This window comes from Gobio gobio (assembly GCF_949357685.1).
Source record: "Gobio gobio genome assembly, chromosome: 15".
NCBI classification, from domain to species: Eukaryota; Metazoa; Chordata; class Actinopteri; order Cypriniformes; family Gobionidae; genus Gobio; species Gobio gobio.
This window is the reverse complement of record NC_137108.1, coordinates 34,533,039-34,605,127: the sequence shown is the minus strand read 5'-3', so window position 1 is coordinate 34,605,127 and position 72,089 is coordinate 34,533,039. Positions and strand designations below refer to the sequence as shown.

General features: G+C 39.3%; 4 protein-coding genes across 11 annotated transcripts in view; all 4 read right to left on the bottom strand.

Annotated features, from left to right (window-relative positions):
* Positions 1-5,503, bottom strand: part of tent5ba (terminal nucleotidyltransferase 5ba) — a 5,825-nt gene extending 322 nt beyond the window's left edge. The window contains exons 1-2 of the mRNA XM_079837844.1: positions 5,098-5,503; positions 1-1,364 (exon numbers count right to left, since the gene is read on the bottom strand). The exon at positions 1-1,364 is cut by the window's left edge and continues 322 nt beyond it. Coding sequence (XP_079693970.1) covers positions 339-1,364; positions 5,098-5,253 — 1,182 coding nt within the window. The 5' untranslated portion in view covers positions 5,254-5,503 and the 3' untranslated portion in view covers positions 1-338. The remainder of the gene's footprint in view (positions 1,365-5,097) is intronic.
* A 26,413-nt stretch (positions 5,504-31,916) lies between these two features.
* Positions 31,917-46,180, bottom strand: zdhhc18a (zDHHC palmitoyltransferase 18a). 6 transcript variants are annotated; one of them, XR_013818045.1, is made up of 12 exons: positions 46,086-46,139; positions 45,261-45,989; positions 44,882-45,042; positions 44,636-44,785; positions 43,408-43,545; positions 41,608-41,662; positions 40,083-40,185; positions 39,857-39,966; positions 38,607-38,709; positions 34,791-34,861; positions 34,242-34,418; positions 32,149-34,017 (listed from the first exon to the last, which is right to left on the bottom strand). XR_013818045.1 is itself a non-coding variant. In XM_079837072.1 (11 exons), exons 2-10 carry the CDS (start codon positions 45,500-45,502, stop codon positions 34,820-34,822), a joined length of 1,104 nt encoding a protein of 367 aa, XP_079693198.1. In that variant the 5' UTR covers positions 45,503-45,989; positions 46,086-46,169; the 3' UTR covers positions 31,917-34,017; positions 34,791-34,819. The 6 variants fall into 6 exon arrangements, 5 of the variants coding, with proteins under 5 accessions (XP_079693198.1, XP_079693197.1, XP_079693196.1 ...); XM_079837072.1 differs by lacking the exon at positions 34,242-34,418 and having other exon boundaries at positions 31,917-34,017; positions 46,086-46,169; XM_079837071.1 differs by lacking the exon at positions 34,242-34,418 and having other exon boundaries at positions 31,917-34,017; positions 45,261-46,180.
* A 671-nt stretch (positions 46,181-46,851) lies between these two features.
* pigv (phosphatidylinositol glycan anchor biosynthesis, class V) lies at positions 46,852-49,159 on the bottom strand. Its single transcript, XM_079836633.1, has 3 exons — positions 48,797-49,159; positions 47,438-48,583; positions 46,852-47,356 (listed from the first exon to the last, which is right to left on the bottom strand). The coding sequence occupies exons 1-3, from the start codon at positions 48,884-48,886 to the stop codon at positions 47,054-47,056; spliced, it is 1,539 nt and encodes a 512-aa protein (XP_079692759.1). The 5' UTR covers positions 48,887-49,159; the 3' UTR covers positions 46,852-47,053.
* A 362-nt stretch (positions 49,160-49,521) lies between these two features.
* Positions 49,522-71,791, bottom strand: arid1aa (AT-rich interaction domain 1Aa). Of its 3 annotated transcripts, none has more exons than XM_079837894.1 (20): positions 70,605-71,791; positions 64,267-64,464; positions 62,138-62,824; positions 61,198-61,308; positions 59,623-59,830; positions 58,005-58,094; positions 57,726-57,896; positions 56,688-57,012; positions 56,381-56,529; positions 56,167-56,270; positions 55,851-56,060; positions 55,543-55,747; positions 54,900-55,032; positions 54,657-54,820; positions 54,378-54,519; positions 54,151-54,273; positions 53,959-54,055; positions 53,007-53,844; positions 52,786-52,916; positions 49,522-52,700 (listed from the first exon to the last, which is right to left on the bottom strand). In XM_079837894.1, exons 1-20 carry the CDS (start codon positions 71,490-71,492, stop codon positions 50,784-50,786), a joined length of 6,891 nt encoding a protein of 2,296 aa, XP_079694020.1. In that variant the 5' UTR covers positions 71,493-71,791; the 3' UTR covers positions 49,522-50,783. The 3 variants fall into 3 exon arrangements, with proteins under 3 accessions (XP_079694020.1, XP_079694021.1, XP_079694022.1); XM_079837895.1 differs by having other exon boundaries at positions 54,657-54,814; XM_079837896.1 differs by lacking the exon at positions 64,267-64,464 and having other exon boundaries at positions 70,605-71,596.
* Between the last annotated feature and the right edge of the window lie 298 nt (positions 71,792-72,089).

Here is a 72,089-nt window from a genome sequence, read left to right as displayed (position 1 = left end):
GCAAGAGTTTAACTGAATCTATAATGAGTTTGAGAGAAAAAACAACAACTTCTTTCCCCCCCCTGCTACATGTGAAAAAGATCTTCGTTCACTCTGCAGAACAGAATACGTAAGGATCGGCTCAAATTAGACATACAGCAGTGAACAGTCATTCGATATATGTCACATTTAGCACAAAAACAATTGTGTTTGTTTTGTAAAAGCTCCTCCTAAACGTCCATTTTTGTGTTTGAAAAAAAAAAAAAAAACAAGTTTATATATTCACTTGCATATCGTCTTCACCACATGGGAAGGTACAAGGGCTGAACTGGATTTTTATCAGAGGTCCTCTGCAGGGGTCAGTTGCAGGGCAGCCACGTTGGGTAGGAACTACTGCAGGTGTGCACCAGCGGCTGTACGTGAGCGACGTAGTAGTTGCTGAAGTTGATGTCTCGCACGTAAGGTGCGGGCTGGTAATAGCACGTGACGTTGGTAACCGTGGGGATGGCGTTCTGTTCAGCCAGCACCCTCAGTGCGAGCATGGAGATGAGATTTAATGTCTGCCGTCGTTCGTGTCCCATTAAGCAAACCGTACTCTCATTGACCACGTGGTATAATGTGACCAGACAGTCATACCGTTTGTGCTCCATTCCGGCAAAGTGATTCTGCAGGTACGCTTCGAGCTTTCGCTGTTGCTCGCCTATGTCTGAAAAGTCAATGAAGAACCGAGAGCACATGTACCGCTGGAGCGATTTCATCTCCGATTCGGAGGTCGGACGAAACCCTCGCACCAAAAGGTGGCAGTATTTTAAGAGACCGCCTCCACGGATCTCCTCCGGGTTTCGTGTCGCGATGACCTTGTTGCACAGATGGCCGAGAGCTTCCTCAAAGTCCCCGTACATGCTCTCGCCCAACACCGTCGGATGGAAGCACTCCGACATTGGCGTCTCTGAACAACGGTCGAAGAGAAGAAGGGAGTCCAAGACTATCTGGAAGGAGTCCACGCTGAACTCAAATTGCCGCCTCAGAGAGTCTACAAACTTAAGCTCAACATTCTTGCCGGTGTTGTTGGAGAGCGAAATGAGGCTCCAGCGGTCTGTGTCATTGCAAACCTTCACCAACTTCTGCACATAGGCCTCCTTCAAAGTAAGTGCTGAGATTCTTTCCTTGCTGACGCCCTCGGGAAGGAAGTCCAGAAGGCTGTCGAGAACCACATCCTTAACCACACGGAAAGCCTGGTCATCTGACAGTGAAACGCCAAAAATCAGGTCCAAGTCCTTGTATCCGAGCCCCGTGTCCTGGTGCAGAACGTGACTGGCAGCAGAGCCGTTCAGCCTCACATCTCGAACCGTGATGCCTCGCTCCTCCAAACGTGCCCGAACCACCTGCAGAAAAAGTTTAAAATCAGAGATCAAATATTGTTTTATTTATTGGATATGTAAGTGTACATATTTTCCCCTATTTTTACATTTAGATCATCTTTGCTCTCATCTAATACTCACTTCAAGTTAATCTTTAAAAACGCTAATAATTCAACACTGTCAAATCTCAAAATCATTATCCATTTTTCATACTGTACAATATAAGGTTGTGATTCTTTTAAAACATTTTATTACAATTTTATTATCGGCCAGCTTTCAGTTATTCGCAACATCAAAATAATTTTCAGCTTACCATATCAGCCAAAACTTAAATATATCTAATCAGTAACATCTACTCACTACATGAGCAAGTAAACACTGGAAAACATAATACCGCACTATTTACTGCCTTATTTGAACAATTTGAGGATACTTTATTCTGCCACCGCTGCATTTAGATAATTACCTTCTTAGCTAAAAAGCCAAATAAGACAAGCTAGGCTTCAGCGTTGTATAGTAGTGCATAGACTCACAGATTTCTTGTATTTATTCCCCCTCACACAGAGAACACCTGAGAATCACAGTCGGTCTATAGTCAGTGATCCATAACACATAAATGCACTATAATTCGCAGCTGCTGTCATTTTGTCTATTTGTTGCTGTGATTCAGGCTGTTGAAATGTAGAACACTGACAGCCGTATTCTCCAACTAAACCACCCCTGAGAGACTTTTAACTTAACATTATTTACGATAATTGGTCTTTTACTGTTAATCTTCTGTGCTGAATGCATTTATTTGCCAATTGGAAGTTATTATACATGTGCACACACTTCAAAAGCAAAAAACCTCACCTCAACAAATTAACTATTAGGTTTAAAACCATTTTACTTTTCACTACCAAGCATGTTCCTAATGCTCCCGGTCTCTTTTCATGCATAGACTACAGCTAAAGCTGATCGTAAAGACCAGTGTTAATGTGTTTATATGGAATGTGCACTGTAGACACACATCTGTGCATCAGCAGGAATAAATCCACGGAGACTTGGAAACATGCACCACTGCGTACAGCTGCACAACGTGCTAAAAGTCATTATACAAAACTACTCGCTTAAGAATACATGAAACTACAGAGGCAGTTGAGATTTCACATTCACATGAAGGTCTTATTAATCTTGAATGTGAAATCTGAAACGCATTCACAAATGCCTAATTCAATTAAGGCGAAAACGTTGATTTTGGCACCACATTTAATGCAAGCCCAAGCTGATTTATATGCTATTTATATTTGTTTTGCAACCATTCAGAGATTAAAATGTGCTTAAATCAAACTCATTAACTCCATCCTGAATGCCGTAACCTTCATTTTCCACAGCTCTGTCGGATTAATGTCAATCAGATCACCTACCCTCACTCCTGTCAATCAAATCATTAGCCTTCTATTTTTACACATTAGGTCAGATTGCAGCAATTGACCAAGTAAACGCAGTGAAATCGAGCACACCTGCTGAGAACATATTATACTATACAGATTTGAAGCACAATTAAATCAACATGCAAATTTCAATATGACCGAGTGCAATTTATTTAACCACAAAGGGTGTGATTTATTTAAACAAAAAGTCTGTTTGCTTTATTTAATAATGGACTATTGTCAGTATGACCAGAAGTCAATGGTGTTTCAAAAAATATTGCCAACGACAAACAGAAACTCAAAAGGTTCTTTAGTTTCCACCAATGGCTTGAGGGTTTAACCGGATCGCCTTTCAGTGCATGTGAATATTATGATATTAAGATGACGCCAAGCCAAGTTCGCAATTGCATTCAAAACCTACATTTTAAGGTTCAACTGTACATCACAGCCAAATGTGCAATCATGACACCGTAGTCCATGTAATGACATGGTGCCGTGGCAAATCATTAAAGTTAAGGAAAATGAGTTAGTGAACGAACGGCCATCTTTTGTTAATTTTGCAATGGCATGTGGAGGCAGTGCAATAAAACATCAAAGTTGGCTTTTAAAGGTTTTCCATTAAATATAATGGGCTTCCTAGTTGGGTTTTATTGACAGTGCATTACTATCTGTTCAAACAGGCAGATGGAGTATTATGTAACAGAGATAGTCAAAAGCTTGACCGTTTATTACAGTCCACTCTATGCGGAGGAGAACTGGATCAAAGGAGGGAAAACTGACAGATTCCACAGTTCATCGTTTTTTCAGTTCATGTAGTTTGAACCATTATGGGCCAATCTTAGGCCAGTTTTTAAGATCTAAGGAATGTCACTGTATAAAGCATTCTTGTGAGAACACTGAAAAAAAGATGTCAGATGTACATATATGATTGATGGTCAACTTCCCTAAAACTGCTTCCATATGGGATCATATACATAAGATGCTGAAACGTATACATTTTGTGTTCAACTGCAAGCGCACTCTCCCTAAAGCACTTAAAACAAACCCTCTCTTGTTGGGTGAAGCCATACTAAAGGAAGTGATCTGGAGAAAAGATCAATATCTGCTTGCATGTGTAGATGCAAACCCACACTGCTTGTGTATGAGAACAAGAATTCTTTTCATTGAGAAGGGGGGCATTGATGCTGGTTATCATTGGACTAGCTCAAGCAGTGTTACATTGCACGGGATTAGGGTCGGTAATGAGTCACACTCAGTGTAGGATTCGTGAGAATGTCCAAGTCATTAACAAGTCACTTAAATTTGCTAAGTGCACAGTTTTCTGTATCTGCTGGAGGGCCAAAGGCTAAGAATGTTTTGCTTATCCTTGGAGGGTTGAGACATTACACCAATAGTTGGCCATGCAGTGACAGGCCAGAGATTGAGAAAAGTTTCAATTTTTTTTTCTTAGATTTATTCCTAGTATCTATGTAATACACTAGGATTTTTTTCCCCTAAAAGTAATCCAATAGTGCCTAGCATATTTTGAAAATCAATTTTCACTTTTGTATTAAATACTTATGCACATTCCTTTGCTACTAGACTATCAGTCTATATATAATGACTAACACCTATTCCATTGCACTTTTTTTGCCACTGAATTCTGTGAGCATCTGTGATTCGATTAGTAGGCCATGCATTTCATTAGGTTCTAGTAGGCCATAGTATTATCTATTTCAGTTTTACTACTATTTATGAGAGACTATATCTATCCCAGTTATAAGCAATCGCTTTTTACTTTATAGTTTAACAAAAAAAATCTTACAAATCAAATTTAAATGTTAGTAAATACACACTAGCGTCTGATAAATATGTATGTACTAGTGCATATTTCATTTTTGCACTGGGACAACTAGAATAGATGTTACTATTGAAACTTAGTTTACAACTAAGAAATAAATACTATTAGCAAATTATTAGTAAGTAAAACTGGAAGGTACCGGTTATATCTGCAACACACTAATTCGAAGTGAAAAGCTGATATACACTATCCCAACTTGTCACATTGGGATAGTGACTAGCAAGAGTCCTAGTGACTAACTGAATAGATATTAATACTGGAATATTAAATACCAGAATGTCTAAACAATAACTATTGAAACTGAAATTCTGCTCACTTTTGATTACTTGCTAGTGATTTAAAAAATAGGTTTAAAACATCCAACCATCATTATATAATACAAAAGTAAATAAAATATTATTATATAGACTCGTAAAAATGTATAGGCTTAACTACATTAGATAGGCTACAGTAATGTGCAGGGGGGGGGGGGAAAGTATTCAGAGAGATGCGCTTTCATAATGACCTGAACAATCTGTCGAGGTTGCACCGAAAGCGTCGGGAAGTTTCCACGTCCGTGAACTGGAACCGTCTCGCCAAGAATAGAGTCCAAACGTTGCACCTGCTCCCAAGACAACACGCAAAACCGCCGACACTGCTCTGACACATCACCGGAGGACATGTCGATGGAAAGCAAAAACAGCTTTAAAAGGCAAAAACTTCTGCTCTACTCCCGCACAGATATCGCTGTCTTTCCAACAGATGAAGCTCCAACGCAAAATTCGTCTGTGAAGAGCTCAGTTATTTCACGTTGCTCTCGTTATCAGCTATATATAAATCGACACGGTTCGTGAGGTCATCCAGCTGCGTTGGTGATTCACTATTCCCAATCCACACACAACCAAAAGACGCTGCAAGTATACAGTTATGCTAGAAACGCACCATCCGAATGGTCTTTATACCCATTAGATTTGCATACAGGCGTATTATTGGTTGAATAACTGCTCATGAATAATGTCATAGCACTTTCGTATTGGATTGGCGGAAGCGTGCAGCTGTGACACACCCACCGGTTTACACAGGCCTCGGTTATCACAGCAGTGCGTACCTATGGTGCGTACGCAGTGTAACTGTAAATGACTCACTTTTAAAAAGCGGAACCAGAAACAAAACAACAAAATAAGAATAACCATCTGTGAACTCTGGGAATTTGAACCTTATAGTCTTGTTTGGTAAATTCATATTATGGAAAATTGGTACATTGTGTTGTAGTCAATGTAGCCTATGCCTTTTTTTTCTTCCAGCTTGTGAACTTTTTCTATGCATCTTTTTTTTTTTTGGCATAGTAAAAAAACAAATATGTAGCTATAATTGCTTTTGCTTAGTAATTTTGTAACCTTTAACCAAGTTTAGTGTTTTATACACTTCCCTCAAATGTAAAATAAATATATTTTTAAATCTATAAAATATCCAGGTGGTTTAACTGAACTTGTAGGGTAATTAAAAAAACAAAACAAATATCCCCTCCAGACATCACATTTGACCATTTCTGTGTGCGTGTGTATTGTTTGGTAAAATGTATATTGCTAATAAAATAATACTACTGCTAGTATCATTAGCAAATCTACAATGATCATAATGATGCATACTCTTATTTGCAAAGATTTTTTTTACCATGCCTTAGGCCATTAATAGAGATACATGTTTTAAATTGTACACTCTAAAAAATATGCTGGGTTCAAAATAACCCAAGTTGGGTTGAAAATGGACTAACCCAGCAAATGGGTTGTTTTAAACCAGCGATTGGGTTGTTTTAACCCAGCAATTGGGTTGTTTTAAGCAAACATTTAACCCATCCACTGGGTTAAAACAACCCAATCGCTGGGTTAGTCCATTTTCAACCCAACGTGGGTTATTTTTAACCCAGCATTTTTTAGAGTGTATTTTTATTATAGATACATTTACATCTTTATTAATCTTTTTTTATTATATGAGCCAATAATTGAATGTGACATGTTCCAGCGGCATAACTAAGCAAAGATTGTACAAAATACAACAGGCTGTTTCTTCACTGGTCCCAAATGAGAAAGAGAGAGAGAAAACCATAAACCCCATAAATCAGGAGGAAGCATCTGAACACAGGGACATTTAGGGAACTAAATCAGACTCGCAAATCTAAAAAAAATACATCTGGAACCATCAACTCCTTCTGATGTTAAAACTACATGTGATGTGTACAAATACTGTGTGACCACATATAGCTTATTACAACTGGGACTGTCCAAAATCTGAAGTTATATCTCCTCTCTATTGGGGAATGAAGAATACATTGTTAAATGTCTTAATTCCCAATTATATAATGAGTATAACGTTAACAGTATGTTTGTGTGGGCTGCCTAAGAAAACATCCAAACATCTGTTCAGATTGTATTCGGCTACTCAGAGTGTGAAAAGAAAGGCTGCTACGCACGATTCTCTGCAGCGTGGCATTTGTGGATGACTCACAGCTCGCAAGCTGTTGATCAGTCTTGGGGGCAACAGTAGAGGGGTTAGTCATAATAGATTAATGTGTATGTGATCAGAGAGCTGAACTACATACCATTTCAATAGGGGAGGTCCTGACGGTGTGATGTCAATTTTCAGTTCCCCTGGCAACAGCATCCCCCGTCGCCAGGCAGCACAGAAGAGGGAGCCCTCATCTGTGTTCTGAGCGGGTGGTGATATGAGACACCTGCGTCATTGGCCTAAAAATAGCTTGCCTTGAGGTAGGAGAGCATTGTTGGTGACAATCCAGGGCTGGAATGATTTAGAAGGTTCGCAGGACATTCAAATTCACCTCGCTGTCACTTAGGCCCAGCTGGGTGGACGTGGATCTGTAATAGCAATCCGTCAAGCACACTTCTGGGTGTATCTATTCGACTTAATGCATGTAGACAAATACCTTTAGCTTAAAGAAAAGTAGCCTTTTTTGTAAACAACCAGGAGGCTGTTCCCAGCTTCACACCCAAGAAAGGGTGCATCTAAATCCCGAAACTGTTTATAAAGGATTCACATCTAGTCTTTTTGTTTGTAATGCAGTTCTGCCGCCCTTAAATCTTTTAACAACACCCCAGACAGATGGATGTGCATATTTTCTTTTATTATTTGATTACCCCGAACGCATAAGTGCTGACTAGGAAAAAAACAATAGGCAAAAGTCGTCAGGGTCCTTAACCTTGGTTAGCAAATCAGTTACTTAAAGTTTAGTCTAGAGCATTTAGAGCATTCTTAACACATCTGCCATAACAGATTCAGATCATATTGAATTTTACAACCAGCCTTCCGGTGTTATTGAGCTTTTCATGGTCGGTTCTGACAATGACTTACTCAAATCATCAATGGGATAAACACAACGGGCTCAATACAGTACAATAAAATGTGTTGTACCATAACTAGTCTGCAGTATGGAATGCATCAGACCACATCAGTCACTTGATTGGTGGATTGATTGTCATTTCAAGCTGCTGATAATTAAGAAAATAAAGAAAAAGTATAAAAAAGTCCATTCTTGTAGGCAAAAGGCCTATAAAAGAGCATACAGATCCCTCACTAGGGTGACACAAATCCTGGAGAATGTCACAAGACTGACATCTCAATGTGACTAAGCAGGGTTTGACATGATGATCATGAGTACATATTATCCATACTTCATTAAAGCTCGGGTGAGGCATAAGGCTTTGTGAATAGGGTCGAAATTACAGACTTATGACGTATATTACATAACACTGCAAGCTAATAGTTGGCAGTTCATCAGTTCACTCCATTCTTCTGGTCTGAGTTGACTGGAGGTCAGAACAATATTTCACGACAGCAAAGCTGAAAAACAACCAGTCAGAGTAAGAAAGGTACAAAAGAGGTTTGAAAGGTTGAAAACAACAACAACATTTCTGGTGCGCATCTTGAGCAAAACAATGCCACTGACATATTTTAAGATTCTTTGTTCTGCTGAACACAAAAGAAGATATTTTCAAGATTATGGGTAACTAATTTCCATTTTCTACCAAAGTATGGAAGAAAAAAGTAAATGCAGCCCATCAACTGTTTGGTTACAGACATTCTTCCAAATATCTTCTTTTGTGTTCAGCAGAAAAAATAAATTCATACAAGTTTGGAACAACTTGAGGGTGAGTAAATGATGACAGAATTTTCATTTTTGGGTGAAATATCCCTTTCATATGACACTTAATATGCACCTGAGGAGGAGAACTGACTTCACTAAAATTATTTTGGAAACAGTTTGGTATTTTATAAAAAAAAAAAAAAAAAAAAAATCTAATTAAATTAATTAACATATTTAAGCGTGAATTACATGTGGATTAAAGTGCAAAAAAGTTTCAAAGTTCAGTTTTTTTAAATAAGTCTCTTACCCTCATTATGACTGCAATAATTCGATCCAAAAATATAGTAATATTGGGTAATATTATTTCAATTTAAAATAAGCTGTTTTCTATTTTAATATATTTTAAAATGTAATTTATTCCTGTGATGGCAAAGCTGAATTTTCATCATCATTACTCCAGACTTGTCTGGACTTGTGTCACATGATCCTTCAGAAATCATTATAATATACTTATTTGGTGCAAGAAATATATCTTATTATTATTATCATCAATGTTGAAAACAGGTGTGCTGCTTAATATTTTTGAGAAAACTATGATTTATTTTCTCAGAATTATTTAATTAATAAAAAGTTCAAAAGCAATTATATGACATGGAAATCTTTTGTAACAGTATAAATGTTTTTACTGTCACTTTTGATCGATTGAATGCATCCTTGCGGAATAAAAAATATTAATTAATTTTAAAAAATCCTACTGACCCCAAACTTTGGAATGAACAGTAGTATACTTTTTGAGGATGATTTTTAGTGTAGACAACAACGTTTGTTTGTTTCGTTTTGGTGTTACTATGGCATTCTTTTAACTATTGTAGAACTTGCTCCTGTTAATGTTTGATACGACCCACAGGTTCTTATCTAGAAGTCCCATGATACTGTTCAACTTCTGGAATCATATTATGTAAGCTTATCTGTGACGTAAAAACAGATTCTCGCTGACTGATGGACTTACGGAACACGGAAGTAAACATTTTTACACATTTGATGCATTTTTACACATTTGGTGCAGTAGCTTATTACGATCAGTTTGAAAGTGGATCTTATCTCAGGTTTAGCTTTGTTTTCATTTCCATAATGTTACATTTCCAGATAGCTCATAGCTCGTTATTGCATTAGTACAGTACACACAGGCTTCTTGTCTACCTGGTCATGGTGTACAAAACCTTAATTCTCCATGAAACCACACAGACAAAGGAACAGCCCAACCCATGATAATCTCCCTTCAGGCCCTGTAACACTCTACACTTAAGGTGGCCAGTCTATGAGATTTATTACTAGCTTATTTTTGTCATGTTTGCTTTAAATTTGCGTCATAGACAAGGTGTGTCACCCGCATATTTTCTTCAATTAACTAATCTTATGTATTTACTAAGAATTATTTTTTGATATAGGGTTGACTTTAGTTCAGCCCTATATCATATTCAGAGTTAGTGGGGGGGGGGGGGTGCCTTGTAACAGTTGCTCTTTTAAGCACAAGGGTCAAATTTACTGCAGGTGTCTTGTTGCGTAAGGACATCTGCATTTGTATGTTGCTGGAGAAATGAAAAGTGTGGGCGGATATTCACAGATGAAAAAATTACTGGTGTAGACAACGGTCATTCTTGGAGGATTTATACACATTTGTTTTCTCTTTCATGGCAAATCATATGTAAAAATATTGTTTATGTAATACAGCTTAGGAATCCAACTGGTTATACACCATTCATAAACAGTGAGAATGCAAATCTCAAGAGTTACATTAATTGATTTTGTACCAAATATCACATTTCACATCACACTTCCTAAGGAAAAGTAACCCCCGAATGGAACATCCCAGATCAGGGAGAGAACCCCAGCCTTAAAAGGAACCATATCAGGAGTTACACAACAAGTGCACATCTGTCCTCATATATTCGAGCTGGTTGCAGTCAGCCTACCTCACCAGTGAAACAGAAGAAGCAATGATGCATACTAAAGGCCGGAATTGACCACCAGAGGAATCCTCCAGCAGGCAAGGAACTCTGCCAACTGTCACAGTCTCACTGCCAGTGCAGACGTCATGTAAGCTCCTATTTAAGCAATATTATCCTGTAAAAAAAAAAAAAAAGAAAGACATTTTTTTTCTTTTTTTTCTCTCATTCAGACAGACAGTTGTGTTCAGAATTATTAGCCCCCTTGGTAAAATATGAACAAAGAAGCCTGCAAAAATAAATCTTGATCTTTTATAAAAAATCTAACCTTTCATTGAAGTAAAATAATTGAAAATTTGGGGGAAATCTCTTTATGAAATAAATGTTTTTGTTGGACATAATTATTAGCACCCTTTAATTCAATATTTTTTTCAACATCCTTTTCCCAAGATAACATGCTCTTAGTCTTCTTCTATAATGCCTGATGAGTTTGGAGAACACCTGACAAGAGGTCAGAGGCCATTCCTTCATACAGAATCTCTCCAGATCCCTCAGATTCCCAGCTCCATGTTGGTGCTTCTTCTCTTCAGTTCAGCCCACTCATTTCCTGTAGGGTTCAGGTCAGGGAACTGGGATTGTCATGGCAGAAGCTTCATTTGGTGCTCAGTGACTCATTTTTGTGTTGATTTTGATGTTTGTTTTGGATCATTGTCATAATGGAAGATACAACCCACGGCTCATTCTAAGAGTTCTAGCAGAAGCTGTCAGGTTTTGATTTTGTATCTGCTGGTATTTACTAGAATCCATGATGCCATGTATCTGAACAAGATGTCCAGGACTTCCAGCAAAAAAATAGGCCAACAATTTCACAGATCCAGCAGTATATTGAACCGTGGACATGGGGTACTTTTTTATATGTTTGTTTGCACCAAACCCATCTGGTGGGTTTGCTGGCAAAAAGCTCTTTTTTTAGTTTGATCTGACCACAGAACCAGCTCCCTTTTGAAGTTCCAGTCGTGTCTGACAACTGAATATGCTGGGGTTTTCTTTTAAATGAACAACTTGAGGTGATGTAGGTCTTGTTTTAGAATTTCTTTAGGCTTTCTGACCCCAAGACTCAACTAATCTCTACAATTCTCCAGCTGTGATCCTTGGAGAGTCTTTGGCCACTCAAACACTCATCCTCACCGTGCATTGGGACGATATAGACACACGTCCTCTTCCAGGCAGAGTTTGCTTTAGCTATTTTCTTACATGCGGCCACTTTCTATTTTGTGAAGCTCATCAATCTTTTGCTGCACATAAGAAATATATTCTTTGGTTTTACACAATGTGATGAATGATTAGGGGATTTGGCCTTTGTGTTTCCTCATATTTATACTCCTGTGGAACAGGAAGTCATGACTGGACAGTTTCATGCTCCTAGTCACCCTGGTGTGCTATAAAATGTGACTGTGAATGCAAATATACTTCAGAGATATTTTACTCATAAAAAATTCTAGAGGTGCCAATAATTGTGTCCAACGTGTTTTGGAGAAAAACATTTATCATTATGTGATTCCCATTTGAATGACAGGTGACGAGAACCAATCAGATTGGACAAAATAACACACATCCAATTCTGATTCGCCAGGGATGCAGCGACCTGCGTCCGGAGGAGGATCTTTAAGAACCAATTAGAGACCAGCTTCAGGTCACATGCTGCCCGTGTCCCTCACGTATGAAACCGCATGAAACATATTGAAGAACATATAAAATAGTTAACCATCAAAGCCAGTTTTTATTAAATGCTGAGGCTCTTACTAACAGCCGGCACATCGTATGAGTAAACTATTTTATTTTTATTTCACTTTTATATCATTTTTGTTTACATGTATATTTCTGGAATTTTGATGGGGAGGGGGGGGGGGGAAGCTAAATGCAAAATGCTGTGCAGTGTGAGGTTGTAGAAAAACACAGAAGCTTTGATTTGCAACTATGTTCTACGCCTTCTCTATTGGATCCGACAGGTACGGTGCAACACACTTATGTGAGTAAAAAAAGTTTTTACTGTATCACTATTGCTTTGTTACAGAACGTTTGATATGTACAAATTATATGTCTAATCAAAATCACCAGTGACCAGTGATTTCTGATCATGTAATGATTCATGTAGCCCTACAGTCAGATGTTGTCGTCTTGTAAGGGAAATTTTGAACATAGCAAACTATATCAAACCATATAAGGCGTTTTTAATTAGTTCACTTCAAAATTAAAATTTCCTGATATTTTACTCACCCCCATCTCATCCAACATGTTCATGTCTTTCTTTCTTCAGTCGAAAAGAAATTAAGGAATTCAACATCACTGACTTCCATGGCCACCAAAATGTTGAAGGTCCAAATCAATGCAGTTTCAAAGGGCTTCAGAGGCTCTGCGCGATCCCAGACAAGGAATAGGGTCTTATCTAGCGAAACGATCGGTCATTAAAAAAATAAAAATAAAATAAAGAGTATACTTTTTAACCTAAATTGCCATCTTGCGCTGCTCTGCAATGTGCCAAGGATTGCGTAATCACGTCGGAAAGGTCACGCTAGATGTAGCCAGAAGTACCACCCCCGTGTTTACAAAGTGCGCGTGCGAAAGACTAAAAACGTACAACAACAACAAAAAAAGGTAAAATAACGATGTCGGACAATTTTGAAGTTGAAGATGGAGTGTGTTTTGGTAAAGGGCATTTGTATTAGTCCTCGTACGTTCGCATGGGGCGGTACTTTTCCGACTACATCTAGCGTGACCTTTCCGACGTGATTGCGCAATCCGTGGTACATCGCAAGATGAGCAATTTAGGGTTTTTTTGCGCTAGATAAGACCCTATTCCTCGTCTGGGATCACGCAGAGCCTCTGAAGCCCTTTGAAACTGCATTGATTTGGACCTTCAACATTTTGGTTGCCATGGAAGTCTATGATGTGGTTTCGACTGAAGAAAAAAGACATGAACATCTTGGATGAGATTTAATCCTTTAAGCTTATATAAGATGTTTTAGTTAAATATAAAAGGAATTCTAGTTTTCTGTAGTAAACACATTTTTGTTTGATAAAGCTTTGATACTTTTCTCAATATAACTAGTGTGTTCGTTGTCTGTAGCCTTGAACAAGTTCTCACAAAATTCAAGGTGGGACAGCTGCAGATAACACCAACTAAGGAGTTTGTTATTGTGTTATTGGTCCTCACCCATTGAAATGAGAGTATAAAAGAAGAGGGGCTTTGGTTTTTGTCTTTTCTGACTGCACAACCTGCATGTCCGAATTGACCTTCTTGGCAAGAATAAAAGCTTTTTAAAGACACTTTGCTTGTGTTTTTCAATTCCAGCTTCGCCATGATAATTATTAAAGTTTCTTTTTTCCACGAGTCTCAAAATCGTTAATTGTCAGTAAATCAAACCAGTGACTAAACGGTCAACTTCACATTGTTTCTCTTAGTAGGATGAACATTTATTTAAACTGTAATTAAATTATATATAGAAAGCGATCAAAGAACGCTCCATTTACAATCGCTGGAACGGTCAATCAAACAGCGCAAGTGTTCTGGACTCTCGCCAAAACTCCTGTTAGAATCAACAAATCTCATATTTACATTGTGTTCGCACTGTTACTTATGAGGAAAGCATTCGTTAGTGTGCAGAAATCGACTTACAATGTGTTCAGCTACTGGATTCATGTGCTCAACATGTCTGTGCATTCATGCGCTCAACATGATCTGTGATCGGCTAATGCTCATCACTGCAACCTTTCATGCCACCATCTGAATATAATGCTCTAGATCTAAATATAATGCTATAATCAATACTTTTCACAATTAGTAAACCTTGAGAACTGTAATAGTAAAAAGTGCTAAAAGTTTGAATGAATTCCGTGATACTTAGCTATTTCTAAATGCAAAGATGTTAGCCAATCACAGCAGTGGGCCTTTAAACTGAAGAGTGTAGAGTAGTTTAGTTTATTGATTTATAAAGCACATTTAAAACAACAGAGGTTGTAACCAAGGTGCTGTACAAGAAAATTTAAACAAAATCAAAACAGAATTATATATTTGATCTAAACCATTGAGGGCACATGAGAAAACATTTACACCATCAAAACATAAAGAATACAAATTAGTTTTTAAGGATGATTTAAAAGTAGCAACAGAGGGGGAAGATCTAATATTAGACTGTTCCAGAGTTGAGGAGCCGCCACAGAGAAAGCCTGAGAGCACGGATTTGAAAGAAAAAGTTGATTAGAAGAGCGTGGGGATGGTGAGGCATAATATACTGAGGTGCGAGCCCATGCAGAGCTTTAAAAACAAAAAGCAACATTTTAAAACCAATCTGGGAGCTAACCGGTCGCCAGTGGAGAGAGGCTAACATAGGAGTGATGTGCTGACGCTTTTTAGTGATGCTGCGTTCTGAACCATTTGCAGACGATTGACAGTTGAATTAGGCAGACTCGGGTACAGCGAATTACAGTAGTCCAACTTTGAGGTAATAAAAGCGTGAATGACAGTTTCAAGGTCTCTCTTCGATAGCATCATCTTCATTTTTGCAATAGATCTTAGCTGAAAGAAACAGCTTTTTACCACAGCTTAATCATCTGCTTATCAAAACTCAGGTTGGAATCGAAAATGACACCTAGATTCTTGACACAGTCATGAACATTTGAAGAGAGAGAACCAAGCTGATGGACTATGTCAGAGGTCAGATCTGATGGGGCAAAAATAATGATTTCAATAGAGTAGACAATAGGAAATCAGTAGGAGGGAGAGATATACAGATATATTTAAATACACTAATATTATACTTCCTCTTTTTCTTAAATTGCTTAAGATGTTCATACTTATTCAGGGTTTCTCCTCAGATTCTAACTCAGAGGACACATCCATCTTTGTGCAGCTTCCAGTCTCAGCACTACTGCCAAAGTCCATAATGACAACGCATTGTCTTCCAATAAAAACAGTGAGACGCTATGATTATAGAACTAAGTTCCATCTTTAGTGCTCTCAAGTAAAGAGCACTGACAACAGATCCAAGAAAAACCATGATGATCTACAGTAGTTGCTTGGCCAATTGAATGCTTAGTAAATCTTCATAAGGCATCTATTTGTGTAGCCCTGTGCTATCTATTCCTAAAATGTTCAACCCCCATGGATTAAATAAATAAGATAATATATACCTTCATAATTTCATTCCTGAAATCATGTTCCTCTTCCAAGACAACAAAATATAGACTTCTAAATCAGCATTTTTGACTAGTAATTCTTTAGCATCTTGTTTTAGGTATCTTTAGATATATTTACTTCTACTACACAATCACTTTTTGTTTTGCAGTGAAGGTTCGGGTTTGGTGAATCTATGGTAATTCAGTTGATCATTTTATACCATGCTAACCTCTCCAACCAACATCACGTAGCATCAAATTTAATCAGGAAGATATGAGTGACTCAGAAGCGGTTTGCGATGCCATGAGATCATTTTATGAGTCTGGTAGACAAGCACTCTATTTAGATTAGTTTAGCATCTTTACTGGCATCAACCTCTGTTTTGAATGAATCAGATACTGTGTGCATACACAAATAGAGCTAAATACACTCATCATTAGTAGGAGTGTAAGACCATGCGCATGTGTGGTTGTACGTTTGACGGGATATTTGTTCACATATTGCACACACGGATAAAACAACCACATTACTGGAAGTTAGCCTGAATCTCCCGTTACCTAGCTAAACACGACTAGATTTATGGAAACACTTATCAGGCCTTTCTTTATTGTTATTGCATCTGCTATGACCTATTTAACGTGTAGTCTGTTACATAAACTGAAGTGTCTCTCTTCATGAAAGCATACCTGTTAGTCACTGTAAATAGATGTGCTGTTAAAAAGATTTTATCGTATGTGTCCTAAAAGTAATAGGGGAATAACCAGATAAACAGGGACGCCATATCACACGTTGGGGAATTCGCTCTCACGTACATAAGTGTTTGTGGATGCTGACCTTTTAACTGATTTTATGGGGATTTTACAGGGTTTTATGAAGATAAGCAAATTATTTTGGACGTTAAAAAGAAGCTTGTATAATGTGTCACTACACTCTCTCAGATTTATGGGTTTTCATCACGGAACACTTTTTGTGTTCTCCATGAATGCACTGGGGGAAAATTCAGGAGGAGTTTATCATTTTCCGACTATGTCTTGTGCTCAAAAATGAAAATTCTGTAATTTATGTCGTTCCAAACCGGTATGACTAACTCTCTTCTGTGAATCACAAAGGGAGACGATTTTAATAATGTGTTGGGTGCCGGTTTTTTTTATAATGAAAGGAAGTCAGGGGGTGTCAAACTACAAAAATATATCATAAAAGTACCAACAAAGTGGTCAGTTGGAGTCTATGTTCCAAGTCTTCTGAAGTCATTTGATGCTTTGTGTGAGTAAGACAGTAAGTACTAAGTCAGGTTAGTAAGAAAAAGAAGGTAATTCAAATATGTGACCTGTCATAAGTTGCACGGGTATACTTGTGGCAAAAGTGAAAAGCTTTATTCAGCTTTTAGATGATGTATACATCTCAATTTCAAAACATTGACCCTTATGACTGGTTTTGTGGTCCAGGGTCACATATGATAATGTTCATTTTTGTATTTACAATTATGCAGAGAAATAAGTGCTGATGAGTTTACATGAACGTTTAACCAGGGATATTAAGCAATGAACCCATTATAGATGGAGGGAAAGCATATCAGCAATAGCCATGTGAGTACAGGACCCTGATAAGAGCTGACCTGCTAACAAACCAAAGGTAGTTAGTCACGATTCTGCTGAGAGCACTTTCCAATCCTGCACAATGAATCATGAACAGTGACACCAAACAAAAGCATTTCAAATAATAGTACACTCTTAAAAATTAAAGGTTCTTTTCCCCCCTTTGGGTCGAATGGAATATTTACACTAAACCTTGTGCTTGGCTCAATTACTAACCGTTCTCGGCCCAGAGTTCTCAGCTAACCATGCTGGTAGAATGCATGTAATGACGCCACGTCGCCACTCAGGATTGGTCACTTGTCTGTTGCTTGGCTACCAGTTTTTCAGTAGCTGGCCAAGAGCGCTACTAAGTAAACACAAGTTAATAATAAAATTTAAATAAATATCTGATCATCCTTCATAATGCGGTCACTATTTACATCTCATACTGTCTGTAAACTCTTGTGCTACACCAAGGCAACGGCCGACGCATTTTTTTTTTTATTACATTCCAAAGAGTTTTGTTATCAGCCTCACAATGAAATCGGATTGGCACAGAATGGAACAGTCAAGCAAAGAGAACAGTTTGGCTCTATGATGGAAAAGCGGCTTATGGTTCAATGGAACCTTTCCATTGTACAAAAGGTTCTTTATAGTGAAAAATGGTTCTTTTAAGAACTGTCTCCTAAAAGGTTCTAATGGAACCAAAAGTGGTTCTTCTATGGCATCACTACGAAAAATGTTTGGAACCTTTATTTTTAAGAGTGTATGTGGTCAATTAAGTCTAAATCTCTGTAACACTTTATTTTACAGTGTCCTTGTTACATATGTTACATGTACTTACTATAGTAATAACCGTAAATTATGCATAATTACATGTAAGTAACCCTCAAAATCCCAATCCTACCCTAACCTTATAGTAAGTACATGTTGTTAATTAATATTACACAGTATTTAAACATATACATTGGCAAGAAAAAGTATGTGAACCGCTTGCAGAATCTGTGAAAATGGGAATAATTTTAACTAAATAAGAGGGAACATACAAAATGCATGTTATTTTTTATTTAGTACTGTCAGAATAAGATATTTTAAAATAATAAGATATTTTACATAAAACATTTTTACATACAGTCCACAAGACAAAAAAATTGCTGAATTTATTCAAATGACCCCGATCAAAAGTTTATGAACCATTGATTCTCAATACTGAGTGTCGTTCCCTGGATGATCCACGGCTGTTTTTGTTTTGTTTTGTGATGGTTGTTCATGAGTCCCTTGTTTGTCCTGAGCAGTTAAACTGCCCAATGTTCTTCAGAAAAATCTTCCAGGTCCTGCACATTCTTCAGTTTTCCAGCATCTTTTGCATATTTGAACCCTCTCCAGCAATGACTGTACGATTTTGAGATCCATCTTTTCACGCTGAGGACAATTGAGGGACTCAAACACTATTAAAAAAGGTTCAAACATTCACTGATGCTCCAGAAAGAAACACAATGCATTAAGAGCCGGGGGGTGAAAAGATTCAAGATTCAAGATTCAAGAGTTTTATTTGTCACATACACAGTTATATACACAATATACAACTGGCAGTGAAATGTAAACGGGTCCGCTCCATGGACAGTGCAAATAACAGTTACAAGAACACAAGGGGAAATTAAAATAGAAATAGAATAAAATTAGAATAAAAAGTATTAACATAAGTAGAGTTATAAATAAATCAAGTAAGATAAAAATAGGAAATAAGATAAAAATAAAAAAATAAAATAAAAATATAAAATAAGTGGATATGATAAGTGAGAAACTGTAGACTTAAAAATAAGTGGTTAACATAAAATATATATATATATATTTATATATAGAGAAGTATGATGTGCATGCAATAGGTATAATTGCAAATGGAGTATAATGTGCAAACAGGAGTATGATGTGCAAACAGGTTATTACAGGTTGTTACACAGTAACAATAGGAACGTAAAGTGCAGTGCAATGGCAGTATGTGGATGTTAATGTTTAAACTGGATGTTTATGCGTGTGCGGGGTGAAGTGAAGTCACGTGACTGAGTTCAGGAGTCTGATGGCCTGGGGGAAGAAACTCCTCCTGAGTCTTTCAGTCTTTGCCATCAGGCTACGGAAGCGCTTACCAGATGGCAGCAGGGTGAAGTGAGAGTTTGCAGGGTGATTAATGTCTCTGATGATTTTAGTAGCTCTACCTCTGCAGCGTTTGGTGTAGATGTCCTGCAGAGACGGGAGAGCTGAGCCTGAGATGCGCTCGGATAAGCGGGTGATGGAGGTGGAGGTGAACTGGCCTACTCTCACCGCCTGGGGTCTGCCAGTGAGGAAATCTTCAATCCAGAGGCAGAGAGAAGAATTCAGGCCTAGATCCAGGAGTTTGTGTGTTAGCTTAATGGGAACTATGGTGTTAAAGGCTGAGCTATAGTCAATAAATAGCAGCCTGACATAGTTCCCACTTTTGCTGTCGATGTGAGTGAGGCAGGAGTGAAGGACGTGAGAGATGGCATCTTCAGTCGATCTATTGGGACGATAGGCAAACTGAAGAGGGTCCAAAGTGTCAGGAATGGAGGAGCAAATGTTGTTTTTAATAAGTCTCTCAAAGACCTTCATGACTAAAGATGTGAGAGCCACTGGACGATAGTCATTTAGGCAAGAGGGTTTACTGATCTTAGGTACAGGGATGATGGAGGATCGTTTGAAGGAGGTGGGGACAACAGATGTAGCAAGGGACTCGTTAAATATGGATGTAAAGAGCCCTGCGAGCTGATCAGCACAGGACCGCAGAACACGACCTGAAATACCATCCGGCCCAGCAGCTTTCCTGACATCCACACGTTTGAGTGCTCTCCGAACCTCGTCCTCCGAGACAGAGATCACGTGACTGTTGCTGCTCTGAGGGACTCTCTCTGACGCGTCACTCGCCGGAGTCGCGCTGCCGCGATTACCATCAAAGCGAGCGTAGAAAGAGTTTAACTCGTTCACCAGCAACGGATCAGCTCTCACCTCTGCAGAGGATTTAGTTCCAAAAGCACAGATGGTCCTCAGTCCCTGCCACATCCGCCGGGAGTCGTTGAGTTGGAAATGAGATTCCACTCGGTCTTTATATCGGAGTTTTGCGGCTTTAACGGCGCGCCGGAGGGCGTAACATGAAGCTTTGTACTCCCTCATATCCCCCGTTAGGAGACCGGCATTGTAAGCGGTAGTGCGCGAGTTTACTGCAGTGCGAATTGAACTGTCCACCCACGGTTTCTGATTAGGGAAGGACGTTATAGTTAATGTTTGTGTGGCTTGCTCTGTCAGTGTATTGATAAAGCAGAGCGCCACTTCTGTGAACTCGCGCGGAACATGTCCCAGTCGACGTCATCGAGAGCTGCCTGTAGCGTGATCTCTGAATGGGATGACCAGCGTTTGACTTCCCTCCTCACCGGGGGCTCTTGAACGAGCCTTTGTTTGTATTCCGGTGTGAGGAAAATGGCGGCATGGTCCGATTTGCCAAAAGCTGGCTGTGAACGAGCTTTGTAGGCGTTCTTAAACGGAGAGTAGCAATGATCCAGTGTGTTTGCTCCTCGTGTGGGACAGGAGACATGCTGGTGAAAGTTTGGCAATACTTTCTTTAGGTTTGCTTTGTTAAAATCACCCGCGACGATGAAAGCAGCGTCGGGGTGTTTGTTTATGAAGCCGCTGGTCACATCATGGAGGGCAGATAAAGCCAGCCCCGTGTCTGCCTGTGGTGGAATATAAACGGCAGTGGCGATGACCGAGGAAAACTCCCTCGGCAGGTAGAAAGGCCGGCACATGATAGTTAAATGTTCCAAGTGAGGCGAGCAGGATCGCGAAAGAATGGAGATGTTCCTAGGATCGCACCATTTCTTGTTTATCATGAAACACACTCCACCGCCTTTAGATTTCCCGGCCTCGGCTGTTCTGTCCATCCGAAAAACAGGTAAATCAAGGTAAATTGTACTTAATTTATGCAATTATCTTCTGTTGCTTCTGAAGGGCAGTACTAAATGAAAAAAAATTATATTTAAACAAAATAAGAAAAATTTGGACATCTTCATTCCGTTCAAAAGTTTTCACCCCCAGGTCTTATAATGCATTGTGTTTCCTTCTGGAGCATCAGTGAATGTTTGAACCTTTTTTTATTATTTGTGTTTGAGTCCCTCAATTTCTCAGTGTGAAAAGATGGATCTTAAAATCGTACAGTCCCTGCTGGAGAGGGTTCAAATATGAAAAAGAGGCTGGAAAACTGAAGAATGTGAAGGACCTGGAGGATTTTTCTGAAGAACATTGGGCAGTTTAACTGCTCAAGACAAACAAGGGACTCATGAACAACCATCACAAAACAAAAAAACTGCCGTGGATCATCCAGGGAACGACACACAGTATTGGGAATCAATGGTTCATAAACTTTTGATCGGGATCATTTTAATAAATTCAGCTATTTTTTTTGTCTTGTGGACTATATGTAAAAAAATGTTATGTAAAATATCTTATTCAGGATAGTACTAAATAAAAAAATAACATGCATTTTGTATGATCTCTCTTATTTAGTTAAAATTATTCCCATTTTCACAGATTCTGCAAGCGGTTCACATACTTTTTCTTATAACACTGTAACAATGACACCTTAAAATAAAGTGTAACCAAATCTCTGAACAGATCTCTTGATGTACTTATGGAAAAGAGCAGCATGAACATTCTTAAAAACGTCTTGTTTTGCGTTCCACTGAAGAAAGAAAGGGTAAATGACAACACAATTTTACAACTGTTTTTGAATGAATAAATGAGAATATTTTAAGAAAGCTAAAAAAGAGGATACACTTTATTGTATCCCTGTTACAGTATAATTATACATTTAGTTACAGAGTAATATTAATTAACAACATGTACTTGATATTGGGGTAGGATTAGGTTTTGGTTTAGTTGTGTGTAAGTATGCATCATTTGATGTAATTACTATTGTAAGTATATAAAACGTGAAATAAAGTGTCTCCAGAAAAGATTCAAGACAGATTTCCACTGCATTACAACAGCTGCATGTTCAAATCAGGCGAGGACAGTTAAGTCAAAACCTCAATGTAATTATTTGACATTAAACAAGCTTGGAACCTTCACCCTTGAACAGTGCATCACAGCGGCATGTGTGTGCATGGTGTGTGGGTGGTCTGTAGCGCTTTAAGTTGAAAAGGGTTCACAGTTGACTCATAATCTGGGAATTTTTTTTGCGATTCAAATGTTGAATTTATTTAAAACAAGTTTTCCATTAACACCCAATATTATGTAAGGGACTGTTCACTTACGATCATCACTGCAATATGAGAACTAATTGTGCGTAAATGCAACTCACTGTCTATTAGCGAGCTTAATCTAATCCTTCACCTGTCAGGCTTCTGATCCAATTACAAGGGACGGGGGATTTGGGCTTACCTTTGTCCCATATCTTGTCCCATTCATTAGTGTAGACAGCTGATTGAGCAGAGACTGAATGACTTCTCATGGAGAAAATGTGAAGTAAAAGAAAACTGCTAAGAGTAACAAGACCGTATTTGCTTTCACTGAGAATATAGAACTAGGATCGGTTTCGGTGAATGATTTGATAAGCAACGCAGTAGCTGTGTAACTGTGAGGAAATTCCATAAGCACACATTCCCTTTTAATTTTCACCATGTGTTTGAAGTAGTTGCTCTCCAAGCACTTTTAACACATGAACACACAATGAAGTGATACTTTACCCTTCTGTGATGTATTGTATTTCCCTCTAGGCACTCTCACTCAGGGAAACTAATTCAAAAATCTTCAGAAAAAAAAGCATGCCTGGAAGCAATGGGATAACAATGTTTTGCTACAGTAAATAAGAGGGTTGTAATCGTTTTCTGAGGTTTTGGCAAGCAAAACGCTTTCAAACAAACAGTTTTACTTTAAAAGAGATAAAAGCTTCCTGTTTAAAAAGTAGCATGAACATTTTTCAGAATTGTGTTCCACAGAAGATATGATTACAGGTGAAAGGACATTTTCATTTTTGGGTCAATTTTGCAATACACCCTACCATTTTCATAAGCTCGTAAATTATGTAATATGTCACGACTTTGAATTTCCTTCTAGCTGCTGTTCCATATTTTTTGCCTCTTGTTTGCATGAAGTTCAGAATTGTCTAACTTTTTGATGATCTTATTTTGTGTATACATATATAGACAGATCAGGCATAACATTATGACTACCTTCCTAATATTGTCTTGGTCCCCCTTTTGCTGCTAAAATAGCCCCCCCCCGACCCGTCGAGGCATGGACTAGAAGTCCATGCTAGAACTCTGAAGGTGTGCTGTGGTATCTGGCACTAAGATGTTAGCAGCAGATCTGAGCATAAAGTCTTTGAAAGATGGCTAGACACAAAGAACAGGATGAGAGATATCTTAAAATATTACTTAGTAATATTATATATACACCGATCAGGCATAACATTATGACCTAATAACAGGTCCCCCCTTTTGCTGCCAAAGCCCTGACCGTTTGTTCAGCACATCCCTCAGATGCGCGATTGGATTGAGATCTAGGGAATTTGGAAGCCAAGTCAACACCTCAAACTTGTTGTGCTCCTGTTGTGGCATGGCGCATTATCCTGTTGAAAGAGGCCACAGCCACCAGAGAATACCGTTTCCATGAAAGAGTGTACATAGTCTGCAACAATGCTTAGGTAGGTAGTATGTGTCAAAGTAACATCCACATGGATGGCCTGACCCAAGGTTCCCATCCTGACCCATCACACGGTCTCCGTTGGTTTGCCTTCTTCCCACAGTGCATCCTGATGCCATGTGTTACACAGGTAAGTGACGCACACGCACCCGGCCATCCACATGATGTAAAAGAAAACATGATTCATCAGACCAGGCCACCTTCTTCCTTTGCTCCGTGGTCCAGTTCTGATGCTCACATGCTCACTCTTGGTGCTTTCAGCGACGGACAGGGATCAGCATATAGGCACCCTGACTGGTCTGTGGCTGGACTGTGTATTCTGACACCTTTCTATCAGAAGCAGCATGAACTTCTTGAGCTACAGTAGCTTGTCTGTTTGATCGGACCACACGGGCCAACCTTTGCTCCCCTCGTGCATCAATGAGCCGTGTGGCCACACATGACCCTGTCGCCAGTTCACCACTGTTCCTTTCTTAGACCACTTTTAATACTGACCACTGCAGACGGGAACATCCCACAAGAGCTGCAGTTTTGGAGATGACGCAGTCGTCCAGCTATCACAATTTGGCCCTTGTCAAACTCGCTCAAATTCTTACGCTTGCCCATTTTTCCTACTTCTAACACATCAACTTTGAGGACAAAATGTTCACTTGCTGCCTTACATATCTCATACACTTACAGGTGCCATGAAGAGATAATCAGTGTTATTCACTTCACCAGTCATAATGTGATGCCTGAATCAATAAAAAAAAATTATAGCAAGGACACATTAAATCGATCACATGCAAAAACGCAGAACCTGATTTCACCAAGTACATCTTCATTGATCCTGGAACATTTCAATCAACCAATCAGATTTAAGGGACAAGTTTACAGTCAAGTTTAGGCTTACAAGGTGCTTCTACATCAGTGTTATTCACCTATAATTTCCCTCTGATTTTAGGGATAACTCATGGGTAGGGTTAGGTCTACATTTTCAGGCAGATATGTTGTTCCCGGATCAACAAAATCCCAGGAACGTGCCTTTTAAACTATTATTTTGAACTTTCTATTCATCAAAGAATACTAGGAGGAACAAGGACCACAGTTCCCACCAAAAAACTGGTTACACTTTATTTTAAGGTGTCCTTGTTACAGTGTAATTAAACAATTAAGTAATAGTAATTAATAGGGGTGGCACGGTATATGAAAAAAAACCGAACCGTTCGGTTCGCTTGTCTCGGTTCGGAGCGTGTGCAGCACGGTTCGACGCATGCGCAATGTAGCCTCGTGCCCTTATGTTACCTCAGACAGCGGGTGTCCTTTTCGCGCAAAATAAGAATGTGTGGACATAAAGTAAAACTGGAGTGCTGCAGGTCATGTCAAGTGTAGAAATGGCAAGTGGGAGAGTTAAGGAACGCTGCCCGAAGTTGGAGGATGCGCTAGCGTCGTATAAACGCCAGCTTCACACCGCTCGCGCAAGCAGTGCGTTGGCAGGGCAGAAGCAGTGCGTATGGAGAGCGGGCACGCGCGTGCATTCACACACTGGCAGTGTTTGTCTCGTGCAGCTGAACCGCGGCTCGTGCCGCTCGTACATTGCAAATACAGACGAATTTTGTCCATTCTGTCACATTTTCCGGTGTTCTCCTCTGACTCCTGTCTGTGTTGTGCTTTGAATTATGATGGGCAGCATATATCTGCTGCAAATGAGACCGTGTTACCCTCTGTCTGTCCCAAACACACATGCATATAACATAGTTCACATATAAGTAGTTCACAAGATAAATGTTTGAATCATTTAAACAGGCCTTTGAAGTTTGGGCAAAAACTTCTGGCAGTGTTGTGTTTTCATGCATTTTATTTTTTTTTCACAGCGCTGGATGTCATAGGGTGATTGTGAAACACACGGAACACTTCACTACATGATTTCATGTTGAAATTTGTTGTTTTTCATGTTAATCAGGTCAGCTGCTCATGCTGAATTAAAGCCACAGTGCATTGTTCTGATCAAAATTAACATGATTAACATGAAAAATGTTACGCCAATGTGTCAGACTCGGTAGACAGCGTAAGCAGGAGACAGCCAGTTAGGAAACAACTTCTACATGATATAAAATACTGTATCCTTAATTGTGAATAACTAAGCTTTAAATCATATGCTGAAGTAAATTTCTGGAGTGTAAACGATTAATAGAAAAAACAACAACAATAACTGTACAGAACCGAAAACCGTGATACGAACCGAACCGTGGGTTTCGTGAACCATGCCACCCCTAGTAATGAACTATGTATGCATGTATAATTAGGGTTAAGCTTGTTACATACTCCGCACGAACAAATACATTTGTTTGTTTTCTCGAGGTGGCAAGAACAAGAACAAAGTTTGACATTCCATACTTCACAAGAAAAACTGGTACCGAGATCAAGCTGTGAGAACTCGATGTGCGAGAAAATGATCAAGAACAAGCTGACGTCATTTTGTTCTCGCAGCACTGGGAGTGAGACATTTTTTCTCTGTTGTTGCGGAGTATGTAATGGCCTTTACGGTTAGGGTTAAGGTTTGGTTTAGGGTTAGTTGCATGCAATACATAATTGACTGTTATTATACTATAGTAACTATGACCAGCCTGCAAAATGCTAGCGCACCACACAAGCCGTGAATCTTGAATATTCAGACACATAAGGCATGTCTAAATCAATGCAGGCCTGCTTTCCTGGCTCAAAAAAAGGAGGGCATGAACTCAGGTCTTTGAAGAACTATACCACCTACCCTCTGCATATAGGACAAGATGTCCATCTGAAGAGCATTATGGTTTTGCCTTATCAATCACTGGCCTTGACATCTGCAATAAAATACTGCCCTCTTTGTCTGGCTTGTGCCAGCAAACCCTTTGTAGTACTCAAAAGACTATGGAATACCATCACAAGATGAAGCATAAAAGCACTGGTATATGATTTCTTGACTGTTGATTAACCAAGAATCACCATTACATGAAATCCAATCTATGAGAAACATATCTATGAGAAAATATCTAACAGAAGGACCAATTGCAATGACAAACTTTCAGAAATGAACAACTCCAACATAAATGTCTGGTGGATGTTAAGTAATTAAATTACAAATGTAAGAATTCAGGAGCCTTTCATGGCACTATTAAGCCTAACTGACACAAGAAACAAAAAATAATTCAAAAGAAACAGGAACGCAACACAAAAAATAAACAGGTGAAAAATGATGCAAAGAATAACGCAAAAAAGCTCTTTGTCAGATCACTCTGACATGTAGCACTTTTAATATTGGACACAGATGCTGAGAAACCTTGGCTTCATCTTCTACTAGACTTATAAATCTAAGACTGTAAACCTGTTTTTAGAGCTAAGGTAAAAAATAAAATAAAAAAAGAGTATGAAATGCATCATGGGTTGAGCTTTTGAAGTCAGCGTTGATTCAAGATGCCAAGAACAAACACTGATACAAACACTGGCATGCTAATCACAAGATCCGTATTATAATATATAATATAATTAAAAACAACAACAAATAACAAACTAGATTTGTACTTGCTTACACAAAACTCACCACCACAATGTTAGGGAGTTGTTGGTAGTTTCCAGGGCTTTGCTAAAGTATTCTGAGTGTTTTTAATGTGTTGCTATGTGAAAGTTTACAGGACCAAAGCTGTGTTCAGATTGACAGGGTCCCTACAAAGTGTCCACTGCTCCCTACAAGATATCATGTGATATCTGAAGTTCACTTGTCAAAAATTTTTACGGTCTATGGTCAAAATATGTCCATTTAGAACACATCCTACACAGTTGAAGCTAGTTCCTAACAGTTGGAGGAATAATATACTTTAGCATATTTAAATGAGCATATTTTCATTTCATATACATGTGTACATAAACACATACATGTGTATTTGTATAAATATTGAGTTATTATGAATATAAATTCCATTGTCATATTTGAAAGCATTCAATTGTGTGACACATGTCTGTGGCAGAGATTAATATGAAAATTTATGTAATTTAGTTATATTACGTGTATTTAATTTTTTCTAAGCATAATCATGATAGTTGCACTGTAACGTTCACACCTTGTGGATTTATACCTTTGACCAACCCTGCACAAAACACCTGGGACTAATTAAGCTCAATTGTCAATGCGTTTATTTAATTCAAACCTCTTTGTATCTGAGTGATGCGTAATGACTGGTGGATAGTTTTCCCTAAGCCGTTCGCAGTGCTATTTTAGATTTAGACTTAAGTGAGAAGTCCACTTTGTAGGACACTTATGGTCGAATAGACTGCGAGTCTCTAGTCCCTTCAATGTTCTATGTCTCTTTCATTTTTCTTGCCCATTTTATCATCTGTCAAGTGAAAACTGAGAAAGTTATCACTTAAAAAATAAGCAAGCAGTCCAATTTAGATACATCTGTAGCACAAATAAATTTGTGTAAATCCTTAACCCTAAGGGTGCAATAGGAAAAGCCTTAAAAGGCACAATATGTAAGATTTTCGGATGAAAATATCCAAAAATCACTAGAACAATGTTATATATTTAGTTGACGTGTACTTGCATCATCCCAAATGTTTCCAAGAATGTTTTAATACAGAGAAATAAGGCATTTTAACTAGGACACAAACCGTGTCCGTGCGTCGCAATGACTTCGTGTTACGTCAATGATTAAGTGTTTATTTTGTAGAACCCATGGAAACAAAAAGACGCTTTAATATATTATGTTTTTTTCAGGTGAGCAGCTGTTTGGATACATTAATCGACAGAAAACTAGTTATGTAGCTCAACACAGTCTTATTGTTTCAATCTAATTTTCTTGATTTAGCGCGAGTACCATGTTTTACCATGCTTAAAGGGGTGGTAAACAACGATTTCACTATTCTAACTTTAGCTAGCGTGTAATGTTGCTGCTTGAGCATAAACAACATCTGCAAAGTTACAACGTTCAAAGTTTAAAGCAAAGGGAGATATTTGCTTTTAAAGAAATCAGTTTCTAAGAACTACAGCAAACGGCCAGTAGGCGACTACACACATTCCTCCAGGGTTGGTGACATCAACAGGCTCAATATTTACATAAACCCCTCCTCCGAGAATATTAAATAAGGGGGGGGTGAGGCCATTTTGTATCGCGGCGCTGTTGTGGTATAGTAGGCTGGAGTGTTGTTGCCGCGATGCCAAGGAAACGCTGTTATTTTCATCCGGATTGCAGGTCTGGGGTACTTGCTCTGTTCAGCCTTCCTTGGGACGGGGGTGCGTTGCAGAGCGTTTAACATACAGCATGTTATATGCACGTGTGTTTGAGTCAGCGGGGAATCAGGCGAGCAGGGCTCCCTGCAGCACATTTAACAGAGGAAAACATCCACCGTCTTCGCGATTTCAATGCCAGATTTGCACAACGTCAGCTGCGTGAAAAAAACACTGCCGGTGCGTGGATGCACGACGCGCGCGCTGCACATTTCACGGAGGACAACACACCTTCCACAAACTTCGCGAGTTCAATACAGGATATGCACAACGGCTTGTCCTGAAAGCTGGATTTACAAACAGAAGCTGTTTACGGACCACAACCTGTAAGTCTGATTTATTTTTCATCGATGTGTTTTCCTGTAATAGGTTAATTGTACGTTGTAGCAAGGAAGTAAACAGATGACAATGCTGTTCTGCAAACCAGTCTGTTAAATGCTCATTCACACTTAACGTTATCCGACGAACACCTAACGTTACAAACATTAACGTTAAAATCTCAACAGCGAACCTGGCATTAGTGTAAATGATTCTTTGATTAGAGCTTTTATGTATTGTTTATCTACAAGCTTGCTAAACATGCTTCTGTGTGTGATTTGGCTAACTTACTAGTTAAAGCCAGTGTTTAGTGTTCGTTTTGGGTTAACGTTAGTTCTTGCGACAGATATTTGGCTATAATCGTTCTAAAAATACAAAAGTTAAAGTGCCATTCAGTAGCGATCATTATAGATCCGCAGTCTTTACTCTCGAGGACTGAGCAGGTTCTGCTCGATCATCTTCACTCAAATGTTCTGGGTCTGATTCGAGCTCATATGGTTTTATTGACGCCGTTGTTTCTAATACTGAACAGCCTCGGGTAAGGGGCGTGACGTTTCCGACGTGCACTGCGGTTAGCGAATCACAACACACTGGGCCAGCTAACCAATCTGAGCCCACTGCGTATTTTTGAGGGACTGGCTTCATACAACCCGGAAAGCATCAGACCGTTTTACAAGGAGGGACAGAGCAGTGTAGAATAAAGGTCAAATATATGAAAAATAAGGCAATTTTTTTTTAAACGAAGCATGAACACATGTTACAGTGCACCCCACAAACACAGCCAAGCCTTTAAAAGAATGTGTTTTACCACCCCTTTAATATTGATCTAGTTTACTGCAGTGCAACAAGTGTCTCTTAGTAGCCGCCGTGTGAACGCACAGAGAAGCGTTATAGCATTCAAAACTCAAATGTGTCTAATACAACAGCACTGCGTTACCCCACATACACATTATATAAGCTTAATAAAAGGCATAATAAAAGCTCATGCTCTCGAACCGTGTCACACTTGTCTCTCATTAGCAAATCGCTCCAGCGGCCTCTTTCCACTACAACAGCTTTCAGCCCCACCCTGCTTCATAATAAAGTAACGTTAATAAATCCTTAATACATAGCTCATCCATGAATTTGATTTCTGCCCCAGTTCCGTCGGATTCTTTTCAACCCGCTGTAGAGGTGAAGGCTCGTTTTACATCACGAAAGTGCAGACTCGTAGGAAGACTGGGAGTGTTTTGGGTGCCATTTGGTACAGGGCCTAATGTGTTATGAACAGTCCTATTTCCTGTTTGTCTAGTATCTAAAAACACCTGTAATTTCCACAATATTACAGTGGCTGAGGAAGAATGTTTTGTGTCTGAGATGCAAAAGAAGGTACAAATTACTACATGCTGACAGTGTTCATTTTTGCTTAATTGAAATCGGCGTAGGTGGAAAAATAGCAACTTGTGATATCTTCTTGCCAATGTGAAGTGGTCCAGACAAAAGTCTTTGTGGAGAGAGGTAAAACCGCCGTCTACAATGTATCTTGGAGTTGGATAAGAGGATGTGGTCTTTCATGGCTTTGCATTGACAGAGACTTTTCCGCTGTAACCACATTTGATGCTTTTTTCAAAATTGTCAAAATGTGTGGATGTTTTCTCCATTTAAAGCAAATTATTTAAATAAAATCTAAATGACTTGGACTGTTATACTCAAGTTGTCTACAGTTAATTCGATGTCTTGGAAAAACAAGTTCACTGAGTACAAAGGAAGAGCTTCTTAAACATGCAAACCATAGTCGCTCTGAATGACATGTAACAACAAAGCAAACCTCAAATCAACTTCTGTGATAATTTCACCACTGAGTTCCTCAGAATTGTGGCACTGCGTCAGCAAATCAATTCCTTTTTGCCCAGATACAGGTACATTTTCATCTGGACTCCCGGAAGTTTGGTTTGAACGATGTATTATATTTTTATGATGGAATCTAACAAGAACAGGTTGCATGAGGGTAATTGAGGTTAGTTCTGGGCTAAAACACTACGCCTCAGGTCTACTATTTAAAGAAATCTTGATGCTGCGTACCAATAGAAACGTAAGAAGCTCTGGTCCAAACTCAGCCAATGATGTTGTTCTTCTCTACAGTTCCCACATCTTTTTGTAAGTCTAGACTAGCTTACACAAAGAGAGAGGATACAGCAAACACACCATTATGCATTTCAGCATTTTCCATATCCAATTTTGTTACCAGAATAAACGTCAGCTTGATGGCACTGTGGTAAAGCCAAATAATCACATCCAAAATAGCTGAAGTACTATAATTGCAAATGCTTAAATCTATCAAACAGGCAATCAATCAACAATCCCTCCAGGAGAAACAAACTCCTCATCTGATTCATGCAAACAAGAAGTGGAAAACTGTGCCATCTACTGTTTAAATGAATGTGCCATGTGTGGCATGCAACAGATCACAGAAAGTAGCATAAGATGTTATGAGATGTCCCTCAACATCAGATTAAAGCATTCATGCAACTAAATCACATTTGGAAAGAACATTTGTTTATTAATTTAAGTCTTCAGGTGAAAAAGGATAACACAAAACACAAGAAACATTATACAATCTTTTACTTTCCCTCCAACACTGCTGGCAGTGATAAACTTCTATTTAAGGTCTAGTTCTTAGATGTGCAAGACATTTCTGCAACTTATACTGTCAACTTTATTAATGTGCCGGACTCTTTACTAAAAAACTATCTTGATGTAAATGACTCATAATTCATCACTAATCCATCAATCTCAAGGCAAAAGGTTTTAGTTATAACAGTTCTTCTCTCAAGCTTAGTAAAAACACTTTAATAATAACAATCAGAAAAAAAAAAATTGACCCACCAATGAAAAGTCAGAAATACTACAGGGTTTTTCCTAGATTAAAATTGCTTTTCGGTGGTACCTTACATACATGTGCAAATGTGATTGATTACACTAAATGCAAATAACAAGTGTGATAATATGTATTATAATTGTAATTATATTTACATAGGATATAAGAGATATTTGGCTTCTAAGTATCTGGAACTTTATGAATTTGACAATTTTCGGTAACACTTTTACAACAAGATTCAATTTAAGCTAAGCTTTTCACATCATGTATTAATCTTAGTTATAGTTAATTAATGTTTGATCATAATACATAAACTGTTAGTTTACACAACTCAAAAAATATTAGTAATAAGTTATTATATGCAGAATATTACATTAACCTAGATTGATAAATGATGTAAAAAATATTTGTCGTTGTTTGCTCATGATGCATTAACAAATGAATGCATTAGTTAACACTTTACAAAAGTGTTACCAATTTTTTTTTACCTCAAAATGCTATGGGAAGTCAAACTAAAGTTTAAGTTTTGCTTAAACCCAAAATTTTACTTTGGTGGCCACCGAAACATTTTCAAAGAAGGAAAATCCCTGTATTAAAACAACACAAAATAAACAGAACTATGAACGCTGTTAATTCGCTTAAAGTCGCAACATTATACAGGAGATGATAACCTCTGGACCAACAGTAACAGTGTATCATTTACATAGACAAACACTCAAATCCTGAGCTCTCCGATAAGGTTGATGCGAATATTTTTAAACCAATTACTTTATTGTAGAAGGTCTTAAACACAACACAAAATGAACAGAAGTGACTGTCTAGAGTAAGGCTTAAGTAAGTGACCTTTCAACGCATATAATTATTGCATGAGGTCTAAGTAAATGGCAAAAGGCTGAAAATGAAAATGGCTTGAGGTTCCATAAAACACTGACCATTTGCTGATATTTTTGTGTGAAAGGACTGAAAATCAAAAGCATCTTCTGAAGTGTTGATCATAACGGAACAAAAAAATCTTGAAATCCCTGTTATTCAAAAATCAATGCAGGCTTATTCTCATTTGTTGAAAGATGGCATGTTTCCTGAGAGGATCCTGAGTATAGTATGTCACAGTTTCTTAAAAAGTGTGATGCGGTTCTCAAAGTGGTAACAGAGAGGAGAACATTTGCACAAGGCTGCTGGTGGCAGAGATACTGTGCTCAGTTAAGAGGGATAAATCCCATGTCAAGAGCGTCACTAAAGAGCGGGCTGTGGGCAAGGGAGTATGGGGGGCTGGGTACACGCAAAATGGGTTTATGGGTGTGAAGAGCAGCACGTTTGTTCTCTTTCTGGGGGCAAGGCATGTCTGTGGGGCGTCGGGCCTGGCGGCCTGAGCAGCCGGTAGAAGGTTTGCTGGGAGGAGAGACAGTGATGGTACTTAGTAGACTCTCTTGGGTAACCGGGGCGGTTTTGGGTGTGCCCGGAGTGCAGGTGCTCTGGATCACTGTGTGTGCCATTGATTCTATAAGCTCCTTTGTGCCCTGTGCGCACTGCAAAAGAATGGCAACAAGAAAGGGTAAGAGACTAAACACACTAACAAAGAAGATCACAATCAAACTTATGGGTATGCAAGTGCCAACTGATGTTAAGACAGCACAGCCAGTATGAGTATAAGAAGCTAGCCAAGATAAAAGTCAGAATAAAGATAAAAGTAGGTTAGTACTGCCAGGGAAATAATGAGATGAAAATGTGGAAACCAAGCATATCGTTTTACGGTTTCCGATGAGCTCAGGGTGAAGCGGTGCAGCTGAGTTTATAAGGGGTTCTCCAGGGGTCACAAAAGGATGAAAACACCTCCTTAACATCAGAACAAACATCCATCATGAGAAGTGGTGGAAAAGAACACGTGTGCATGATAACTAGCATGACCTCAGACGACAGAATCCCGAGACTGGATGAAAATGAGATAAGCACAGATGAATCGTGATGACATTAATTAGGAAACAATGACATGATGGAGGAACAACAAAACAACTGCAGACCTCTGGCGAGCATTAATACATGAACACATGACCATTATAAAATGGAGTAAAAACAGATGTCAGCTAAAACACTCAACTCATCCAGGAGAAAGAAGGAACAGAGAATAGACGGCGGTCCCAATGATTTCCGTTCTCATGACGGACATGTCTTATGATAGTGGTTTCAATGCAAAGAAATGAATGCCAAGCAGACGGCTCAAATAAAAGGCCGAGTAAAGGCCAAAGAGTCATGAGAAAGTGGTCACGAATTGCATGCAAGCACCCCTATATAACACCCTTACCATTGAACGTCACAGAGCTGCAGGAGCCTTCAGGCCGTGCAGGAGAGAGCAAACTCCTGACAGTTCTCCTCCTGTGTAAGGTTTATAACTTCAAACATCAGGGCTTGATGCAGGTCAATATCAAAACAGCACAATACACTAATATGATTTGCATATGTGGACTCCAAGCTAAAAGCATTAAAAACATTTTTTTTTACAATTCTATTCTCTTCGGCATGATTTTACACCACTCTAGCTTTGTAACTCAGAGAATTTTCCATGTACATATCTTCACACATTAAACAGAAAAGGTGCAAGCCTCATTAACTGTAACTCTTTCCCAGCAAGACATCATTATCCGGGGTTTACATTAAATATGATTAAACCTGGAAAACCTCACATTTCACATGCTTTTCTATGTCAAAGCTTAGGTTTCAGATCTGTTAAAATCGTGGTTTCTGTTGCACTACTGTTCAAAAGTTTGGAGACATTTATGGCTCGTTTCTCCCGAGCGGTACGTTCAGTAGAGTTTGGTACGGTACGCAATTTTTGACGTTTGCATTGTCAAAAGTTGTGAATGGTACCCTAATTCCGAAACCATACCGTACCATTTTTTTGGCACCCTTCCTTTGGGGTACCTAGCACAGTAGTCCGGTACTCAAGGGTGGAGCTAGACTCATTGCAGAACGTTGATTGGTTGACAGAGAATAGTCACTTGCGTGTTTTTCTTTGAAGCCTTGGCTCTAATAAAGCGCTTCGTCTTCTTGTGTCAACAGCCACATGCCGAGAAGCAAGAACAAGATCTGCTGTATGTCATCCATTGTTGTTTACTGTTGTTGTTTACTGTGTCGCTTTCTTCGCGCGAGAATTATGTCGATCGCTATATCATGCCTATCATAATGGTGCTGTTGGCAGTGGAAACGCAGGCCGGAACATGGTTTAGCGTCCCGAATCATACTGAACTGAACCGTATTGTACCTTACCGCTTGGTGCAAACGAGCTATAAGACTATGTTTTTGAAAGTAGTCTCTTATGCTCACCAAGGATGCATTTATTTGAAGAAAAAATACAGTAAAAACATAATAATGTGAAATATTATTACAATTTGAAATAGCTGTTTTCTATTTTAATAGATTATAAAATGCTATTTATTCCTGTGATGGCAAAGCTGAATTTTCAGCAGTCATTACTCAAGTCTTCAGTGTCACATGATCCTTCTGAAATCATTCTAATATGCTGATTTGGTGCTCAAGAAACATTTCTTATTATTATCAATGTTGAAAACAGTTGTAAAAATTTGTTTTAACAAATGTAAAAGTCCTTCAGTCACTTTTGATCAATTGCATCCTTGCTGAATAAAATAATTACATTATTTTTAAAAAACATCTTACTGACCCCGAACTTTTGAAAGTATATGGCTTGAAATGCCATAAAATGCTTTTTGGTGGACGGTGGATGGAGTAATATATGAGTATTACATACCATAGCTACCAAGGCTGTACAGTGTGTCATACATGTCATGCATGCTAAGAAAACCCCCCAAAAACAATTCAGACAGCGATGAATAAATGTACCACAGTAGCATGCGTGGAATACTGTTTTGCATGTCTAAGACAGAGCCTCTTGTTTGGGTGAAATGTAAGTTTGTTGTGTGCTTGTTTCTGTGTGAGGTTAATCTAGGGTTGCACAATTAACCAAAATGAAATCGAAATCGCAATTTGGCTTAGTCAATGTAATCGCAAAGGCTGTGATTGGATTGATCGGTTTGCAGTAAACGCTGCTCCATCTCAACAAGCACTGAGAGTTTGAGTCACTTACAACATGCATTTGAAAAAGCAACACATAACAAACATCTTTCCCAATTTGTTATGAGAAGCGTTTATAAACCGGTTTAACATTTATTGACATTTTTATCATAAATGTAATATTTTATAACAAAACCTTAAACCTTTCTAATGATTCATAGTGTTATTAAAATAGTAATATTTCTTATTTTGTTTAATATTTTTATTTAGGAATAACAATAATCCTAATTATTATTCCTATTATCATTATTCTTGCATCCATCATATTAATACATAAAACATATTTTTTGGGCCAAATTGTGCAGCCCTACAAACAAGAATAACAAACCTGGCGTTCATTATCATTTTTCTTTGGGAACACTCCCATAATTCCTATACAGTTGCCTCTATGCCATTTCCTCAGCTAGTCAGATGATGACTGTAAGCTGTATTTTCAAGTGCTCAACCAAAACGGATGGATTGTGATTAGTGATATGGGCTATAAGCTAAATTAACAACGTTAAGCAAGAGGTGTTATGTTCCTGCAGTCTGCCAATTTTTGGCACATAAAGAAAATGTTTGTCTGAAAAAATTTCTGGTTAAGGTTTGTATTTTGTGTGCCCTGTATGGAACATTAAATGTCCTTTGTCTGTCATATGTCTGTTTAAGAAACTACATCACTTGTGGTTGTTTTCAGAGATGGTAACAGGCGTTTTATACTTGTGCTACAATTGTGTGGCCTATGCTACAAAACTTTCAACCCTTGTAGCAAGGGCTGTCACTTTACATTCGAAAATCGATTGCACAATCGATCGGACCAACCAACACAAGTTTCGAAAACGAAAATAGGGAATCGATTTTTACCAAACATGTACACTATTATTTTTGAACGAATTAAACAAATAAAAAAGTTATTAACAGGTATTATTAATATGTTGAAATATGTTTTTAAAACTTGCATGTGTTCATATTGTGACAATGCTGTGTGCGTAGAAAAGAATGAGCGCTATTTCATCCAGAAGGGAGAGCAGCTTTCTCATTCCTCTCAGCGCCGCTCGCTCAACCCGAAATGCCCTTAGGGGCTACGAAAGAGTGAATGACGTCGAAAGCGACCTCTTACAGGAGATGTTGATTTATGAAAAGGAACCACCTTCGCCAGCTGACAGCGACCCGCTTTTGTGGTGGAAGATTGGCAGTTCGAAATACCCCCACCTTGCGCAGCTGGCAATGAAGTACCTGTGTCCCTGGAACATCAGTGCGGTCGGAGCGCGTCTTCTCAACAGCTGGGCATATAGTGAATAAAATACGCTCTGCTCTGGACCCCGAAAATGTTGATAGACTTGTTTTCCTGTCCAATAATTTGTTATAGAGCCTTATTTGCACGTTTCATCAGTAACGCCGGCATAGCTTAAGTGTCGGTTACGTTCAATTAAAAAAAACACATGGCCTGTTCGCAAGCTAAGTTCATTCAAAGTTTCATTTTGAACGGTTGAATAATTACGTTAAATTATTATCCACACGAACTTCACATTCAGTGTAGGCTAGTAAATTTTTAAGGTTTATTTTCAACCTCTTTTCATGGGCTACAGTTTTTTTGTTGTTGTTGTTGTGGAATTTATAATCGTAAACACAGCCATGTTAAAGCCTGTAGCTAATGTTTTTCTTTGACGTTATGGCAGTCCACTCTGCTTAATGTTTTTTTTCCCAGAATGTTGCACTCCTGTTTGTCATTGTGCACAAAATAAATCATCAGAAACATTGCTGACTTGTGCGTCTCAAACGCCCTCTTTACTTTCATCCTAATGCCTGTATTTTCCGTGGATTGGCGTAGGCTATATTTAGCGTTGAAAATGAAAACGTCATTTAAAATCGATTTTAGAATCGATTCAATGAACACTTGTGTCTCAAAAATCGAACAGGATTTTTTTTACAAAAGTGACAGCCCTACTTGTAGCATCAGTGCAAAAAAAGTTTATATGTTACATGATATGTTATCATGACTTTGGAACTAATTCTTCGACTTGAAGATAATCACATGGTGAGGTGCTCTTACCATGTTTGTGTCATTCTTGGCCATGAAAGGAGGGAGCTCAGCATCGGAGGTCACCGTTTGAGGTGCGTCATCTGGAGGTAAAAAGCCTCTTCTGTCAATCAAGCTGTAAAAGATGAAAAGGATGAGTATTGTGACTTGACTTTTAAAACACAGCACAACTCGGAAAGAAGTCAAATAATTGTACAATTAACATGTCATAGCTGAGAAACATGTTCTTGTTTGTAACAGTATGTACTAGCATTAATTTTGTCACCTATTTTTAATTTAGTCTTAGTCTTGTGCAAAATGTCCTTGTTAGTTTTAGTCATATTTAGTCAAAATGTCCTTGTTAGTTTTAGTCATATTTAGTCATTCACACATTTTTTTGTTAGTCAAGTTTCAGTCGACTAAAAGTCTCCTCATTTTAGTCTAGTTTTAGTAAAAAGAAAACTCAATGTATCGTGATGCAAAATAAGTTACATAAAATATATATAACCTGCATAATGTATGTGACATGTGTAACCATAGCTAACTGGTTGATTTACAGCGTAGATGCCTAAACTCAGCATTAGCTTATGAGACGTTAATTTAAGTTAACTTACATGAATGTGTGGGTGGTTAGCCTTTAGATGTCGCTTAAGTTTGGTGGTGTTTTTCCCCAATATTTTTTGTCCGCAGTGTTATAATGACACATTCTGACTTTTTGTCAATATCATTGTACGTAAAATGCGACCAAATAACGAGCCTCTTCCTTCTACCTAGAATATCGTTGTCGCTCGTGTTCGCTACTGTCTATGGGTGTTGTGTTCTTGCTCTATGTAGTTTCGTGTTGCAGCCACAGGCTGGCATACTAGTGAAATGTGTGTCAAATGTCCAAATATACATTATGAAGGCCAATTCACACCAGGAATGATAACTATAACAATAGTTATACTAGCATCCAGACCAGCAACGATATCGTTCTGTTAACAGGAGTACGAGACCTGGGGTGAGTCTCAAGCGGCTCCCTAGTTCAGTAGTCAGGGCACTGATCAGGATATAAGTCAATGGGCTGACTCCCTGATCAGTGTCCTGACTACTGAGCTAGGGAGCTGGTTGAGACGCACCCCTGTACTTGAGCAACAGTATAAAATAACACTAGCATGTACATCAGCCTGAAGCCAAATCACAAGCAGTTGACATTATTCACTTACTCATTAACAAACTCTGATATTTGCATCTTTATTAATTTAAAATAAACAATGATGTTGGCATGTTCATGCTGTACTGACCTGGGAGGCATCGGCCCACATAGCACCACACAACAGTTTGTGAAGATGTTGTTATAGGTGTAGGGATTCCCTGATTCTTCACCTCTTTTACTGGACCAAGAGCCTTTGATCTGAAATGTAAAACATTGCAATTAAATGAGAAGTACTGACTAAATTTTTAAAACAAATAATTATATAGCTTCCTTGATGTTATCGATTAAATTCAAGCATTCATGGTGATATTTACATCTTCGTTGGTTGTGAGGTTGGAGGCCACAAGATAAGTATGGAAACCTGACAGACCCAGAATGGACCAGATGGAGAAGAAGCAAATGACCAGCTCCACAACAGTGCAAGAAGGGTTAAGGGTACAAATCTGCTGAAAATGTGTGTCAATGTCCAAATATACATTATGAAGGTCAATTCACACCAGGAATGATAACAATAACGATAACTATACTAGCATCCAGACCAGCGGCGCTATCGTTCTGCTTATTCTAAGCACGCGCTGCAATTTAGTTTTCTGCCGCTTTAAATGCTTGAGCTCTTTAAAGTCTGATGGATTCCAATTGGCTGTCAATGTTTTAATCATTCATCAGCTGGGAAAAAATTGTTCTGAAAGTGATTTCAGTTTATCTGTGGTTTATCTGAAGTTTATTTGTGCTGATATCAATATAGGTGTGATGTGGACTCTGCTATTCTTTTGTATTTTGAACGATTTTTAGAACTATATCTTTATTGTTATCATTATTGTCATGTGAACAGGCATTAATAGTACAAAATATACAAAAACAGTAGTGATTTTTTTAGAATGATTACGCAAAATGAATCTCATGTGTTTGAACAGCCATTCTGCCCCATTATTGAACCAAAAAGTATCCTTATATATAGTGTTAGACCGATATATCGGCCGGCCGATATATCAGGCCAATATTTGCGGGGTTTTTTTACATGTATCGGCAGATACAAGGCTGCTGCGTTCGCCGATATTCTTTTCAAGAGATTAAGTTAAGTGCACCTAAGCATTAAATGACTAGGTTGAAAATAGTTTTAAAAGTATAAAAGTTTTAAGTATAGTACTGTTAGTGTGCACTTTATTATGATGCTTGCTTGTTGATACTGTGTGCAATAGTGTCATTATTTTATCTATGCTTAAATATTTATTTTCAGAATTTAGTTTCACCACTGAACTCTTGTTTTCTTGTTCTACCTCACCTGTTTTTACTATTTGTTAAATATTGTTTTTTTTTAGTTCAATAAATGTTCCTTTATTCATTTTTAAATTGTTATCATCATGATCATTGTGTAATTTTTATGATGTAAATTGAGGGAGCAAAAGCAGTATCGGCTCCAAATATCGGCTCAAGAAAATCGGCAGCCCGTATCGGTTATTGGCTAAGGCTGATGAAAAAAAAATCGGTATCGGCATCGGCACTAAAAAAAATCCATATCGGTCGATCCCTACTTCTGTATCCTTCACAGGTTGTGGAAAATCGTGGCGTGACCTCTAACCGCAAACTTAAAAGGGGGCTGGACACCGGCGGAATCTGTATCTAGCGGCAACTGTTCCCACCCTGACAGGAAAGCAGGGAGTGGTGGAATCCTTGAGCCGATTAGGGATGAATGGGATTAGGAAAAAGGCAGAACCAACAGCAGTGTAAACAGATAGTAAACTCTGTCAGCCTTGCTATTGTGTGCTTCTGAGCATGGGGCGGTGCAGACAACAAGCATGCCAGCAAGGAGGACATTGTGAACACAGTAAAAAAGGATATCTGGCTGGGCTGTCCTGTATTGCCTGGATGATACCATTGTTTCCCATTTGTGATCCTGTTGATAAGAGTAACTGATCAGACAACTGCTTCAAAACTGACTTACAAAAAGTCCGTCAAAATACAACAATCTCCCACGTATCTACAGTACCGTTCAAAAGTTTGCATTCAATTGATCCAAAATACAATAAAAATAATGTAATAATGTGAATTTTTTAGTGCTGGGCAAATTAACGCGTTAACACGGGCGATACATTTTTTAATTTTAACGCATTCAAAACATTTAACGCAATTAACGCAGACTTCGTTTTTATATACATTTTTGCCTAGCGATACATGATCACGCTCTTATTCATGTAAATGCTTTTAAACAATCGAAGCGCGACAAGACAGAAGAGAACGCGCTGCTGAGATTGTATTTCAATCTCCTGTCTGTGTGGCTGCGTCTCAATCCCTAGTTGCGTCAGTCTCGTGCACACAGAGTTCTCTTTCGCTCTTTAACAAACAATAACAACAACACAGAGAATGTTGCCAAAATGCCAGTTTTGTCGAGTACTCTCATAATAGAAGTCTTAAATGAGTTAAATAACGTCTTAAAGGAACGCGAGAAAATGAGATGCGCGTGACAGCGCGTCAGATCCGCGTCACGTTCGGCAGCGGCCGATCTTAAAATGACAGCAGCACTGATGATGTCTGTCATTAATGTTCATCAAAGAATAAAGGGAACAGAGAAAAGAAGATTGATCTATATTTAATTTATTATTTATGCAGTTAAGAAAGGTGTTTGATAACTATTACATTTCTGTATATTTCTAACAGGGAAGGCCACAGGTAAATATAACATTTATTATAATGGGTTTATTTAAAGATTGTTTTAAGTTCACTTAAATTAAAAGTTGTTTTTTAAAGCTCAATAAATGTTGAAATTGGTAGCTTTCATTTATACTGTAATGCAGGGGAGTCCAAAGTCGGTCCTGGAGGGCCACTGTCCTGCAGAGTTTAGCTCCAACTTGCCTCAATACATGTCTGGAAGTTTCTAGTGTGCCTAATAAGACCTTGATTAGCTCTTAAAGGTGTGTTTAAACTCTAAAGCTAAACTCTGCAGGACAGTGGCCCTCCAGGAGCAGAATTGGACACCCCTGCTGTAATGTAATGTCATTAATGTTTCATAGAGACATTAGTATCAGTGATACTGGCCTTCCTTCATAAAAAGATGCCATTACAGCTCCTATTTAAAATATGCTGTCTTTAAATTGTTTCTACATTAATTTGGAGAGTAACTGAAATTATTACAATATCAAAATATTAAAAACTCCCCAAAATATTAACAACTTGCGATTAATCGCGATTAATTACAGAAATCAATGCGATTAATTTGTATAAAATTGTATCGATTCCCAGCACTAGAATGTTTTTTTTTTTTTAAATAACCGTTTTCGATTTTAATATATTTCAAAATGTAATTTAATCCTATGATGGCAAAGCTGAATTTTCAGCATCCTTCAAATCATTCTAATATGCTAATTTGATGCTCGAGAAACATTTCATTTTAATAACACTGTTAAACAGCTGTGCTATTCTTGTGGAAACGTGATGCAAACTCTGATGAATTGAAAGTTCAAAAGAACAGCTTTTTAAATAGATATTTATTGTAAAACATCATGAATGACTTTCCTGTCACTTTTGATCAATTTGTCCTTGCTGAAAAATAATATTAATATTCCCCACATCTCCCCACTGACAACTATCATACACAAATCACCATGGCTGTTTTTGTGTGAAAGTGACTGTGGTGAAACTTACGTAAAGTGAGGTGAGTGATCACACAGCCAAAGATAAAGGAGGTCAGAAAGGACAGTGACACTATGAAGGCATAAAAAAAGCGATAGTTGCGCTTTCCAACACAGTTCCCCACCCAAGGACAGTGATGGTCAAACCGCTCTACAAGGGGAACAGAGGCAGAACATTCTGAGAAACAATGCTTACAAGAAACCTCTGTGCATTCTCATGCAATGATTAGAAGTGATTTGTGTTTTGGGTTAGACTATTACACATTTATTATAACATGAAATTTTGTAGCTTTTAAAGAAACAGTTCACCCAAATATGCCATTATTTTCTCACACCCATGGGGTTTCAAACCAGTATGACTTCCTTCCATGGAATTAAAATTAATGGGTAATTGAGTTTTAAGTGTTCAATAAAGCAAAAGCACAGCAAAAGTTTCATAAAATGGACCATATGACTAGTGTGCTATATTTCAAGACTTCTGAAGCCATTCAATGGCTGTGAAAGAGAAACAGAAAATTTTAGATGAAATTACACATCTTTATATCCACCCTAATTCTCCATGGCATATTCACAAGAGTTCATTACAAAAGCTATATTGCTAGATTTGTGAAAATAATCATTTATTTTGAGTCTGAATTTCTAAATGAGCTGATTGGGCCAGGTCTGCATTATTAGTTCATGAATCAGACTGATCCAATTTGTTTAACTTACTGATTGCAGAATTGACAGCTCACTGAATGGGAAAATAACCGGTGAATAATTACTTACATTTCAGTCTAGACATAACGTGCAAGGCTTCAGAAGACATGGAATACACAACACAATTTGTATAGACTGTCTTTATGGTTCTTGTAGAAGTTTTAAAGTGAAATATACATTTGGTCATGATTTACTCGCCCTCATGTTGTTTCAAACCTGTATAACTTTCCTTTTTTCTGTGACACACAAAAGATATTTTAAAGATTGCTGGAAACCAAACTATTTTGGTCAACATTGGCTTCTATTGTATGGACAAGAAGATCTCAAAAGATCTTTTATGTTCCCAAAAAATAGAAAGTCATACAAGTTTGAAACAATATGGGGGTGAGTAAATTATTATATAATTTTCATTTTATAATAAATGCACGAAAAAACAGCAACCAATATATCAAGTCATCATTTCATTTAAGGTTTCATTTCTCAATTAACTATATCTTTAAATCCAGAAAATTTGTATGCTTGATCTGGAAATACTGCCTTACCAACACAGTTGTCACACATGCCGCAGTGGGATGTCCGGGGCGGACGGAACATCTTGCATGTGAAACAATATTTAAGCTTGACCACCTGGTCATTTATAAGGATCTCTTTAGTGCGGGGAGGTGGACGGTATGTTGAAGATCCAGAATTATCTTTAAAGAAACCCACAATTTCAATATCAACATATACAACAAATAAGTTAGGAGGCAAAAAATTGAGACAAATAAAGTACATATTCAAAGCCTCACCAATCTGTCTCTCTATGTCCACAGCCTCATCCGGCAAAGCCCTGGGTAAGATCCCTGGGTCTGTAAAACTGGTTTGAAGGAGGGCGAAGATGACAAATAAAAATAAGACCCCACCGATTACTGGAATGAAGACAGTGAGGTGATGCACCAGAAAGGGGCAACTGTTATGAATCAAGCACAAAGACAAGAACAAAGTTATCACCTGCTACAAACATGGGTTAAAACAAGCTTACTTTCTGATGATAACCAATTGGATGCAACTCTTTCAGACTGGCATGTTGTCAAGAAGAGCGGTGGAGATGTCTCTATTGTCAAAAGTAGTAGTATTGTCTAGCAGTGTGAACACTGGTGTCTCTGTGAGTAAGTGCATACTACTCACTCAAATGTGAAGAATAAGCCACTGGTGATGACAACAAGGGCGATGGTCAGCGGGAGCACACCGCATTGCCTGGCCAAAATAATGCGCCCATCACAGTAGAAGCGATTATTCCCAGGGAAAACCTCCCATTTTCTCCGCTGTCGTTGGGTGCTTTTCCTCCCACAGGGCAGGGTGGAGGATGTCTGGGTGGTTGGTGTTCTGAGCGCTCGGGGGTCTATTTGTTGATACTCACAGTTTTTCATTTTCAGAAAATGTAAATGTAACACTATATATGTAACCTTAAGAACAGGTTAAGTTAACTTGTAACAAACCAAGCCCTAACAAAGAGGAAGCTAAATCGAAACTACATATCAGCTGTGAAGCTCCACCACAAATGTTAACTAAAGGTCCCGTCACAACTGTACTGACAAATCACTTGAGTAACGTTACTAAACTAACGTTAACTAGAAAGTCCACAAAGCACATAATTCGTTGCTCAATGCATTCGTTTGCAACTAAACATCCCCTATAGGGATTATCCCGACGGACAATTATTATATTATCATGCCATGTTGTTGCTTTCGATATATGTGGAGTCTCTTAGCTAAGCTAATTACGTTAGCTTTTTGACTAGCTGTCAACTATCTCAGCGGACGACATTACTCCTCAAGCGCTGTTCAACCGTCATTTTGACGACACTCGGCTCCTCGCGCTGCCCAGTCGTCCGATCTCTGTTCAACCGTAATGAGTCTGATGGGTATTCAAAATTAGATCAGAGCATGTTGTTTATAATTCTTTAGTAAGAGTTCATATAACGCAGCGTTCAGCTACGGATACAATATTTACCTCAGCGCGATCACTTCCCTAGCCGAGGATTACCTGAAGAAAGCGACCAATGACTCGCGAGGGTTGCGTCATCTCCGTCAGACCAATGAAAGATCACTTCCGAGACGCTATGCCACAGCCTGTGTAGTTTTTAATGATCCGAAGATCCTAATGCTGTACACCAAAATTACGAATGTAACTAATACATACAAAACATCCACAATTATGAATGTAACAAAATACGTAACCTGTATAAAATATTAAACAAATATATCAATTGTAATGACCTTTTATAGGCCAAAGTGAGCCAACTTAGTGTTATCCTTTTTAAAAACAATAAAGCAAGGTTTTTCTTCTTCCCCCTCCACTGGAACTGGAATAAGTGTAATTTGAAGTACTAACATTATATATATATATATATATATATATATACAAAACCATATAAACTGAAAAATAAAAACCAACTCAAAAATATTAAATACTATTTGAATGGAACATTGGAACAGTCACATACCTTTTTTACTTTACCATCATTGTCTGAACAGACCAATTATGACACTTTGTACCCACTAGATGGTGATATAACACAATATAACGGGTCTTGTGATGTGACCATGTGAAAGCCATGCCTTGTGAACATTCTTCCCCCCTCCAAATTAGACCAAATCATTAAAAAAAAATTTTATGGATATCAAAAGTAAATTAACTTTCAAGCACCGCATTTAGTTCGGGCTAAGGTTTTTTTTTTTTTTTCATAGGAGAAAAAAAAAAATACAGGACTAATTTGTAAATGGTCCAACAAGGATATTTATTAAATAGTTATCCAATACAAAAATATATTTTAGCCTTTAAGGGAACACCATAATCCATCCTAAAACAATACAATACATTAATTCCAACAATATTTGCCAAGCAGCATTAATATTATCCAAAAGGCCAGAGGAATGTTATGAAGACTGAAACAAGCGCTTCAATTTATTCCCGTAAAGTTAAGTCCAGGGGAGGAAGTTACAGTGCAGAGCCAGACCTAAAAACCAATATGATATGAAATACCCCAGGATGCATCGTGTGTAAACTGAGCAAGCCTGCCAGTGCATCAGGAGGTAAAGGACTTGATTATTTCTGCACATTCCCACAGCACATCTTAAGCCAGGTTTGTCATCCTTTTGCTGTTGTATTTGGTCAGGTCTAAACAGCCTTTCATCTCGCAGCAGAGGTTCATACTGAAAAAGCAGGTGGCCACTGATCCAGTAGAGCACAGGCGAGGAGGATGCAAGAAACCGTGTCAACACCTGAGAGGACACAAAAAAAAGACATGTTGAGCAAGTATACTACATATATCATATGATAATGATCAATTTCAAGAGTCCTACCTGCACATGCATACAGAAAATTCCAAACAGAAGAAGGACAGAACTGTGCACAATGTAAACAAAGACTTTGGGGTTACAGAAGCCATGCATTTTCCGGTCTTTTCCTCTGTCTCCCAAACCCAAATACATACAAAACACTGGGTTAGCCATTATGTACATATATGAGGCGATGAATCCCAGAGTTGCAACAGGCAGTGCCAAAATAAAGTTGGGTATCTGAATCCATCGAAAGTATCGAAGGAAGCCCACGTCCCAATAAGCATCCTGTATGTACGAATACAAAAGTGGAATTCGCCATTGGCACCATCTTGGTGTTGGAGATGCTGCATCAGCCACACGGTATCCTTTGTCCCGGGCCAAATTAAGCAGCACAGGAGGAACTTGAGTAGCAGTTGGATGGCAAAACGTTTGGTAACCATAGAACTGAAACAGGCAAAAGGGTAGCGCTACGAGAGCTGCATTTAATGCTCCTGTGAGAACAAAACGAATAAGCTCCCTGACATGGTGACTGTATCGAACGCCCCCTTCTCCTTTGCTAAAAGCCCGTGTACGGGCAAGACCCCATTGCAAGGAGAGATACAGCAAAAATCCAGCATTCACAAGCCCATTAGCACGAGCACCTGTAGCAAACCCCAGGAGAAGACAAGCTCCTGTTGTGAATCTTTTCTCTAGTAACCAGAGGCCTGCAAAGGTGAGAGTTGCAAAGAGAGTCTCTGAATAGCCTGCGACCATAAAAACATTAGCCGGTGTCAGACAGTACATTAAGACTGCAACAAGGGCAAGTTTTCTGTCCTGTACCACCAAACGACTCAGTTTGTATAGTGCCACGGCACTTATGACAAAGAGAAAGCTATTCCCTATAGCCACAGCTAAAAGTAATCGGCCATGCATTGTGAGAAATCCAGACATGGGCCACAGCACAGTGGCTGCCAGTAACCGCAGGAGGAGGGGAAACAGAGGAAAGAATGCAAAGTTGTGTTCATATAAGTATCCACGTTCTGCAATGAAGAGGAAATGCTCTGCATCCCAGTGACTAAGGCCACCAAATACTGCTTCGATGACAGGGTCAAGCAGGAGAGGTGTCTCTAACCGCGGAGGGCTAAAGGCATCTGCCACATGGTCTGGAATCACTGCATTCAGCACAGCCTTCAAGAGAGCACAAAATAAACAAACAGTAATTTGTCATATGCTCAGTTATGCAGTAGGTGTCACTCTAATGTCAATTTCGCAAAAAAAAAGCGCCAGAGATTATTTTATGGAGCCTTTATATCCATAATTAATAAAGGCAGACATCATGCAAAATACAAGTACAAATACATAATTGCACGGATATTTTAGTCATTTATGTCAGTTGCTTACCTGTAAACAAAGGGAAAGCAGTCGCGTGAACCCTGCAAACTGTGCAACTGTCCACGAGTCTTGATTTATACAATTGTTTGAAGGTGACATGTTTGACACAAACAACAGAACATTTCCCTTACCGAAAATAATAAATTAATCTCAGTAAATTAGCACATACGATAAGCGATGCACCTCAAAACATAAGAACCCAAAAAGAGCAATATGCATTTCTTTCTTTTGAGTTTGGAGTTTAAAAACAGCAAAACACCGCTTCCGTAGTCGAGAAATAAAACATAGTATATTATATTCACGTTTTCCAATTCGTCTCAAAGCCATTGAAAGGAACGATAGAACTGACGACACGCACGGCACTTCCGCCATGCAGTCTTTACAAATGTCAAAATAAAAGCCCCAAAGTGGTACAATAGACCTGCTTTATATAAACCTATTATATTATATTACTTATCTTGCCCTGACAATGAACACATTCAAAAGAGTTAGATATTCAATTATTTCTACTTAATAAACACAGAAAAAATAGCATTCTCTTTTCAACTTATACCATTAAACACTAGTATTAGAGTAATATAAAATCTTACTAATTCATTCAATTATTATAATTGTAACAAAAACAACACTATAGTAAAAAAAATTAACTTTGATTTGATTTAACCTTCCATTCATAAACACATTCCATGATAAATTCAATAAAACATCTAAATGAAAATAATCACAAACATCTTACCAAGATTTAATGTACATTTATTCTTACCACGTGGAACATATAGTATAAAGATTTCATAGTGAATAAATGATATTCATTGAGCCAAAAAGGGAAAAACATTTACATTAAGCTACATAGTCTGAAATACAAATATGCAGAATTCATATCACTGGAGAAAAAAATATCTCAACTGTGTTTCTTCATCTAGAGTTATTTTGTTGTACCAGGAGACGAAATTAAAATATTTCAGTTGTTTGCTGCACTATGGAGGAACCTTGGAGGCCAAAAGATGGTTCAGTTTATATACCTAGGGATTTTGATGCAATTAACCCAACTTGAGTGTCCGCTCTTATTCTTCATAGATAAAAAGGATAAGAAGCAAGAGAGTGTGTGAAAGATAGAGGGAGAGAAAGAGAAAAAGAGGTGTAAATGTACAACATCTTATATACAGTACAGCCTCAGCTGTATCTTAAGTCGAAAACCAGTCCTAGGAGTTTGATTTCTTTATAGGGGTCAATTCATACAATCAAGGGTTAAAGAGAAGAGGTCAGGGTGTTGTACGTCCTTGATACTTTGGGGGTTATTCTCCTCACCAGCAAACTAATGGTTTAAAAACTGTTTAAAAACGGAGCCGACTGAACCAACATTTTCCCCATGTGGAACAGTGCAGTACGTTTGCAGTATGTTTACAGTTGTGGAGTACTGTACAGAAAATGACAACTCATTTCTGCTGTACACGCATCCAGAAAGGTTGACCGTGTAGCATCAAAATACAACCACCAAACAATGAAGAGTCTACCTGTCAATGTGAACAAGAGCTGTGTATTATTTGCACCCTCTTGGGGAGAACAAAGAAACAATTAACCCCAAAACTCACTGTAAACAAGACAGCAACTTTGGTAAATAGTTTGTTTTTTCAAGCTATTTATTTTATTCATTTATTTATTTTATTATAAAAAAGTTCTTTCACCTCAGACAAGGACACAAAAGTTGGGGTCCCTGTCCATGTCATCTAGTTGGCATCAGTGTTACAGTTTGTGTCAGTGTGTTGAGGCTCTGGTTCATGATCCACAGCAAATTCGTGACAACCTTCCCAAAGTGAGATGCGGAGAAAAGGGGGACCAGTGGGTGTAATATGAAAGGGCTTGCATAAATTAAAAAAAAACAAAAAACAAGAACAGTCAATTTTCTCTGCTTTCAATCCCCACTCGCAAATGGGGAGGACAGGCAAGGGGGAAGTACGAAAACCAGAGAAGGTGGAGCCATAGCTCCGCACAGCTGTCATGACTGGCCTATCAAAAAGAGTACATCACAGATGACATGGGACACCAATGAGTTCATGAGTGGGGAGACAGAAAGGTCCAATAGCCGCGACTCATAGAGCGTAAACTCAGAGTGGTTCTCCTCCACCTTAGCGAGGGCGAGCAGAGCCCGAGCAGCCCGCCGCATCATGTCCACACTTGTTGGCTCAAAGTGTGACCCCTGCATGTGCAGTAAGGAACCTTGGCTCTGCTGGAACTGTGTAGCCGCTAAGCTGTCCTCCAAGAAGCCCAATAGATTCCCTACACTGGCCTTCTGTACCGCAATGGCACGGGCCGCCAGGCTGTCACCCTGTGCAAGATTGGCCAGCAGCACGACCGCCATCTCCCGACAAACAGGGACCTTTCGCTCTCCAACTAGACGGACAAGGTTCCCAAACAGCTTCTCTAATCTACTAAAAGGTGGCGTCGCCAGAATGAGGTCCACATTGTTGTCCTGAATGCTGAGCTTACAGAGGGTCTCCAGGACTAGTCTCTGGGGGGACAAGGCGCCATTAAGCCCGAGACTAGGGAAGGGGTCTTGGGCTTCGGCTGAAGGACAAACGGCCCAATGGAGCAAGCCATCCAGCAGAGGCAGACAGATGCTCTCAGTGTAGACTGAGAAGTCAAGCTGGCCTGAGATGTTGGCAAGAGTGACCAAGCAATTTTCCCGCAGTAGCTCCAGACAGTCCCACCACCATTCATCTTTCTTGCTACCAAGACTCTCCTCCACCTCTTCTTCTTTCTCATAGGTTAAAGGCGCCTGCTTTCGCTCTGGGTGCAGATGGTGGAGAAGCAACAGTCGGCCCAGCAATAGCAACAACCCTGGGTGCTTGGACATCTCCGCGTCATTTCCCGGGATGAACGAGAGGCTGCGGACAATGTTGGAGACACAAATGCAGCGACGGGCAAGGGAATCTTGCCAGTCTGAGAGCGTGACGAGAGGAGCTTCATCCTTGCTGTGTGGCTCATCTTCTAAAATGGCAACGGAGCGCTGACCCTGTAATAATGGACTTGGAGGTGCTGGCCTAATGTTTTCTGGAGTTGTAGCCTCTGATATTTTTTTCTCTTGATCGTTCTCTACGTGAGATGTCACCTCGGAGGTGCTTTCTGAGCAGTCAGCAGGTCTGTCCTCCCTCAAATCTGAAATTCCGTTGGTCACTTTTTCAGTGGATGACTCTGGAGAAGGCTGTCGGTCCACTTCTTTTCGGTGCTCTTCACTGGATGAGGGCAGTGAAGGTGCCTGGCTGTCCTTCTGATCTCCTCTCTTCCTGTCTGGGACCTTGGCAGGAAGATGCTTCCGTTGTTGCAACAGGTCTATCTTGCTTTCAAAGTGGGTCTGGATGTGTTCTGTTGTATCACCTCCACCAATACTCCAGTGCAGAAGGCCGCTGTCAAATTCCTGCAATCGGCCAAGCTTATTTGAGCAATCCACCACAAACGGATCCTTCTTTCGCACAATCTTCAAGGGAAGCTTATCAAACTTGCTAGCCTGTTTGGGCTTCTCTTGAGTAACAGCCAACTCAAGACATGGTGGCTCAGAAGTCTTGGGTTCTGCAGATGACTCTCCTTCAACCTCATGGCAATCTTCTTTCTTCACAGAGTCTTCAAGCGTCCTTGGCTTTTCTTCCTGTTTTATCTGGAGCGGTGCTAAGTGTTGTTCTTGATGTTTTGACCTGTGCATTTCCTCACCTTCATCTTCCTCCTCTGTTTCTCCATCTTCCTCCATACCCTCCACCAATATCTCATCATCCACAGTGTTTTCCTCTTTTTTGAGCACGCTGGGATCCAACAGAGCTCTTTGTCCTGGATCACCAACTTCATATTCCCTCAGAATCCCAAAGATCTCAATGAGGCAACGGCGGAAATACTCAATGATTAGTTCCAGGAAACCAGGGAGCTTTAAAAGAAGACATTAATATGTTATTAAGGATGAACACTTTAGTAACAGCAAATATTTTTGTAATTTCCCCAAAATGACTCACCTGTATAAGGTTGAAATTTGAAATACTGTTGTCATCATATAACAAGATATTGATGGTGTCTAAAGCCCATGTGCTCTCTGCCAACAGTCCTGATTTAAGGGACATCATGACTCTCCATGCTTCTGGAGTGCCTACAAAAGTTGTATACAGTTATATTTTCATATCTCACAAGTCTACGCCAGATAAATGACCAAAATGTACAACAAATAATAAACTCTTACCAATTTCTTTCATGGTAAGACGCCTACGTGATTTGAGAACTGGTGGCGTAGCCTCTGTGGAACCTGGAGGGAAGGATAGGTCTCTTCTCATCATCGGAGGCTGTACTGAGGGAGGTACAATGTGAGATGCAGGGACTGGAGGTCCCACCTTCTGCATTTTGATATTGCTGGGCATGTAGGGCGATTTGCTGGGGGAAGTCCTACTTTCCATGGGGCGAGGCATGGGCGTGGGGCTTGACACCTGTGGAATGTGGTTTTGCATGTTTTGAGGAGACTGGTAGTTGGACTGCAATGGTCTGCTCATTGGTGGACCTGCGCTACCAGGGCCATATGGGGGCTGTCGCGGCCCAGGCCACTGCCCATCATGATTCATGCGTGGTTCAGACGACATCATGTCTTCAGATCGGTTCATGGCATGGTAGCTTGGTCCCTGGCCAGGACCAGCAGGAGGTCCTTGACGGTTTGGATAATTGGGGTAGCCCATTTCACCTCGGCCTGGCCACATGCCACCTTGAGGACCGTCAGGACCAGACTGCATCGGACTGCCCATCATTTGAGGTGGCATGGAACCCTGGGAATTTGGGCCCGTCCCTGCTGGCATCCGATCTCTTCCAAAAGGGAAAGGGAACTGATTCTGAGGACCAGGTGGGCGGCGCTCCGAACCAGGGTAAGAACTGTTATACTGGTTAAACATTTCCTGCTGACCACTTGAGGGACCACTAGGGGCAGCCTGCGTTGGTGGCTGTGGCTGCTGGGCGTTGTATGGCCCACTAAACATCTCACCGTCATGATGCCGTTTAGCCGGTGGGTAGCCGCCATCACCTGGCCTTTTGTAGTTCTAAATGCAAACAAATTATATTTAAAATATGTGGCAAGGCTTTCAGTAACATTTATTCTTTATACCAACATCAAATAGAAAAATATCAACTCATTCTATTAACTGCGTTCCTACCAACTGTTGTTGCGGGTACATTCCAGGCTGCTGATTTGGATAGGAGCCACCAGGAGGCGCACCCTGCCCAGGATACTGATTACTATAGGAATCATGTCTGCACAAGCACCATACGCAAGAGAAATCAGAATAAAAGACATAGCAGATATACAAATACAATGTCCATAAAAACGAACAGGGTAGTCGACTGACCGCTGTTGCTGTGGAGGGTAACGATTTGGTGAGTACATCCCAGATTCAGCATTGGAAGGCATTATATTTGGCTGTGGCACTCCAGGCCCCATGCTGCCATCTGTGCCCATCCCTGACTCTGGTCTACGCAATGCAGGAGAGGTTAGAGTTTATTGCATAATTTACATAACACCAACAAAAAAAGAAAGAGTTGAGTTTATATCCAAAAAAGTAAAGATTTAGGATACCTTCTGTCATAGCCAGGGCCATATGGATACTGGTGTCGCTGACCCATAGGCATGTTTCCCATGGGACCTTGTGGCCCCCTGTTGCACTGATCACCGAGACTGCTGTTTGGACCCTGTCCACCAGGCATGAACTGTTCTCCAACTAGGACCACAAGCACACAGCTCATTACATGTAGCTAACTGTGAACAATAATGGCTCATGACACTATTATAAAATATTAAATATGAACTGATGTACAGGAAAAATTCTGTTATAGAAATACAACAAACATTACAAACCTTTACGCATACCACTAAAGTGGTCTTTATTGGCTTCATAGGGTCCCATACGAACAGGCATCTCCGGAGTGCTCATGCCTGACTGGTAGCCAGAGTTGGGGGTCATGGTGCTTCTCCTTGAAAAGTCGCTATCAGCAAATGGATCCTGTAAGTTCACACTGCTCCTAAGAAACAGGGCAGGTAAGGAGCAGTTCACAGTCAAATGATACAGGCAGTAGCACAAGACATACAAGCAAAACTCACCTGCCACTTGGCATTGGGGGCATCTGGCTGTGTGGGGTGGAAGCAGGAGTAGGGGGCTTCAAGTCTCCGCTTTCCGCCATGGAGCTGCTGGTGGACTGTGGTGTCTGGGGCCCCTGGAGAGAGCCAGATCCAGCTGTGCCATGCAAAAAAAAAAAGACAAGATTGGGAAAATTATACTTCTATGTTCTACATTTACATGCAAATACTACAACACCAACAGTACTACAAGACAAATACTTGGGTGAGAAAGTGTAATGATATGCCCCCGTTTCATAAAGAAGTCCTCACAAATAATGCAGAGAAATGCTCAGAATCTAATGATGTAGATACACTCACCAAACTGCAAACATATTTGTTAACATCTCATAAAAAATGATTAGGGTTTCATGACACTTTAAAGGTATAATTCATGACTTCTGCAACTGGTTCATTAGTGATGAGACGTGATACATGAGTTCAAACAAAGAGCTTAAATTACCAATATTAATCGATTAACTTATTATTGTACTTCAATAATAGTATTTTTTTAAACTATAAAAAGACATTTAGTATACCTTCCTTGGCTGTGGCAGTTTAATTGTTAAGATTTATTGTACTTGCTTCAATACATGTCACGATACAAATCCAAGTCGCCAATACTCACCTGGGGAGGGAGGCTGAATTTTGGCCTGGTTCTTTTTGCTATCTCCAGTTATAATTTCAGGTGGTGGGTCTTCTCCACGCTCAATCTTACATTCAAAAGCATACAGACATTGGATGTACTGCTTTTTCAGAGAGCTGGCGGCACTGCTGGAGGTCCCCACGTTCAGATTTGTGGCCAGCTCCCTCCATTTTTTGTTCTTATTAACCTGCAATTACAAGGATGCCAAAGCATATAAGCAAACACCCTTGAGAGAAAATGAGTTAAGATTTTCAACATTATCAAAATGCGTGTGGACAGCTTGGATATACCTGTGTAAGACCTCCAATCTCCTTGACGGACATGTAGAGACGGAAGAGATCAAGGGGCTTACGTCCCACAGCTGGCAGGTTACTCATCCCCATGGCTTTTTCCTCTATGAAAGCCAAGTAACGGTCTACCCACATCTTTCTTTCTGGCTCCGGTCCTAGCTCATACAACCGAGTGATCTTCTCATTGGTTGTTGTGGAGGAACTTGACTTCTAGGTAGAGGAAGATTATATGGAAGGAATTACACACGAGGTGCAACAAAGGGTAACTGATTTCTGCTGTAAAGGCATTATACTTCCATCTAAATACTAAGCAAACCTTGGATTTTGATTCGGTCTTGGGTGTACCCTCAACTTTGTTATTAATTTTCTGGGCTTGGTTAAGTTTCCCATCCATACCAAAGTCTGGACCAGGGGACATGCCTAGGAGAGAAACAGATATGTTAACCGTGATTTTGACCTGGCACGAGATTTGACTTTAATTTCAGCTAGGTTATGTAGTAAACAAAAATAAACTTTTGTTATGATCTTACCACTAGTGTTGTTAGACATGTTACCACCCATGGGGTAGGGAGAACCCTGGGTGTTCATCATCCCAGGCATGTTGTTCATAGAGGGGCCATACGGAGGTCCTGAGCCCATCATACCAGGACCAGGAGACATATTAGGGTAACCTGGTAGCCTGTGAGGCAAAACGCAATATTTCACTTCAAAAAGAGTCACCGGATTGTATTAAAAAAAACAAAAAAAAAAACAGAAAAGGCTAACAAATAAAACATTTAAAATGTGTACTTGTTAATGCAATTGTGCGACTTCAGTTGTAATTCAGTTCTTGCGTACCTGTTGTGTATCGAGTTGGCGGGTCCGTGCTGCATTGCTGCAGCATCCTGCGGCTTTCTGTTGAGGCCTGGAGGTGGGCACATCCCGGTTCCTACTTGAGGGGGCATGTTGCCCATATTAGGGCCCATACTGGGATTCATGTTGGGACCCATGTTGGGGCCAAAGGGACGTGCACCCATCTGGCCATGGGGCATCCTCCCAGAAGCCATGCCAGCAAACAGTGGCCCTGCTCCTTGCGCAGACATAGGATTCATGGATCCGCCCATGCCAGGGCCTGGGTAATTGGCATTTGGCATGCTACTGTAACCAGGCTGCCTGGGGTAACCTGGAGAGGAAGTTGGGAAGTTGTAATCTGATACAGGGTTTTCAGATTTGTGTAGAAACAGCAACAAGGCCACCAAAGTAGTACTTAAATTTGTTGTAAAATATATGCTTGCATTTAAATGCAAAACAAACAATGCTATATTAATAATAGTTTCAAAATGTAGTTTAAAAAAAAAAATCTACACAGCACATTGCTTGCTATTTTTCTGTAGAGAACAATTAATAGATTTAATAAGAAATCTTATCCAGGATTACATTTTCTGCAATGAAACAAAAAGTCTGAACACCACAACAACCATAATAGCAGTTTAGTCAATTAAAAGTCAGCATTGGGCAAATGTGGTGGGGTATGGATGCCTCATTGGTGGGCTTGTGAAGAGACTTCCAGGCCCTTGAGTGTTTTAGCAGCATGTAGCGCTGCTGTAACCCACAGTCACTGTAGCTGCTCAACTGACGTGAGCCATGCTACGTCAACTCCCTTTTTTTCACCAATGCTAAAAATAACTACACTGTGATCCACTGGTCGCACAAAGAGAAAAAGAGGGAGAGTGAGAAGGATTTGTAGGGACAGCAAGAAGAGAAAGTCTAAAATAAAACTCCAATATCTCTGCACCTCCACTACAATCACTTCTCTTAACATAAGACCCTTTTTAAAAAGTGCATTTTTCTTCATTCTTCTAGATGATGTGATATGTTCAGCACTGAGCCACTTACCTTGTGGTCCATATTGACCACCCTGAGGCCCATAGTTCGCCACAGAGTTGTTCTGCTGATAAGGAACCATTCCAGCATGCACCTGGCCTCCAGATGACTGACGAGGAGACAAAGCAGAACTAGACTGTGGAGACCCATAGGGTGCCATCTGAGGGTTTCTCTGTATATATCCTGTGCAGACAACAAGATTAATGTAATGATACAGTAAATAAAAAGTGAGCATGAAGATGGAAAACAAGTCCTGTCATTGTAAAGTAGGACTTATACAGACTGAGTTACCTCTCTCTTGGACCAGGCCAGGTTGATTCATCGACGGGTGCATGGTCCCCTCAGACTGTCCACTTGAAGGGCGGGGAGGCATCTGGTTCACTACAAATGAGAAATGCACAAATTGTAAAAAACAACCACATTCTATAACAGATCAAGACAAAAAATATTTTGTGTGCATTGTATTTTAAATGTAACATTTTGTGTGGTTTGTTTTAGTGATGCACCGATCATGATTTTACATGGCCGATTCCGATACCGATTTTTTTCAAGAAAACTGGCCGATACCGATTTCCGATTTTTTTTTTTACACAATAAAGTAATGAAAGTATACATGAACAAGATGTTTATTTGGTATTTTACAGGCTAAATTGGCTTTTGGCTAATGAAAACAAGTCCGCAATCTGAAATTAACAGGAAATTGAATTGGAAATGAAAAGGCTGAAAGGTGAAATTAAAGGCAACAACTGCATATTCTGCAATCCAAACAAAGATGTTACTTAAATCAGCATTTGTTTTTAAATTCAGTGTAAAGAAAAAAAGTCTTTACCAGTGAAATTAAATAAAACCAAAGTATATAATTGTTCCAAAATGTTAAATCAAATAATGTTTAGTGCAACGAAAAAAACTAAGATGCTACAGCAGGTGCTTTTTAAATCAAATTAAGTCAATGTAATTTTAAGCTAAAATAAAAGGTAACACTTTAGAATAATGGTCATTAGTTAACATTAGTTAATGTATTAACTAACATGAACTAACTATGAGCAGTGCATTTGTTACTGTATTTGTTCATCTTTGTTAACGTTAGTTAATATAAATCCAGCTGCTCATGGTTTGTTCATGTTAGTTCACACTGCATTAACTAATGTTAACAAGATTTTAATAATGCAGTTATCTCTCATTAGTAAATGTTGAAATTAACATTAACAAAGATTAATAAACGCTTTATAAGTGCAGTTCATTATTAGTTAATGTTAACTAATGTAGATAACTAATGTTTACTAATGACCATTATTCTAAAGTGTTACCAAATAAAAATGATCATCCTATAGGCTACAGAACTGATAGTATTTCATTTCTAAAGTGCATGCATGTTCTTCTTTAGGCTACAAAAAGAAGCATTTAGGCTTTTTCACAAGTTAGTCTGTTTCGTTCTCATCCGATCCAACATGTGAGAAGCTGAGCTGAACAAACGCTCACTATCTACACTTGAGGTGAGCTCGCGCAGGAAAGCGGCTCTTGTTTTCATTCCCTTCAGCGTATCTCGTCTCTTCCCTCAGTTCTCCAGTTTCCGTTTGTAACACACAAGTGACATGTTCGCGAATGATTGCAATATAGACGTATGTGCACGCGGGCGCACTTCCGGATAAATCGGCAGAAAAATACAAAGAAACCACAAAGGTTTTTGGCCGGTCAACCGGTGCATCCCTAGTTTGTTTTTAATTAAAAACAAAAATTTCAATTAAATTTAAATGTAAAAAAAAAACTGGAGAAAAACAGATTGCAAATGTGCTACAAAAATACATTTCATATTTAAATTAGATAAACATTCCAAATCATCTGCATGATGACTCAAAAGTGGTATTAACACATTTTAAGAACTAAATAATTTAAGGTCTACTAGCTCTACCTGGCATCGTGGCAGGAGACAGAGGCCCAGAGCGAGATGCCGAGGCGCTGGCAGGCGAGCCCACCGGGGGAGAGGTGTGGGGGGAGAAGGGTGACTGTGCTGGATTGCTCTGTTCTCCTTGACTGCTAGATACCCCAGATGTGCTGACTCCTGGACTCAGAGCCCCCTCCGCACCAGTAGGTAGGTCATCGATAGAACCGGATAGGTCCTAAGCAAAAAGAACCGTAAAGGTCATAAACTAAAAAAAAAAAATGCTGTGATGTAACGGAAGTAGCAACAGATCTTTTCTTCCTTGTTGTGATGTGTACATTCGAGTGAAACAGATTATTGAATAAGAAGAAAAAAAGACTTGGCCCTGTTGAACGGTTTTTGATTGGATGGAGGCAGATCTGAATGCAAGTTTGCAGTTAATCATAAGAAAGGGGCGGGATTAAGCGCACTAAATGATTGGAGAAGTCTGGCATTTCACCGGAATATATAATATATGCATTGATGAATGTTTCAGCGAGATCAATGACATGCATTTCTTAAATGTACATGGTAAATGTTAATTTCATGCCAACTTCAAAATCACTGCTTTATTATTTAAATTCCCTTAGAAAGACAAAACATAAAATGTAAGAGAAAAAACAAACAAACAAAGACTCTGCTGCCGTTATCACTTGGTATTCCAGCATTTCTGCTAGGACTTTAAAAATGAAACTGTCAGCTGATATTCTTCACATCATCTTTCACATCAGCCGTCACAGATTTTTAAAGAATAGATCACTAAAAAAATAAATTCACATTCAGCAGCACAAAAACATGGATAAGGTTTGTTACTTAATTGTTAAGACAAGGCAAGATACATATTCTGTACTGAAAATTAGCCCAAGGATTCACAAAAATAAAACGCACAAAAAGATTCTTAAATCAGCAGCACAATAGCAAATTTAATTATACCACAAAACTTTTCTTCTTTAGAATATATCTCCCAGTGACAGCTCCTTCCACTCTGCAACAATGAACTCTGGCACACTTTTTTTTCTCTCTCTGGGACACACACGCGCGCTCAAGTGCTCTCGTACACATACAATCACACAGCCAGAGGCTGCTGGCCTTATTTATCTCATCTGGGAGGAGGGGGGTGAGATCACAGCGTCCCTGAGGTTGCCATGGCTACGGCAGTCGGCTGCACGTGTGCTGAGTCAACGCAGCTGGGTGTCTCTCCATGTGTCCTTTTCAGACACAGTCTCGCAGGTCATAACACACGCTCAAATGCAATTATATCTCGGCAACAGACAAGCAAAATTCAAATGGAGAGTACAAAAAAGGTACAGAGAGAACTGATAGCATATATTTCCGTGACAGACCATATGAAGTTCTCCATTTAGCAACAACCCCATAAAAGGTCCTACATAAATCACTCCCGAGATAAAGGTGCAGCTGAGGCTGAATTATGCTCACATCTTCAAGCTAAAGTCAGCATAAAATAGAACGCTTTGACTGAAACAACTTCCGTCAAATTCACAATGCATCTTTAAATGCGTCTGGACTCAGTCAACAGCTTGAGCAAAATGAAAGTGTCAGACTCACTGGTAGACTGGAGGGCCTGCCCTGCATGTCCTCTGTGCTGCTCTTCGATGCCAGAGGCGGGCCAGAGGTTGGAGCGCTGGACTGGGAGCTAAAAGACTCCTGGGAAATCTCCTGTGTGGGGAAAAAGCCATCCCAGGTCAGTCGATATAGGTATTTAGGACAGTGGACGCATGCATAGATGCTTTTGCTTACAGACATTATGGGTGTGTTTAGGTCAGTCTCACTGTTAATAATAAAAGTTTCTGTTTTTGTACTTAAGAAAAACCAGTTACAACACTACTTTTATTACCGTATAAGTCTGTGAATGCGGTGGCACTGTGAAGCGAAATGAAATGCATTCCAGATTTTAAAATAAATGCAAAAGCAGTCATCCAATTTAGTTCAAACACACAAAAGTGAATATTAAACATGCAATTCACATCCCTCCTTTACATTTGCATATGTTCACAAATAAACACGGTAAATAGGACGACAAAACATCATTCAGTTTAGGAAACGTATGCATTTACACTTGAAACGTTATTTGGCAGATACATTGTCAACACTTTACAATAAGGTTACATTAGTTAATGCATTTTTGTATTATAAACTAACAATGAACCATTTTCAAGGTTTAACAGCATTTATAAAACCTTCTTAATTCATATTCGTTCATAATACATTAATAGAAAATAGACTACAATTCAAAGATTTTCTTTTAACATTTTTGAAAGTAGTCTCTTATGCTCACCAAGGCTGCATTTATCAAAAATACAGTAAAAGCAGTAATAAATGTTGAACTATTTTTACAATTTAAAAGATGTTTTCTATTGTAATAGTTGAAAATGTAATGTATTCCTCTGATGAAAAAAGCTTAAGACTAGAGTAATGGCTGCTGAAAATTCAGAGTCCTTTCATTTTCATCCACCACTTGGATACAAAAGCAGAAAGCTTAAGTTACCTGAGGAGGAGGAGGAAATCGCTGATACGGTGATTGTTGCTGCTGCTGCTGCTGTTGTTGTTGTTGTTGTTGTTGCTGCTGCTGCTGCTGCTGCTGTTGTTGTTGTTGTTGTTGTTGTTGTTGTGGGGGATTCTGGGAGTATGACGTGGGCTGTCCCTGCGGCAACTGTCCGTGTCCCGCGGGCTGCTGAGAAGCAGGTGTGGGCGTCTGCGGTGGCTGCTGTGATGGTGGTGCCGGCTGCTGCTGCTGCTGGGGGCCTTGGCCGGGCGGGTAGCTGGGCTGGGGCTGGGATGCAGGAGGAGCCTGGGAGCTCCCCTGCTGTGAGGGCTGGGACTGAGGCACCTGTTGCTGTGGATAGGGAGACTGGCTAGACTGGGATGCTGCGGAGGACTGAGCGTACGGGGACTGGGATGGGCCCGGCGAGGGGTTGGGCATTTGCCCCTGAGGCTGCTGGGGCATGTGGGGTTGTTGGTAAGGTGGGCCAGCCTGTCCATGCGGGCCAGATGACTGGGGGGCAGCATGAGGTTGCTGTGAATAAGGTGCCTGACCTCCTGGTTGCCCAGGGGAAGGCTGGGGGTATGGCGACTGCTGCTGGCCGGAGTGAGGCCCTTGACCATGCTGGCCATAATAAGGCTGCTGCCCCTGCTGCACGTAACCCCCTGTTCCCTGCTGTCCATATGATTGCATCTGCGAAAACAAGTAGGATGGCACTAAAGATCATTACACTCATGGCATTTCCTACAATGATCTACATCATGCGGATAAATAGACCAAAAAAAACACTTCCTTTCACATGCAAGGTTCCCACTTCTTTTGACAAATGAATTTGCAACACTGACGCTTTTATTCCTGTTAATTACTGTAAAGCTGCTTTGAAGCAAGCTGTATTGTATTAAGCTCTATAAAAGTAAACTTGACTTGAATTTCCATGACTTTTCCAGTCGCTCGATTAAAGGATTAAAAGATTTAAATTGCTACTTTCAAACAAACAAAAAAGTACAAATGTCATCAGTAAGACCAAAAAATGTCCTTAGATTTGAATGTTTTAACACACAGCATAAGAAAAAAGGATATTTCCATGACTCAACCAGGCCTAGAAATCAAAAATTTTTAATTCCCTGATGTTGTTAATATGAGTTTACATGGATAAATATCGAAACGAGATCAGATGGGTTTTATTTATAACCTGTACACAATGAGCTTTTGCCAGAAAGTGTGACCTTGTTTGGCATCACATTTGTAATACTTTATTAAGGCTAGAAATGGCTAGATATCCCATGACACCTGGGACACAATATGCTATATTTTGCTATTTTTGTCATGGTTTTCAACACCAAAAAAAAAAAAACAGCCCAGAATTAAACCATTTAAATTCAAATTAAGAATATAATAATTCTTAATCTGTCTTTTTTGTTTCCCCTCACAAGACCATGCATTCTTGGAGTTAAATATAAAACATCTTTAAAAGAAAACTTTGTGTGGTACTATGTGCATAACCACATTTGGCAGCAATGTTGATTTAGGTTGTCATAAATAAAAAACAAAACAAAAACAATCAAGAGCGAAGCCATATAGAATTACGGATTAGGGTCCAAGATAATGATGGTTTGATTGTAACATCATATCCTGAATGTTTAATAATAAATCCTAAAGATCTGTCTACATGCATCAAAGAGGTAATATTCCTTGTTTATTTGACTGCAATTTCATTTTACACGGAGCAAACTGACTTTTCTTTCTTTATTTTTTACTTTCTTCGAAAATAGACAGAAGGGCCTATGCAACTACGCTGCAAAACGAACTTTAAAAGCCTGCTAAAGTACAATTTTTTAAATATCGATACCAGTGCATGGACATCGCAATTGAAGAACACCGCAAAACAATGCAGTATTTTCCCCCAACATCTATTTTTTGTATCGAATGAATTGCAGTAGGTTACAAAATATGCATTATTAGTTTCCCAACGCTTACAATTTCCAGGATATTCTCAATAAATTACAAGAGTGCAGCACATAAATCCAAAAAACAGTATCAATAGGAGCAAAAACCATATAAATTCCGTAGCATACGCCATCCCTGAAAGCCAAGTCAAAGTGTAAACCCTTAAAACACTGAGAAAGAGCAATGACCTGTTGGCCGTACTGCATACGTCCTTGCATGCCCATAGGGTATCTCTGAGGGCCAGGGGGCCCATAGCCCTGGCCTGGGTAAGCAGGGCCCTGCTGGGGCCCTGAAGGAGACCCTTGATGGGGCTGCTGGGTGTAAGGCCCACCTGACCCATATGGCTGAGCGCGCATTTTCCCCAATTGATCCATGGAGCCTGGAGTCTGTGGAACGAGAGTGACAAAGAGGTTTGAGCAAAGGCAACTCACAGATAATGACAGAAAAGCATAAACTGAGTTTTACACAAAGACATCTACAAAGCCTTCAAAAACTCAAGGACACTTTCCAAAACCGTAAAATCAAACTATTATACTGTACTGCACTCACACACACTTGAGAATTTGATTTTAAAAAGCCAGGGTGGAAATGAAAGAATAGCAAGGACAGAATAAAAATGCAAGAAACCACAAGAGAAGAAGAGAGAGAACAGCCAGAGGGGGAAACGATAGTGGAAAAAGGAGAAGGAAAAAGAGAGACAGCAAATAACCCTCTGTTGTCGATTCCCACGGTTATTAACCTGGCCGTTACCTTGCTCAGCCTTAGTTAAGGAAGTCAACAGTGCTATATATAACTCATTTCAAATGGAGGGCAGTCTGCCGAATTTTTAACACATCCCAGCTGTAGCTCTGCTTGAGCCTCGGCCAAGCCAGCTTTTCCTTTTTTCGGAAAAAGACGGCAATCTTGGCACCGAATGAATGACACAGGGCTTAATGACACGAGAGAAGAAGTCCAGCTTGACTTGCAATGAGATGAGTGCTGGTGCATAAAAGTCCAAAATGAGGGGTCATGTAAATATTGGAGTTGGAATAGCACTCATGTTTTTGTAAACTAGCAAATATTTGGAACAAAACAACTGCACAAACATGGATGAACTAGGGCTGGGTGGTATAGACTCGAGTAAGTACGCAATATCGTTTATATCGATAAACAGTAGTTTTATATTAGGAGCGCATCTGAAAAACTGCGGAGGACACGCAACTGCGGGGAAAGTGCATAATCCAATTTGTCCCAAACATGAGACTGACATGCCTTATATTAAGGGTTTCAAAATAACTCGTAAGATATGGTTAACGCGGCCTGCCCCGTCAGATACGCGTGCTGTTTAATGTGGTTAAGATGTGGTGTTTTCCTCAGTGCGCAATTTACATTTCACGGGTACTTTTAGTACTTTTTAGTGATTTAGTGATTTTAACTTCTGCAGTGCTTTACTTTAGTTTTGTAATGTTGTTACAATGTGATTGTAATCTTTTTTTGCACATAATATATAGCATAGCCTATGGCTACATTAAATCGGTTTTCATTTAATTTATTATGAGAATTGTCTGTAGGGCAACATCGTGCAGGATGTGAATTTTGTTTTTTGTTTTTAATCCAAATAGAAAGTACCGAGATAATACCATATAATCGCTATTCAGCAAAATAAAAATAAAAAACCCAGAAATATGATATTTTGGCCATATTGCCTATCCCTAGGACGAACCACAAATTACAGCCAGTTTCCAACATCCATTCCTGCAGAATGCAGAACATGGCATTGTGTTAATAATTGCAGCAACTTAAAATAGTCTTTCACGAAGACAATGAGACTGATTCAAACATCGCTACCTATAAATGCAAAAAACAACAACACAAGAAAACAGATTTAAGTCTTGTCTTTTAGATGCTGAACTTCATTCCCTGCAAGCAATGACAATTTTATTGCATGTACATGCAGTTATATTAATTTTACTAAATGTGTATTTCACTTTTTTTTTAAATAACAAGTAAATGTTAATTAAATTATCATCCGTATGACTTCACTTAGTGTCAAGTGTGTGTTAAGTGTGATTTAAATACCCATGTTGCATTCAATTATAGCATTTCATACTAGTAATAGACTTACTCACACTTCAACAATTACTTGCCATACTTGAGAGAACAAAACTCAACCACATCAGACAGAAAAAGCATGCAACTGCATTTTTCAGGCATAAATCTCCCTGCAAGTTCACAAAAAAGCATGAAATATTAAGCATACATTCATCCATATTGTCTGCTGTTGTTTCATGATGTTAAATCTATCCAACATGAAAAATGAAATCATGGAGGTCAGCTTAATACACGATTACAAAGCAGCCAAAAAAATACTCCTCACCAGTGCTGCTAACCAACACAATATTTGATATCTAAATAAAGTATGAAATACAGTTCAAAGTTTGGGATCTAAACGATAAATTATGTTCTTTTGAAATTTCTATTATTAAAAAAATTCTGGAAAAAAAAAATGTATAATGGTTTCCACAAAAATATTAAGCAGCACAAATTGATAAGAATTTTTTCTTGAAAACCAAATCAGCATATTAGAATGATTTCTGAAGGATCGTGTGACTCACTGAAATAATTGATGCTGAAAATTCAGCTTCGCTATCACAGGAATAAAAGTACATTTTAAAATATATTAAAATAAGAGATCAAATAAATTCAGCCTTGGTGAGCATGAGACTTCCTTCAAAAACACTTTTTTTTAAATCGTATTAATCCCAGACTTTTAAAGAGTAGTGTATACCATATTACGCCATGTAATACATATGACTGGGTGATTGACTATAAAACAATAATAATAATAATAATAATAATAATAATAATATTAAGTAACTTTGTGAATATGGTGATGATTATAATAATAATAATAATAATATTTTTAATTGCATATTAAGTTTCCTAAAGAGTAGTCATTAAAACCGTTTCATGATCCATTTTGCCACTCAGGGGATGATAATTATGAAAGATATTTTATAAATGTCTCATACTTTAAAATGTATCCACAACACATCATCAAACAGCTGAAAAATCAAGATATAATAGGTTTAGCTATATCGCCAATTTCTTGTAATATATTACGTTTGTGAAATCTTGAAAATGCTGTTGGTACGATTATGACACTACATTAAGCATCAGGTAATAATACGAACATAAAAACATACTCAAATTCATTAGGCAACGGATCAATAATTGTATTAACATCTTTTGGCGTAATTATAATTTCAGTTCAGAAGATAGATGGGCAACATGAGTGTAGTTACACAAATTCATATTACATTCGAATCTCACACCGATATCACAAAGCCCTTCTTTCCATCTTTGTATCTGATGACCCAGAACGTAAAAACAAACACTGATTTTGGTTTCACAAAGTCACATGACAGTGTACAAATGACGTATTTATGCATATGCTGGACAATGAAGCGCTACTGTAACAAATACGAAATGTATATGTTGACATGATGTGTTAAACTGATGGAGGCAGTAAAATTAAATGACCCTGTTTCGTTTTTTTTATTTTCCTTTTAAACATAATTTTTCAAGCGAATTCAAGTCAGATTGTTTAAAAAATAATTGCACAATCGCCTTGTTTGTTCTTCACAGATGACCACTGACTCAAAAATGACCAAAGCTTGAACATCATGACTGAATGACACAACATGAAAAATAAATAGACAAGAAAGTACACAATGTTGTCCTAACAAACATGGACCAATGATACCTCATCTAGGATGCAAGTCTAATATCCAAAAGGCTTGTTTTGAATTTGGCTTGAGTTCAAACTTTGAAAGGTCTACGGCTGCAAACGCTCTAGAGTGTGAAATGACTGAGGGCAATCTGCTCTTGACATTTTCCAGTGTCCGAATGGAAAAATAAAATAAATAAAAGCAGCACATGGCTAATCTGCATAAGATAAAGTGAGGGCTCCCTTGGCAGGAGAGGCTGCTGGACGGGCGCTGTGATTGGCCACGGGGGGGATGGGGTGGACACTAGAAGACTTACAGATCGACTGAAGGCAGGAAGCTGCAGTAAGCATCACTCTGACTCTATAGTGTCTTATTGAATCTCAAACAGAGTTCAAAGCTATATCAAAAATGAATCAATAAATCAAGCAAATATAATAACCTGTACACATTCTAAAAGACCTACCCTACTGTTCAAAAAATTTGAAGCCAGAAAGATTTATAATCTGCAAGGACACATTAAATTGATCAAAAGTGACCGTAAATACTTCTACATTGTTAGCAAAAAAACTAGGCTATTTCATTTCAATTCTGCTCTATCAAATACTAAAAAGTAGCAGTTTCCACAATATAAGAAATATTTCTTGAGCAGCAAATCATCATATTAGAATGATTTCTGAAGGATCATGTGACACTGAAGACTGGAGTAATGATGCTGAAAAATCAGCTGCACCATCACAAGAATGAATTACATTTTAAATAATATTTGATCAATAAATGCATAACAGACATCTGTCAAATACCAACCCCAAACTTTTGAACGGTGTGTATGATCTGGGTTTTAGTTAGTGTGGTTGCTCACATCACATGGTTTGAAAACTAATTAGCAGGTTTTCATCATGATACCTGAAATATTTTGGCCCATTTTTGGACCAAACAATCAAACAGATCTTCTTTGGCAGTAACTTAAACTCACAGATCATACTTCACTTTGACAAGAACTTGTCCAATGAATAGATATTTGCCAAGAAAAAAATAAAAATAAAAAAGAGCAATCCCAATCTAGATAACAATTTATGGATAATTAATAAGGACATAAAATTATAACAAAGCCCGTTGGTTTTGGTATTATATGATAATGTTACTTTCAGTTCCAACTGATTTTCTTTAATGAAGAATATTAAGAAACGGAGCAAAAAAGAAAAACATGCAAACCACCAAGTTTAAACCCCCTTATCAGATGCACAGTGACAAAATTGAAGCACATGTAGCCTCAAATTAGTATGAGAAACTAAGTTAACTGTGGTAAACAGATGTAGTTCAACCTTGAAATTGCACTTAAAAGTGTTTAGACATATCCGAGACAAACAATCATGACAGGGACCACATGAATAAGAATGTAACATGCAGTGAATGACCAGACAGCAAATAGTGCACAGCATCATACCATAAACAAGTGGTATGAATGAAAGAGAATTCAGAAAGGTTCTCTCGCTCAATATCTATCAGGCTAGAAAAATTAGACGCATACTCTTCAAATGTCTTAAATAATCAAAACTTCAACAATGTACCAAAGCTTCCCAGTCGATGAGTGACCGAGTTTGAATTACAATTTTTGCTGTTATTGACATATTTGGAAAAAGTTAACTTGGTCTAACACACCATCACAACAGACATGAGCTACAATATTTGCAAAAATGTGTCATTTTAATTACTATTTAAATCATCTCCCATACAAGAAATATTCATAAGTTGCATCCTTTTTATATATGCATTTGTATACATGCATATATAAGTTGCTTAAAGTTTATCAAATATTAACTGACAATAAACTCCTACTTTCCAACATGTAGGATTCCCCCTAAATGTACGCATAACATTAATTTGAGATGTGCATTATATGACTGAAAGAGTGAGGGAGGTGGGGAACATGAACTAATCAGCAAGTGTTTCAGTTACATCATATGCAATTATAATGGCCAAGAGCACAGGATGCAGAGCCAATCAGATCTCAGCGAGCATGTCAACCCAAGACCAACTGTCTCCTGCCTTTGACAGGAGGATTTTACCTCCACAATTCAAATCCCACTGCAAACCAATCTGCACTTACTCAAATCACTGGGCTTGTGTTTACAAGCTGCGCGCATAGAGACCGACATTCAATGGCGTCTAGGCTTTAAAACTAAAGCTTTTCTTCGTCAAATGTATTAGTAACGTCATTTTAAAGTGCGTTTAAATACATTTTAGACCTAAATGAGGTTAATTAGCCTATGTATCCCGACCATGGGAGTTTGACACGCACGTATCGGTTTACACAACACGGGTTTTTCCACATGAAATATCCGCTGATTTTATGTTAATCGTCCTCCTAATTAACATCAGAACTGACAAACAACACGCCAATCGCCTACATCTTGCATATTAGATAAATATACAGAACAATAAAGCATATAAAACACAGAAAGGCCTAAGAGGGAAAAGCTAAATGCGTTTAAGCCTCCTTGGTGGAGAAGTAGCCTGCGCTAAATAGACATTTTCAACCGGAGATCTACATTCAGCTCAACCAATAATAGCCAACAGTTTTCATCTCACAACACACGTCCAGTCACGTACCTAGTGGCTTTTCGAAAGTTTTGTTATTTTCAATAAATCTAAAGAGTTAAATAATGAGCTGCTGTGGAAAACCAAGGAGGCAGCCATTTTATAGAGTCTCTAACGTTAGCTCAGACAATAGCAAGCATAGTGCGTTTCAACCACTCGTGTGACTTGAGCAAAGCCAGAGAGGTGCAGTTTTAAAAGCATTTGGGTTGTAATTTTACCTGATTTCTACCCAGGGGCTGTCCGGTACTTCCAGGACTCATGGGTGGCGGGTGATGGGTCCTTTGTTGCCAACCCGGATGGCCCCCACCATACTGCCCGCTGCTGCTGCCTATATCTGCTGGTCCCTTAGCACCGTCCTGGCTGTTGTAGTCGCTCGGTTGGTAATTCGGGTATCCCCGGGCACCGCTCGGGGAGGTGAGGAGCTGGTTGAGAGTCGGGGTGGATGTTGGCTGCGGGTTTCCCATGTTATACCTCTGATTGCTGTAAGATGCAGCCGCTGCTGGCTGCTGCTGCTGCTTGGCTGACTGAGCTTGAGGAGCGCTGCGCGGAGAGTTCATGCCGTAGCTCTGGCCCGGGTACGGGCTTCGGTTTCCGAACGGACTGTAGTTGTTGTACTGGTGGTTCGGGAAGCCGTGATCATGGGAGTTGGGCTGATAGGGGTCCATCATGCTGCTCGACAGCGCGCCTGGCCCCGCTGCAGCTGCCATGCCAGGGCTTTGTTGTCCGCCATGTTGATGAAAAGGGGCCCGGCCGTAGTGCTGCGCGTAGCTATAGGAAGCTGGCTGAAACCCGGGCGCGTGATGGTGTACCATCCCGGGGTGGTTGTTCCCCTCCGGTCCGGTGGTCTCATTTTGATTATTATTCACCCTCGACGGATTCCCGTTGCCGTTCTTCATCTCCGACTCCCCTCCTCCCCCAGCATTTCCCACATCGGCCCGGTCCTGCAGTTCCCCGCGAGCCGGAGATCCGCTCTCTAGTCCCGGTTCCTTATTTTCCTGCTGCTTCTCCCCCGGTACCGACTCCTCCTTTGGGTCTCGATCCGGTTTTTTCAGCTCGGAAGGCGGGCTGGTGTTGAGAGAGGTAGCGCTGGCGACCTGAGCGGCCATGATCCCCCCCCTCTCTCCCTCTCGGCGAGTCGGTCACAATCGAACGCGAAACATTGAATGTAAATACAATAGTTTTACAACAATTTACCCGTGTCCCGACTCATCCCCACCCCTTACGCCGGACCGAATCCGGACTCCACCGTCGGCCCCGTTTTTTAGACTCTCTCGCACCGAGTTCCCGGGAAAGGAAATTTAACCGACACGGAATTTGTGGGGGTTCTGTTGCAGAAGTAGACTACAGCCGAGGAACGGATCACACCAGCACGAGGCTCACTTAGATACAGCCATTTTACCGAGGTGCGCTGAGACCAGTAAAATATGGCTCGGACTCACTTCAGAGTGCGGAATGGATTCGAAGAAGGGGGGCTGGTGTGGGGTGGGGAGAGGAGCGGGGTGTTAAATTGACGTTGCATAACGGCAAGGTTGAAAACGGCTCCTCGAACAGATTTTGGTGGGAAAACTGTGGCTGTAGTGAACTGAATGAAACCATATAGCCAGACATTACTATTGCATTGGTTGAATACATTCTCCCCATGGAGTAAGCTTGTCTTACTGGTTTTCTCTAATAAATACCAAAGTCTGCAGACACACACAAAA

Coding starts and splice junctions, on each gene's coding strand:
- zdhhc18a (XM_079837070.1), bottom strand. CDS start 45,502: ATGAAAAACTGTGAGTATCAACAAATAGACCCCCGAGCGCTCAGAACA. Junction 44,786..44,881: donor GGACATAGAGAGACAGATTG/GTGAGGCTTTGA, acceptor GTTTCTTTAAAG/ATAATTCTGGATCTTCAACA. Junction 34,018..38,606: donor CCAAGAATGACACAAACATG/GTAAGAGCACCT, acceptor ATTCTTTTGCAG/TGCGCACAGGGCACAAAGGA.
- pigv (XM_079836633.1), bottom strand. CDS start 48,886: ATGTCACCTTCAAACAATTGTATAAATCAAGACTCGTGGACAGTTGCA. Junction 48,584..48,796: donor TGCTTTCCCTTTGTTTACAG/GTAAGCAACTGA, acceptor GCTCTCTTGAAG/GCTGTGCTGAATGCAGTGAT. Junction 47,357..47,437: donor TTTTCTGTATGCATGTGCAG/GTAGGACTCTTG, acceptor GTGTCCTCTCAG/GTGTTGACACGGTTTCTTGC.
- arid1aa (XM_079837894.1), bottom strand. CDS start 71,492: ATGGCCGCTCAGGTCGCCAGCGCTACCTCTCTCAACACCAGCCCGCCT. Junction 56,271..56,380: donor CATGTCTAACAACACTAGTG/GTAAGATCATAA, acceptor TTTCTCTCCTAG/GCATGTCCCCTGGTCCAGAC. Junction 55,748..55,850: donor AGATTGGAGGTCTTACACAG/GTATATCCAAGC, acceptor TTGTAATTGCAG/GTTAATAAGAACAAAAAATG.